The sequence below is a fragment of the Plecotus auritus genome, assembly GCF_963455305.1.
Source record: "Plecotus auritus genome assembly, chromosome: 6".
Classification (NCBI taxonomy): domain Eukaryota; kingdom Metazoa; phylum Chordata; class Mammalia; order Chiroptera; family Vespertilionidae; genus Plecotus; species Plecotus auritus.
The window spans coordinates 73532426-73604514 of record NC_137773.1 but is presented as its reverse complement, the minus strand read 5'-3'; the positions used below and the strand labels follow the sequence as shown (position 1 = coordinate 73604514).

General features: G+C 42.8%; 1 protein-coding gene across 2 annotated transcripts; it reads left to right on the top strand.

Annotated features, from left to right (window-relative positions):
- The first annotated feature begins 13143 nt into the window (after positions 1-13143).
- Positions 13144-58469, top strand: MFAP3L (microfibril associated protein 3 like). Of its 2 annotated transcripts, XM_080676321.1 has the most exons (3): positions 13169-13322; positions 39571-39999; positions 52627-58469. In XM_080676321.1, the coding sequence occupies exons 2-3, from the start codon at positions 39702-39704 to the stop codon at positions 53574-53576; spliced, it is 1248 nt and encodes a 415-aa protein (XP_080532447.1). In that variant the 5' UTR covers positions 13169-13322; positions 39571-39701; the 3' UTR covers positions 53577-58469. The 2 variants fall into 2 exon arrangements, with proteins under 2 accessions (XP_080532448.1, XP_080532447.1); XM_080676322.1 differs by lacking the exon at positions 39571-39999 and having other exon boundaries at positions 13144-13322.
- The last annotated feature ends 13620 nt before the right edge of the window (positions 58470-72089 follow it).

The following is a 72089-nucleotide window of genomic DNA, read 5'->3' as shown; positions in this document are numbered from 1 at the left end:
TGGTGGGTGTGGCTTGTTGTTGTAGCAGATTGATGGCTAATTTGCATATTACTCTTTTATTAGATAGGATTACTCTCACTCCTGAGTAACTCAGCAGCTGGAGATCCAGCTACTCTGCCACCATGGTATGCCAAACCTGTCAGATAGGGTTTCATTATATTCCTCTCCAGGTTGTGGATATTAAATGTAATTAAATGAGAAGAGCACAAAAACTCATGAACTCAGGGAGTCCATGCTCTCCATCATTCAGTTTTCACTCAACAACATGGCACGTAGCAGTGCTCTTGTGATCCCCAGAAAACCATTCTGTAGCTGAAGCTCTCCATAGTTTTGTCAGAAGTAAATCTGGTTGCTAGAATAAGCCAGCATGGCCACTGATATTAGGAGCCTAAACTTAAGTAGCATTCCTGGCATCTAAACTGTGAAGTTTCAGGAAAATTCTTGCAAGGGCTTTGATCATCCATGTTCCTTAAGCAGGTTACAAACAGCCCTGGATAACACTTACATTAGTAAGAATGTCATTAAAGGAAAAGCTGGGAAATATACAGTGCACTCACACAAATGGACAGAAATACATCTTCTGTCCAAAACCATTATTAATAATGAACTTCAGACAGATAATCAGCTTCAGTTGTCCCACCAGATTTTACTTTTTTTCTAATAATGGTGAAAAGCTGCACTAATCCCCTAGGCCTTATGCAATCTCCCAGGTGAGACTACCTTAAAACAGTTAGACAGAGGCTCCCTAAAATCAAAACAAAGTGAGATTAAATTCCAAACATAAATGATGTCTCAGTTTTACTGTCCTACTGTTGTATGTTGGGATCTGAGAGCAGTGACTCACTGAGCAGGCCTTCATCAAGCAGTTCCAGCTGGAGCAAGACCTCTCTGTGCCAACCCTGCTCCAGAACAGGCACAGCATGGAGTGCCAGCAACTATCAAATCATTTCACTGAATCACTGAGTTGCCATGGACTTCCAGTTTCCCTTCACACCATGAGAAAACTCTACGAGACAGAGGCAGTGGAGTCTCTGACTTCAGCAACTGACCCTACAGAAAACGTAAATCCTTGTTAGGTTGAACCCTCACAGTGACATGTATTAAAGTTATAAAGGTTTAATATTAAGACAGAATAAACTCTGTGGGCAACAAGAACTTTTGAGTGTCTCTCCCTAGCCTCCATTCACTTGGGATCTTGATAGATATCTTCAAACAGATGGATCTGACTGTCCAAACATTTGTATAGAGACTCTCATTTCATCCCTCCCTTTGGAAATAAGTTATATACTCAAACGTGTATGTTAAATTTCATGGTCAACATAAGGGATATTCTAGATTAATTTTGACTACATACTAATTTTAGAACCTAAACCTATATGAGAAGCCACCCACCCCCAAACACCAACTTTCTTCTAGCCAAATCCTCATTCTTTTATTTATTTACTAGAGGCCTGGTGCATGAAATTAATGCAAGGGGGGGGTCCCCTCAGCCCATCCTGCACCCTCTCCAATTCAGGACCCCTTGGGGGATGTCTGAGTGCAGTTGGACATCCCTCTCACAATCTGGGACCGCTGGCTCCTAACTGCTCACCTGCCTGCCTGCCTGGTCGCCTCTAACTGCCCCCCTGGCCGGCCTGGTCACCCCTTACTGCCCCCTCTGCCAGCCTGGTCACCCCTAACTACCCCCCCTGCTGGCCTGGTCACCCCCAAATGCCCCCCTGCCAGCCTGGTTGCCCCCAACTACCCCCCTGCCAGCCTGGTCACCCCACGCAGCCTGCTGTTCAGTTGTTTGGTCGTTCCAAACTAACCCCCCTGCCAGCCTGGTCACCCCACGCAGCCTGCTGTTTGGTTGTCCATCCAGTTGTTTCAGTCGTGATGGCCCCTGGCTTTTTATATATTAGGATTTATTTATTTATTTATTAAAAAACTATTCAAATTAAAGTCATTGCCTTTCTTTCATTTACTTCCTTTCCTAATATAGACTAGTTTATTTGAAAATTGTATAAATCACTATGAAGTTCATATTTTATTCAACAGACATTTAGCAAGTACCTACTATGTGTAGGGTAATACCCTGGATGCAGAGGCTGGATGTGGCCTCTGTCCTCAAGGGGTCTTAACTAGTTTGGGAGTATAGGCAATGTATGTTAAAGGTATTTTGCATGATAAGACAATTTTAATGTACCAGATAAAAATAAAATCACTTAATTTGCTGTCCCATAAAATCTTTAGGCTGATTTAAAATGTAAAATTTTATATTTTTATTGTTGCTGATATTTATTTTTACTACAATCTTGTCACTGAAAATTTATTCATTATGCTCAAAGTTTTTATTAATCTTCTACCATAAATAACTCAAGGGACAATAGCCACTCTCCAATGTTCTTTTATCATTTAAAAACAAATGACATTCTAGTTCTTTTGTAAATTAACTGTCACAATAAATTATGCAATGTGCCTAAATAATTACACAAATCTGGCATAGTTGGTTTATAATAAATTAAAATGTATTCATTAGAGTTGATTTTTCCACTTATTTTCAATATTAGTTTCTGTGGTCCAAAATACTTCACTAATCTATTCTAAAACTCATTAATTATATGGCTAGTTTCTTGTGATGACATTAAGAGCTTAGTGTACTGGAGCCCATGTAACATTGCCCAGTTTACTACTTTGTCACAGCAGTGCTGGTGATCTACAGTCATCTTAATGTTTCAGATGACACCAGGTGACAGTTAATGAAACAAAAGAAAAATATTTTCACTCTAAAACTATCGATATGCATTTATAGATATTAAAAATGTTGATGGCATTTCAAAGTTGCATTCAGTTGACAAAAGTAAAGTGAAGATGCACATACCCCCTTCTCAACTTCCTCTTTCCTGTCACTCTGAGGTCCCGCTGATGGCCTCTCAAGGAACTCATGGCTCTAACTGCAACTCCAGATTGAACAACTCTGAGAGGCCTCCTGGCTTTTGAGGGGCTCTGATGAGATCCCCAGGGGTGATCCACAGTGGGGGAGTCATTTCAGCCCCAATAACAGGCTTCAACTGGTGCCACCATGAAGGGCTGGGAGGTTGGAGGGAAGTTAAGGGCAATGGCAAATGACCACTACATTCTTCCATCACCCTCAACCCTGATGACAATAGTCAGGGGCCATGAAACCTCTGGAGCCTGAAGCATGACAACACTCCTCATCCAGGGTGACCGTGAGCACACAGAATATCCCAGCACCCTGTTCCTTTGGTCTTCAGCTCCTTGGCCTCCAGACACTGACTGCAGAGAGATGCACTTAGACCATGGCCTTCTAGATGAAGTGAGAGTCTGGCGGAGCCAGGGGCGTCACTGGGGAAAACTGGGAGATTGGGCAAGGAAAGCCTAAGAAGGGATTTGACAGTACAGCAGCCTCTTGGAAACTGGCAATACTGATTAGCTAATGTAAATTCTACAATTAAATGCATTAGTAAGCCCAGCATGGCTCAGTGGTTGTGTCAACCTAGGAACCAGGAGGTCATGGTTCAATTCCTGGTCAGGGCACATGCCTGGGTTTCGGGCTTGATCCCCAGGAGGCGGCATGCAAGAGGCAGCTGATTGATGATTCTCTCTCATCAATGATGTTTCTATCTCTCTCTCCCTCTCCCTTCCTCTCAGAAATCAATAAACGCATTTTTAAATGTGTTAGTCAGTAGATTTCACAAATACAAAAAAAAAGTGTATTTTCATACAAAATGCTGGTGTAAAAAAGCCAGCAATCCTTTAATTTCATAACTTCTTTGACTTGCTTGTCATATCACATTTTTAAATCTTAGGTCAGATGCCTACTATTTGAAGGAAACCTATGTTGAGTCAGAATCTTACAAGAAATGAATCAATTCAACTATTTAAGCACGTGGTATTTGGGAACTGTCCTGGAGGCCAGGCCAGCAGGAATGCTGTCTGAGGTCTACAGCCTGGCTTCCGACACGTTTCTGGGATCCTTCCAGTAATGACTTTGGTTCCTCATTTCCCCGTTGATCTTCTCATGAGTCTTCCGTAACATTATGAAAGGAAAGCAAATAACACTCTCAAGAAAAATAAATAGCATGAGAGTAAATACAAGTAAAAATAAGAGACAGTGAGAGAAAACCAAAAAAGACCTTTAGAACCAAAGCACCTAGTACTGAAAAAAGTGCACAGAAATTTCAACATGCCAACAATGCCAAGCTGAAAATTTAGAGTAAGGCAGGGTAAAGGGGTGTGATTTTCCCAGGGATGATTACTGTGCTGCTCTTTTGTAATACTAACACCTTCCAAACTGTTTTTGGTTCTCCTGCATTCCTGGTGCCCTCAGGAACAGGGGTCCAGTGCTAGGTGAATGACAGGTTGGTAAAGGCCTGAAGATGACAGGCAGCTCTGCTCCAAGTGAACTCATTATCTACCGTGTGTCTTACGAGCAATAGGGAATAGTGGACTTTTAATGTAATGAAATGTAATATTCATGTAACAGTAGAAGATTCCTAAAGACAGGCTGGGTATTCCCCTTTCAAGTGTAATCCATTTCCAGTAATTAGTACTACAGGGCAAAGCACACACAGAGAATTATTAATCACTGCAATCAATCACATCAAGGCAGGTCTGCAGACTCCTTTTATACTGCACTCTGTTTTCTCCCTGTCATTGCTACAGCCAATGTCATTGTGCTTATTAGCAATTCTTAGCTGCTCTTCTGAGACACCTGACCCTACTTTGAGCAACAAATAGTAACTTCTATTCAGCTTAAGGAAACTGGCCCATTTAGTTCTTAAATGTTCCTCAAGTTTTAGGGATGGTTAATTTCAAAACACCTTTAAAATTCCTATTAAAGCAAAAAAGGAAGGTTCATTGAAATTAATAGCAGAAATGCTCTATTATAATAGAGAACCCATGAAACATGATACTGAAAAATAGACACCATTCCTTAACCTTGCTCTTTAAATTTTTTCATGTATGTGGCCGACTCATCCACATTTATTATCAGCTTTGCCTTTTTCATCAGCTGATGCCAAATCAAGGAGAAACATGCTGGTAACAGGTCTGAAACCCTTCTTCAGAAAGAAAAGCAGAATCAATACCATGCAGATTGAGGCCAAAGTTTGAATGGCGTTTCAGAAAACCAAGTGACTAATAGTATTTGGATTTTAAAATGCCTGCCTCCGAGATACTCCAATGTATAATTCTAGTACCAATCTCCAGCACATAACTCAACAAAATTTACTGGCATCTTTATGTGCCAGGATCTATATCAGATTAAATTGAAAAGACTACTAAAGAGAAGCTGCAGTGCATATAAATGCCTGCGAAGCAGGTGTGGTTCAAATAAAGAAACCTATTACCTCGGCTGGATAACTGCAGTTCCATTGTAACCACCACGTGGTCCATAAGTGAGGAGAAACTGTTCATAAGCACACTCATCCACATGGAGAACAAACCAAGCACAGTCGTTCCTGTAATTACATCCAGACGGGGAAGGTGGGATCATACTGAAGGTGAGCACATTGTGGTCCGTGTCTTTTGTGATGGAGAAGGAGAGTTTCAATTATAGGAGAAGCAACAGTAAATTTTAGTCCCCACTTCAGTCCTTTCCCATGGTGACAATTCACTAGTAGATGTCCAGGGCCTTCACACTCCCCACTGTGTGGTCTCTCAGGACAGGACCTGGCCTTTGGACAGCAGCTTCCTGATCTATCCAAATTTCACCCAGCAGAGGGGAAGGCCCAAGGGAGGAAGCCGGACATCCACAGACAACGGCGCTTCTGAGCCTCCTAGGGTCCTTCAAATCTTACCAAGCGAAACCAGCTCCTTCCACCTACTGCCAGGCCAGCATGGCATTCTCATCACTCTTGCCTCTTAAGTCTCCTAAACACCTACAAGGGCTCCTACTCCCCTGGCATCCAGCTGGCCCTCTGACCTCTCTGCCTTAGCCACACACCAGGGCTTCTTCTCAGCCTCCACCCTGGCAAGAACCCCCGTGGAGACTTTTGGTGTCACATGTATGCACAGGGTAAAAAGAAAAAATGTGAAGTTACTATCCTCTTAATTCTAGTCAATAACTACTCATATAAGAGCAAGGCTTGAAAATCACCAGCACAGAAAATCACAATTCTACATCCCACATTTACATTGGACTTTTCTCATCATGTAAGTTTCTCTGGTTATTCCTTCTAAGGTTGCAGTGAAGGTGCAGAGGCTCACCTGGACTTGAAGGACCCTGTCCTCTTATTTATTTATTTATTTTTATTGATTTCAGAGAGAAAGGGAGAGAGAAACATCAATGATGAGAGAGAATCACGGATCGGCTGCCTCCTGCACACCCCCTACTGGGGATTGAGCCCGTAACCCGGGCATGTGCCCTGACCAAGAATCGAACCGTGACCTCCTGGTTCATAGGTCGACACTCAACACCAGCCAGACCAGGGGCCCTCAGTTCTGAGCAATGTTCCATAGTGGGTGCTGTGGCCTCCCTGTCAAGTGTTGGGGCAAAAGATTATCCTTGTGGGCCACGTTCCTGGACATCATGTTGGCTTCTTTGGGTGTCTGTTTTTCCACTTGTTGACCAGTGATTTGTTTGTCTGTTTGATTACTTGCATCACCCAACTTTGACCTCTTCTATACTATGGTGATAAAGTGAATGTCTGGCCTTCCGTCCTTCCTAAGGAAATTATAAACTGAAAAAAAAAAAAAACACCCCCCCCCAAAAAAAAAAAACAAACTTCAAGCTATGTACATGACTAAACTTTTCCAGAATCCAAGGTAAAGCCCTGTGAAGTCAAATTTACACAAAGGAGACTCCCCCTAGGACTCACTCCATTTCCCCAGTCAGGCTCTCCAGGCCCTCTTCACATCTCTCTCACATGAGAGTCCCTCCTCCAACCTTCCTATGCAAATATCCACCCACTTTCAGGAAGTCCCTACACACAGGAGACTTGGCTGCAGTGCCCAGGAATGTCCCAGGTTGGGAACTGTCCAGGAGAGCAGGGCTTTGGAGTGGTCCCAAAGGGAGGTCCAGGAAGGCCATGCTCCTTTAAGCGCGGTCTTCTGCCCCACGTGAGTTGCAAGCACACCATTTGCTCTCCTGATTTTTGCAGCTGGCTCACTGTTTAGACCACACACGTGCACACACACCTCCACAGGACCCACATCAATGCTCAATCTAAAGCGACAATAAAGAAGTGAATATTTCCCAAATACTGACTCAGACTTTTTAAGAAGCGTTGTTCTCTTCAGCAAGTCACAAGATTATAGAGAAGTGTTCACTTCCTTCCATTCCTCCCCCATCCTCCTTCCTAATTGTGCCCTTCAGTCTCCCAGGAACCAGGAAAAAACCTAATGTAGGGTCTCACACCTGTGACTGTCCTTTTCCAGGAAGGAGGTAAGGTCAGAACCTTCACTGTCCCATCACCCTCTGTCAGAGGAGGCTGACTTAGGAAAGAGATGCTGGAGAATAACACTAGGCCTACATGAGTCACCAAGTAAAATCCCCCTGTAGGTCAACACATGGAAAAACAAGCAGCCCCTATACTACATACGTATAGTCTATATTCTCCAGACTCTAACGTGAATAAGAACATGAATAATATGTTTAATAAATAGGCCAATATTCTTCCCACCCATATATATCTTTCTGCCAATGAAACCAATTTAGGAGCTACTTGAAGTTTTGGACTAATAGGTTTGGTTTTGCTTGTTTGTTTGTTTTCCTTTTATTCATATGACGTAAAACTGTTTCTCAAGTATATGATGAGGACCAACTGGAGGGGCTATGAACAGCACTGTCCCTGGCCCACTCAATTCAGGAGCTCTGGAATGAATTCACCATCCCTCCTTCACCTAAAGGAGGTAGTCAGTCCATCCACAGTTAACTCTGGGTGCTCTCAGCAGGCAATGGGAGCTGGTAGAACTATAAAAATCATGTTCATTCCTAAATGGTTAACCTGCCCTCCCAGAATGCCATACTTTCAACAACAAAAAATAAACTCTGTTCTAAGAAGTAACCCTATAATTAGGAGTTTATAACGACACTGTGGAAGGAAACACAGTAAGAGAGAACAATGGACTTTGTGATTAATTAGTAATACCACGCTGGGCTTTGTGCAGTTACAGGCTGATAAAACAAGTACATCAGACTGGCTCACAAAAATACTTCCTGATTTCTGAAGCTGAAGAAAATCACTGGGTTTACGATCACATCTGAGATCTTGCTGTTATTACTCAAAGGAGCATAACCATTCAGCAGGTTATATATGATGTGACTGTTCTGGTATTTTTTTTTTTCTTTTCACTCAATTTACTATTCTCAGATAGAATTTTAAAAATTAATAAACTTTAAATATTACATGGGTATATATGTCTATTATTCATTTATCAAGCAAAACTTGATTGAGGACTGAGAACAAAGATACAAAGACTGTTGAGATGAGCCCTTGTGGTCATGTTGCCTACAATATGACAAAGGAAAGTAAATCAAGGTTAGATGTCAAAATGGAGACAAGGTAGACCAGACTGGGCAGTCACTCACACCCTTCTTGGTTCATTTTCCCCCATGGCCCTGAGTCACCAAGTAAAATCCCCCTGTAGGTCAACACATGGAAAAACAAGCAGCTTCCTTACTACATACCAGTGATTATGTAGGCGGTGGAGGCGGAGAAGAAGCAGGTTTTCAGGTCCAAGTGTTTCAGCAAGAATCGTGAGGAGGAGCAGACAGCAAGGATAGGCCCAGGAGCGATGGCATCCAAGGAGGTATAAGCAGTGAAAAATCTCAACAAGGAAAATGCCCAACAGGAAAATGAAGGAGGGACTGGCCTCTATGCAGAATGAGGAGGAACCACGCCATTTGGAGGGGGTGAAGCCCAGAAGCCTGGAGGGATGTCTGGCTGTGGTGGGTTAGGTGACTTGTCCCTAATTTTCCATGGGCCCTGACTATCAAGCGTGTTGATCACAATGAAGTGGGAGAGAGTGTAGAAACGAATGGAAATCAGAAGAAAGAGTAGGGAGCAGCAAATGAGGCAGGATATGCACTTCCAAACTCCTGAACCTGATAATCATTATGACTTTTACCTTATACTTTGAATCTTAAGGCTTTCCCTGGGGTTAACAATGTGGCCTCTGCCAAGGAACAGACTGACAAATCTAGGAGTGGAGGGAGGGGATCAGAAGAGATAAAACAAAGAACTTACATACTTATATGCATAGCCCATGGATGCAGACAATAGTGTGGTGAAGGCCTAGAGGCATAGGAGTTGGGCAAAGGGGCCAAGGGAAGGGGGCGGAATGGGTAACATATATTATACTGTCAACAACAACAAAATATATACATATGTTTTACAAATAATAACATAATATGCAAAAATAATAATGAAATAACATGGCCTCTGCTCTAAAACTTAATAGTTTTTTAAAAATATATTTTATTGATTTTTTACAGAGAGGAAGGGAGAGGGATAGAGAGTTAGAAACACCGATCAGCTGCCTCCTGCACACCCCCTACCGGGGATGTGCCCGCAACCAAGGTACATGCCCCTGACTGGAATCGAACACGGCACGCTTCAGTCCGCAGGCCAACGCTCTATCCACTGAGCCAAACCAGTCTGGGCTGATTTACTTTTCTGTAAACCTTTTGGTGTTTCCTCTTAACAGTTTCTAACTGAATATCGTATGGTCTAAGTGTAAAACTCTGTGTCCAGCAGGGCAATTTCATCCAGTTTTTTGGGAAAAATATTCTTTTCATTATGTGAAATTAATAAAGCAGTTTAAAAATAAAATTAAAATTAAAAATGAAGACAATGTATATGATGCAGGTGAAGTATTCTAGAGGAAGTCATCTTGGGGAGGTCAGAGAGACCCAGCCTGTACTGAGTCTTAAAGATGTTGCCAAGAGATGGACAAGGGGAAAAGACAGAGGGAAAACTAAAGGAACACAGAGGCATGAATTTGCACGACAAGGAATTCGGATTGCTAGGATATGGGGCCCTAGGGGACACTAGCTGGAGGCTAATCTGGAGGAGGACACAGGGACCAGTTCAGGTTTGAAACTTAGATTCTATCCTGAAGGCACTATGAATCCACTTAAGGATTTTCGCAGACATATTGCACTATGATTTGCTTAAAAAGAAAATCTGAGGAGGTGTGGAGGATGGACTGGCAGGAACACAGAGAGGGAAGGGGAGGTGAAGGTGGAGGGTCTTATAGGCAGAGATGTCTAAGGGCAGGGTGGACAGTGCCAGTGACTAGCAAGATGATAGGGGAAAGGCAGATGGATGATCTAGGATAACAGACATATAGGCAGAAGAGCAACTATAGCTCATGAGTTCTGTTTGGGACATACTGGGTTCAAATTTCCTGAGGGTCATAGCAATTAGGACATTTGGTAGATTACATATAAGGGTCTGAACTCAGGTAGATGTGTAAAAGAGGTTATGGTTTGGGGCAAAGATAATATTCAAAATATTACCAACTGGTATGGACAGTCAAGCATAGACACTGACTAATCAGAACAGGTGCCTGGTGGAGCAGAAAGGATCCCAGCAATAAACAACTAGCATGGTCACACGTGCACACACCAAATGAATACCACCTTGGTACTGACAATCATCAGAGTGGAGGAGAGCCCTCAGAGAAATGAGAAGGAAAGGGGTGGGCAAACTTTTGACTCGAGGGCCACAATGGGTTCTTAAACTGGACCGGAGGGCCGGAACAAAAGCATGGATGGAGTGTTTGTGTGAACTAATATAAATTCAAAGTAAAGGAGCGGAGGGGAGAGCAAGAGAACCCTCCGCTCTTCCGGCTCCGCAGGCCGGATAGAACAGCCGAACGGGCCGGATCCAGCCCGCGGGCAGTAGTTTGCCCACGGCTGGACACCGACAATGGGGAGTGGTGCGGAGGAAAGGAACCTGGAGAAAGAACTGTCAGAGAGGTCATGGAACACTGGACCATAAAGTCTCAGCTGGGAGGAGTGGTGGAATGGACTGCTGAAGAGATGTCAACCTTCCCCAGGCTAGACTATTTGTGATGTAGATGTCTATGGGGACCTGGGCAAATTCAAGAGCAGTGCTCAGAGGTACCAGCCACAACGAAGTCTGAAAGCTCAGGGCTGAGGATGGCTGCAGACAGATTAGGAGCCTAGGGGGAAGTACTTAAAGATGGTGTCTCCAGCCATGCTTAAGCTGAACTAGGGCTGCACAAAGGGAAGACACTGACATGGAGCCAACCCTCACTGAGGGTATTTTCCACTGTCACCCCAAACCTCAGTTGTCCCATATGCCCATCTTCCTCCTCCCCAGACAAAACAGACAACTGTCCCACTCCTGCCTGGACTCAATGCAAGGCTCTCTGGGTTCCTGAGTTTATCTCAAGCCTATAAAATCTCTTCCCTGGAAACTTACTCCATTTCAGTCTTCTCTTCTGTGACAGAGGATTAAAAGCAAGTTCCCCACACCTGCCTCAAGTTTATCCAAGATAGTATGAGAACATTCTGCAGGTTCTCTGAGAATTTGAAAGGGAGGCAGGAGAATCTGAGAGTGAATGCAGTACAGCCTAAATTTTTAAAAAGGAATACAATATTGAAGAATTGAGAGTGAGGACAAAAATTTAATCTTTGATAAAACAGGTGAAATTTTAGTATTTGAGTGCAACTGTAAAGAATGCCTATTAAATATTTTTTAAATGTATATGAAAGAAGGCTTAGGTTGCCTGAAAGCAAACCAGGCTGAAAATTCTTAGAGCTAAAATGTGTTGTTATTCGAGATGTTATAAAAAGTGATGTTAAAATATCATTTCTAATGTCAGTCTTTTAGAGAAACCAAATGCCCCGCACCCCCATCCTTGCACGCCCCCCCCCCCCCGTCCCCTCCCCACCACGGGCCTCAGCAGGGACGACCTGTCCAGGCTCTCGCGCACCTCTAGTGCCCAGTTTCCATCGGCCTCCTGACCTTCCACGTTGTGATAAGCGAGCAACCTTGGGCAACCCGACGCAGCCTTTGCGGCTGCCAGAGCATGCTCAGTCAGGTCCTGACCCACTTCTGCGGGTCCGAACTCTGGGCAGGGGGTCGGCGGCGCTATTTTGTCTCTTTGGCCAGGGACCGGGAGAAGGAGGAAAGAAACTGGGAGCTTCTTAAAGCCTCCTTTCTCGGTGACAGCCATCCCTGACCCGGCGGCGGAACAAGCCCAGTCTGCCTGCAGGAGCCACAAGCGCCAGTGTGCAGAGTCCACCTTTCCGGGTTTTGGCAGCAGCTGTAGGAGAAGGGGAAGGTACGGAAGTAAAAGATGGGTGTGGGCGTGGCCAAGGGGCGGGCCTAGACGAGCCGGGGGGGGGGGGGGGGGAAGGAGCTCGGTCCTGGCCTCAGAAACTGAGGCAAGTCAAAAAAAAAAAAAAAAAAAAAAGGGGGTGGGGTGGGGTGGGGTGCGCCTACAATGCAGAATATTGCTGCCAGACTTCTGCAGGAGTTTTAGACTAACCCATCTTATTTTAAAAGCACCATATTGTACATTAGAAAAAACGTAGAAACGACAAATAATCAAAAAATAAGTAAATTTAAAAATCCCTGGAACCACACCACTCAGAAGACAAGTGTTTTCTTCCAGCTTATTCCGTGCGGGCTTTAGAATTGACAGCAGAGTCGCCCGGGAAGGCTTGCGAAGCTTCTGATCAAAAGGTGGCTTGGCTGGTGGCCTTGGAGACGGGGTAGGTTCGGGGGTTGTGTGGCTGGTTCTCTCGTGTCCCGGGATGGGATTCTAAGAAACCTCTCCCTGAATAACAGTGCGACGCGACGCTCAACAAAGTTGCAACAGAAGTTCTGGTTGTGCCCTGCATCTCAATCGCCAGTCATACTGCCCAAGCACGACAGCTTCAGAAATAAATGCCATCCGCTCCGTAATAACCTCGGCGTCCTGCAGCGGAGGCCGGCGCCAGAAGCTGCGGAGATCGAGTGGGGGACTCCCTGGCACACACAGCCCGCCCCCTCCTCTGCGGGAGGAGCCGCAGCTCCCACCGGTTGGCCCGCCCCTCCCCGCGCCAGTGGCTGCTGCGAAAACACGGCGTTGACACTGCACCCGGTTCCGCGCCTCCGCGCCGCCCGGCGAGCCGCACTGGGCATGCTCAGCACCGGCCGGCTCTGGCTCCAGTGGGTGGGAAGCGCCGCACTCCCGGCCGCCCGCCGGCGACGCAGCCCTCGCTGCACGGGGCTGGCGGAGGCGGCTCATCCGCTTAGGAGCTGCCAGTCGTCGGACGGGGATCGCGGCGCGGCGGCCGCTCTCAGGCTGGCCATGGCGAGCGGCTCACGGTGGCCACTTGAGTGGCACGGCGGCATCAGGTTAGACTTAGTGGGGGCGCCGGGTTAGACCGGGCTGCGAGGCGCGGATAGCAGGGAGCCCCACACCTGGTGGGCGGTCGAGTCGCAGCTGCGGCTGTCACCGCGGAACTTTCTCGGGCACTTAAGGTGGCGGAGCCAGCGATGCAGGCTGCGCACTGGGAGGCGCGGTGAGGTCCCTGCAGCGGGCTCCTGGGGGTCGCAGGATGCTTCAACATACTGTGGGGCGGGATGGGGGTGCGGCGGATGGATTGGGGACACCGCCTCTCAGGCTTATACTATAAGCCTGCTATTGCATGGAACGCGGTGTCTACCGCGCGCTACCGAGGAGCCTCCCGGGTCTCCCCGGGGAAGGGGACGCCAAAGTGCAGTGGGGGCCTTCGCCTGACTCCAGGTCGCTCGGGTCACCGTGCCTCAGTTTTCCCGAAATAGGGAGTAAGGTGTATTGTCCTGGCCCCAGAAGGCCCTGAGCGGGGGTTCTGGGTCCGGTTCCGGGAGAGCGCCTTGTCCTGATGCTGCAGGAGTGCTGGAAGCTGTGGATGCTTCCAGCCGCCGCCTCACGACTGGAGCTCTCTGAGTTTGTCGCATTTGCCTTCATAGCAAGTTGACACAGAATTGCTTCATGACGTATTTCATCTGCTTAAAAAAATAAAGTATTTGCTGAGCTGATTTATTTTACACTCGACCATTAACCTGCCTTCCCCATCCAAAAAATTGGAGCTTACAAGTTGCAAGATTTATAAAGCAAGCTAGAAAAAAAAAAAAAAAAGAGGAATGTTTGCAGGTCCATTATCTGCTCACACTGTAGAAAATAACCTTTTATGGTTGAATTACCATTGTTGTTAAGAATACTTGTTACAGAAAAGTTTGGTTACTGTAGCAATATTTTGTGTTATCTTAGCTTTATAATAAGAAGTTGGGAGGCTATCATTGCAGAAGAGCAGGGTTTTTTTGTAAAGTTTTCTCACTTTATTTCTACATGAAACATATTTTTTTCCCAGTTGCTACTATGCTGAACATAGTAAAATTGTTCAATATGAAATGCAAGATGGAAAATTTATTTTCAGAGGAGTAAGTTAGATAAACGTAGTTTTACTGGCATTATATATATATAATTTTTAAAGACAATTTGTAGATTCCCACTGCGGTTTCTACTGTTGGTTCTTCCTAAAATATTTAGTACCATTACCATTACTAGGATTTTTGGATCTATTAAGAGCAAGGTAAGCCATCCTTGTTTTAGTAGGAACTAGTTCTACCTCTAATTAAAACTATGGCTTCAAACCTATTTCCATAAGTAACATTTAGTGGGTTCAGCTTTTTCTTTATTAAGCTTATTAGAAAACATCTTGTTTGTATTCTTGATAGACCTTAATAGACTTTCGAGGTGCACTGCCTTTTCACTGGGCTGTGAAGAGCTTTTAATGTTTGTTCTTGCCTGCTCTGGTTCCCACTGTAATTCCAGCTACCCGGGATGGTTTTCCCAAGTGTGCTCTATGCTATGCCTAAACATAACTGAGATTTAATAACAGGAAAGGCTTGAAATTTCCAGACAACAACAATAGCAACAATATGATTTCTACAGGCTCTAGGCCCAAAGTCCTCCATTTTAGCCAAACAGTTTGGTGTTCATTGCTCCTAAATGCATTCTAAATACATTTATAGAAAACTTTAGATGATTGAGAAACACATATTGAGAAATTGTGCTTCCCTTTTCTATAAATACGCACCAGGTTAAAATCTGCCACGAAGTAGAACTTAAGTGTACAACTTACCCTGTACAGCAGGTCGGGTGTTCTCAGGCTGCATTCCCAAGTGGAAGTTAGTACCGGCTCTGCTGACCTTGAGGAAGCACTAAGCCTTTGTGATGTGAGGTTTAATATAGATCAATAGGCCCTTTCTAGATCTATATATATGGTTTTGTTTTTTAGTTAGGAAGGACAAGGAAATTTAACAAAAGACATATTTAAACTCCACATTCTCCTAATCTAAAACTAACAAAACCAACAGGATTTAGATTCAAGAGATATTTTATTATTGCTAATGAAGAGAAAGTAGCAAAGTAGATTTTTGTATTCAAATTAGAAAACAGGTAATAATTTCTTCTCTTTTGTACCTAACTGTTGGATTCTTGCAGCTCAACTGCCAAGCACGTAATTATTTTTTTCATGTCTTTAGATTTCTAAACTGTATAGAAATTAGTAACATTAGATATTCATAGCAAACTATTACCTTTAAAAATACAGTCAAACCTCACTTCTGGAACGTCACCCATCTCAAATAATTTGGTTCTCAACCCAACAACCCTTTCAGACACCTGTATGATCAGTCATGCATCTCTTAGGTGACAAAGGAGAGAATGTGTGAGTATGAGTCAGTTTACCCCTAAATCTTGAGTTGTTAATTGTGCTGTGAGTATTTTTATGTTTTTCTGGTGTCGTTGTTGCTTATTATTATTAAATACATACAGTAAGACACCATGTGTCCTAAGAAGGTTAGTGATAGCAGCAAAGTGAAAAGGAAAGTTGTGAGAACAACAATAGAACTTAAGAAGTAGCCCAGCCAGCATGGCTCCGTGGTTGAGCGCCAACCTGTGAACCAGAAGGTCACCAGTTCAATTCCAGGTCAGGGCACATACTGGGTTGCGGGCTCAATTCTAGTGTGGGGCATGCAGGAGACAGCTGATCAATGATTCTCTCCCATCACTGGTTTCTCTCTCTCTCTCCCTCTCCCTTCCTCTCTGAAATCAATAAAAATATGTTTTTTTTAATAAAAGAAAGAATTGCAAAGTATGATAGAGGTGATTGTGTGTCTGACCTGGCTACTAAGCATGGCATGGCGAAATCCACAAATAGCACAATTTTAAAATATAGAGACCATCAAGAATGCTGATGTTGCTAAGGGTGTGAAAGTGCTCACAAAACAATGATCACAGGCAATTGAGAAAGGTTAAAACAGGGAATCACTTGGGGGTCTGGAATGGATTAATTCAATTTATTTCTGATGGGGAAAATGATTCAGTTTTTGAACAAGTTGTTTCTTGAACAGCCTCTGGAAATGAATTAAGTTCCAGAACCAAGGTTTCACTGTAGATCTTCCCCACCACCCCATTCACATGACCTTAATTTATTCAATTCCTTGTTTGGCTTGCAATTTAAATATTTGAGGCTATATAAACTTGGCTTAATTTGAACTTTCTGTTCTATGTTTTTAATGCAAGGACTTCCAGACATTGAGATACCAAATAATTATTGTGGCAAAGTTGCTTTTAGCCTCCAACATAGTACAGTCAGATTTGTTAGATGAGTGTCATTTTCTTTTCTTTTTTTTGGAATTCATAAATCAGGCAGATAATATCTGAACTAACTGGACATCTAACCAAGCACTTGTTGTGTGGCCTGTTCTTTTCTAGCCAAGCCCAGGACACTTAAAACTATGACCACATTTTGTGACCCAGGGCTAATCACAATGAAATGAAATTAAACATGGACTTAGATGCAAATGGTTGCTGTAATACCTCCTTGGAGAGGTTAAAGGATTAAGGGGTTTGGTTGATCGTGTGATGATAACCAGGTAAGAGCTGTCAGAAATAGTAAACTGTACTCAAAACAGAAGTCCTCTGAATTTATTGATCTTGTGCCTGCCTCCACCTGAGGTCTTTTCTCATCAAAATATCACAATTCATTTTTCTTCCCCACAATCTTTTATAGTTAGGCCCCTGAGGCTGCAAAATGAATAAGACAGTGACTCACAACCCAGTCAGCGAGACATGCTTGAGGACAGATAAACTATAGTTCAGGAGAGGTGGTTGTACATGGAACTGAGGAGACTTAGGGATGAGCCCCTTGGGTTGGAGGAAGGGGAGGGGCCTCATGAAAATAGTGACATTTCCATAGGACATTAAGGAATGCCTAAGGAATTGGGTGGGGGACTTCCAGGCAGAGAAGTAGACTTTCCAGGCAGGAGGAACACCATCATGGTATTTAGAATGATAGCTACCCCTCCGCTAAAAGATACTCCCTTTGGGGCTTGGCAGATGTGATTCAGTTAAGGATCTTGATTTGGAGAGATTTTTCAGGATTATCCAGTGGGCCCAGTATACTAGTAATCAGAGGAGTCCTGATAAGTGAAAGAGGGAAGCAGAAGGCAGCCTCTGAGTGATGCTGTGTGGGAGAGACTTGACCAGCCATTGCTGGCTCTGAAGGTGGGAGGGGTCCACGAACCAAGGAATGAGAAGCTGGCACAGGCAAAGAAATGTCCTCTAGAGCTTCCAGGAGGAACACAGCCCTGCCAACTCCTTAATTAACCCATTATGACCCATGCTGAACTTCTAACCCACAGAACGGAAAGATAATAAAGTTGTGTGTTCAGTCACTAAGACTGTGACTTAAGTGCCATAGAAAGGCGCCACGGAAAGCAAATGCAGCCACACACAAAGAAGGATTTGGTGTGATGGAATAATGGGCAGGGGCAGGAGAAGGGGAATGAAGTGGTCCTTTCATTGTGAGAAACTTGATGTCATGCAAACGAGTTTGGATTTTATCCTATTGTTGATAAACAGTGGGAAACCAGCAAAGGATTTTTAAACAGGAACATGCAATGACTATACTGCTGCCAGATTCATCTTCTCTCCCCCACCCCCCAAAAAAAGCAATGTACAGCTGAATCTCAGGTTTCACAGGGCATTCTGACAAAGGGTGTCTAACCAGAGGTGGGCTGTGATGGATAGAGATCTGGAATCAGCATGTTACTCGGTTATTCAGGGCAGGTGATTCAGTTCTCTGAGTTGACCTGGAAGGACATTTGTAGGCATGAGTTAAATTAATAACTGAAGGAAACTCATTCACAATTCCTAGTAGAAGAAGGGCATAGACTAGATAGTAAAGCAGAAAGGCCAAGTCACACTTGACTGCTTTGTTTCTGCCAGGCAGCTGCTGAGCTGGCTGCATACCATGCAGATATGAGCAGAGAGCTGGGAAAGCTCAAATTTAATGTAGTTAACTTGGGAATGATGTTAGGTCATCTGGACCAACTCTGACTAGTGGGTAGTAGCTGCTTGTAGTGCTGTGGGCTTATACAGGCTCAGCTGAGGAGTTGCCATGATCAATTAGCAATGTTTGCCATAGGCTCCATATTCGCTGGGGCTGGGTGACAGCTATAATTCTAGCTGACCTAACTCCCGTGTTTAAATATATGGAATGTAGTCATTCTTTCCAGACATATTTATTTGGCCTCTTTAATGTTCAATGGCTTAACATCTGTCCTGCAAAACCTTACAGTCCGGTTGAATTGACATCTCTGTGTGTCCGAAAACCTAACCTGAAGAAATCTTCTACCTTAGGGTCACAAGAGTGGCTTTGAATTAAAACTAAACTGTATGTCAGGAAAAAATAAGAGAGAAACAAATTTTTCAGTAATGATAAAGGAAGCCCTGGGCTGGCAAAATCTGATACTGGAAAGAACTGTAAGACTTGATTAAGACTGATATTAATGAAAACAAAACCCTACATCTATATTGTGTAGCTTCCATTTGCATAACTTTGTAAGATTTTTACCCAAACTTCCCTATATAGTGATGCAATAATGGTTGTCCACTGCAAAGGAAGAGCTCAGCGTGAACTGTTCCTCTTTTTTGAATCTCTTCTGCCTTAGTCTCTGGGATGTGTGTTTTTTGTTTTGTCTTTGCTATTGTTGATTCATGTGTTTTTTTGTTGGTGGTGGTGGTTTTATTTTATTTTTTATATATTTTTATTGATTTCAGAGAGGAACGGAGAGGGAGAGAGAGACAGAAACATCAATGATGAGAATCATTGATCAACTGCCTCCTGTACACCCCACACTGGGCATAGAGCCTGCAACCCGGGCATGTGACCTGACTGGGAATCAACAGTGACCTCCTGGTTCATAGGTCAACGCTCAACCCCTGAGCCACGCCGGCTGGGCATTTTGTGTGTTTTTTTATTGCTCTTCCACTGAGTGTTCGCCTTTCAAATTTTCCTAGGTTCTACTTCACCTTTTCATCTTGTGGCCCACTATGTTCTTCCCAGGTAATTTAATTTTTCCTGGACTGCATCAGTCACCCATACACCAGTGTCTCCAAATCTATACCTCCAGATAAGCCTCTCTTAATCTATTCAGTAATTAAGTCATCATTTCATTCAATAAATATTGGTAACCTGAGAGCTTATAATCTAGTGGAGGATCAAATGTGAAAAGACAATTACTGTGAAAATGTGGAGTTATGGGTAAAGGTCAGTGAGGAAAGGAGTGTCTGGGGCTCCCTGGACATCCTGGAGAGCTTTTGAACCATGACGGGGAAGGCTAAGTAGGGGTTCACCAGATGTGCAAGCTTATGGAAGGCAGCATGGTGAAAGACACAGAGGTGCTGGGGGGGCTTCAAGGAGTTCAGGAAAGGGAATGTGATGGGGTCCAGGGAGGGGATGCTCCAGAGATGAGGTGAAAGAGCATGAAGGATCATCTATGCCCTTCCGAGGACTTTATAGTTTCATACTCCTGACAAAATGAAGACATGGAATATGTTTTAAATCAGACTTTTTAGCATCAGCTGACTTCCGCAACAACATGGTGTATGGACCGGAGGACAGGCAAGACTAGAGGCAGGTCAGCAAGAAAGGAGTCTATTAAGTGATGCCAGTCACAGATGATGGGCAGGTAAACCAGGGAGTGGTAGCCATGTGGGCTGGAAAGGAAAGGATGTCATTGGATGACTGGGGTCAGGTACTGCTGATGTGTGGCAGGTACACTCTCTCAATGGATTTCAGGCTTAGAGCAATTCTCAAGGACTCTTCTACCAAGTGCAATACTTTGCATTACCGGAAGGACTGACTTCCACTGCATTGGCTTAGGCAGAGGGACCTAAAGTACGGAAAGAGTGTACACAGAGCTGCGTGTGAGGGAAGAAGTCAGAACTGCATCATCACAGGGCACAGAATTTCATAAGAGAGGATGGAAGAGAGAAGGAATTAATTCCCCGATGGCTCTCCAGCTTCCAGACAGAAGCATTTGGGGTTTGCTGATGAGACAGAAAGAAACTTAGTGTGGGATAGGCTTCCCTAATTCTGGATCACAAAGTAACTGTTTGAGAGTCTGGGCTGAAGTTGACTCTTTGTAAACAGTGGGAAAGAGGAAGCTGGCTGAGATTTTTAAATATACTAGTAATCCCAATTCTTTCTTTCCATTGAGGATTTGAGTGGTTCATGGTGCCAGGAAGAGTATAAGGGAAGGCTTTGCCTCTTAAGGAAATAAATGGGTTGGAGTCAAGTGCTCCTGAATTACCCACTGAAGGGGCCCATCCAGTTCCAACAAGGCCAGAGGAGCCTGGGGCTAATTCAAATCATTCTTATCTGTTTATTAAAGCAGTGCATCTCATAGACAAGCTGGGAGGCTGCTGTTCGGGGTACCCTCCTGAAACTAGCGGGAGCTCTATAATATTTGTAACAGTGGAGACCATCCCAAATTGACCAGCAGTTAACTCTTATCCCAGAGGCCAGGCTCCCTGTAAAGAGGTAGGTAGATGCCTAGGGACTGTGCTTTCGTAAAGACCACTTTCCCTGGTCTTCAGCAGAGGGAGGTATTTGAATGAAAACTGCATTAGTGTTTGGCTCCAAGAGACCCAAGCCTTGTAGGAACTAACTATAGATGTTTCTTGCTGCTCAGCTGCTATTGTTAATTTCATTTTGTAAATTTCTGCTTCCCTAGGGAAGCGTGGGCTGGGCTGCTTTGCCATGTTACTGGGCAGCCTGCACTTGCACGCTTGCTCTCTCCCCGCCATCTTTTTGTCATTCCTGCTGCCAGTCCCAAGTGGGAGGGAAAGTTTTTCCCCGTGAAGGTTGGGACAAACCTAGATTCCTTGGTCTCTGAGTGAGTCTAGCTCCTGTTAGACTTCCGAAAGTTTTTCTCCTTTCTAAAACACTTTTGAGGAACTTGAAATTAAAGAAAATATTTGAGTATCACCAATCCTTTGCTTTACTGGAGGCTGAGCATTTCTCCCCAGTACATCTGAATCCAGGACTTAGAGTGGATTTCTGGTCCTTTCCTGCCTTCATAGGATATCTCATCCCCACCTCCAGGTTATGGCCATCTATCTCCCCTTCTTTACTTCCTAAGTAATGGATCATGTGTCCCAAAGTCTTTTTTATTGTTTCTCCTAAGAGCCCCTAGAGGCCTCTTATTAATAGAATTTCTGGAGGGGTGCCTAATATCCAATAGCATTCTAGAGATGGGCCTTGCTAAAAGATTCCGTAACAGGTTTTTATTCTTAACTAGAGGCCCAGTGCATGAAATCTGTGCGGGGGGGAGGGGGGAGAATTCCCTCAGCCCAGCCTGCACCCTCTCCAATCTGGGATCCCTCCCACAATCCAGGACTGCTGGCTCCCAACCACTCGCCTGCCTGCCTGCCTGCCAGAGTGCCCCTAACAGCTTCTGCCTGCCAGCCTGATAGCCCCCTAACCACTCCCCTGCCAGCCTGATTGACAACTAACTGCTCCCCTGCCGGCCTGATTGCCCCTAATTGCCCTGCCCTGCTGGCCTGGTCACCCCTAACTGCCCTCCCTTGCAGTCCTGGTTGCCCCCAACTGCCCTCCCCTGCCAGCCTGGTCGCCCCTAACTGCCCTCCCCTGCTGGCCTGGTCACCCCTAATTGTCCTCCCCTGCAGGCCTGGTCGCCCGCAATGCCCTCCCCTGCAGGCCTTGTCCCTCCCAACTGCCCTCCCCTACAGGCCTGGTCCCCCTCGCAACTGCCCTCCTCTGCAGACCTTGTCCCCCCCAACTGCCCTCCCCTGCAGGCCTGGTCCCTCCCAACTGCCCTCCCCTGCTGGCCTGATTGCCCACAACTGCCCTCCCCTGCTGGCCATCTTGTGTCCACATGGAGGCGGCCATCTTGTGTGTTGGAGTGATGGTCAATTTGCATATTACCTCTTTATTATATAGGATTGGCATGCCATGTTTGTTTCCACCCCTGCTTGTCTAAACTGCCCTGTCACCTTTATTCATCTTTCAGGACTTGGCCGACCCCAGGGACATTTTGTGACCTTTCCAGCTGGCCCTCCAATGAATTCCTGTGGTATTTACCCAGTTTGGTGCTTAATTATATGTGACTTTGTATGCAGATATCATCAAAATTCCAGGCACCTCTAGGGTAAAGACCTGGTCTTAAAACATTTTAATCTTCCCTGGCCAGTGTGGCTCAGTTAGTTGGAGCATCATCCCTGTACACCTCAAGGTCACGGGTTTGATTCCCTGTCATTGGGGCACGTATGGGAGGCAACTGATATCTCTCTCTCTCTCTCTTTCTCTCTCTCTCTCTCTCGCTCTCGCTCTCTCTCAATTAAAAAATAAAGCATGTTCAGGTGGGATTAAAAAATAACAAGTTTGTCATTTTAATGATTCGACCAGCCAGAAGAACTAACATGGAAGGAATTGGTACTAAATTGATAATAGTAGCCTCATAAATACTTTGAGTTCAATTAATTGATATGACTGACTCCTAATTGTTTTCCTCGCTTGCATGAATCTGATGGCCCAGCTGAGAAATAATTGAGAACACCTGAAAAGTGTGCTCAGCCTAACAGGGCCTTTTCCCATCAAAAGTGATAGAAAAGCAAACCTTCCTTCAAAAATTCTCTGTGAAAACCCTCGAATCCACATTTTCAACTATCTTCTGATGTTTTGTTTAGTATATTTCCTGTTGTCACACTGAAAACCACTTCTCTTGGGGAAAAGGGTGATCTTAGGATATGTGCTAAAGTATTGATCTTTGTAGAAATTTTAAAACAATACTTTTTAAAATAATAATCACAGTATTTTAAATTATTTTTTTTTAAATACTAATTATGAAGTTCAGAGGTACCCAAGCTGTGGTGTTCCTCATTGATAACTGTGTGCAGATTGCTAGAGCCCTGGGCTGAGTCAGATGTGTTTCTATGAGGGTTGGTGGCTTGGACTCTGCTCTCTTCAGTGTCATCATGAATAGAAACACACAAGCCTGTGTGTGTCCAAGGGCAGTGGTAAGACCCAGAGGGCATAACTTCTGCAGTGGTCTTATGTAAACCAAAAGCGCTAGGGGAACATAAGGGACATCGTCTAGTGCTCATACTAAGAATTAAATCGAGTAAAATTTAAATTAAAGAGCCTCTTCTGGTCTGTTTTTCAAGAGGATCCAGTTCTTAGTGAATGTCTGTTAAAAATACTTGGCTTGAGTGATTCGGAGAAATGCTCAGTATGCAATTCCATTTTGTGATAATGGGCTGGTAGAGAAAGGAAACTAAAAAAAAAACCACTAAAGCTTTTTAAACTACCCTCTCCAGTTATAGAGCATATTTTTTTCAAGTAGATGAAACTTTATTCTGATAAAAGAACAAACCCTGGGTGATCCAGATCTGAACTGTGGCTCTGAATGGCCCTAATCATAGAGCCAAAGAGACAAGGAATGCAGATTGGTTTTAACATTTTGAAATCTAAATTAAGTAGGCATTTGCTTTTCATTTCAACAGTGAGAAGAATGTATATTTTGGGGGATGGGGAAACTTTCCCCTTTCCTTCCCTGTTAGTTCTTCTGGCTGGTCGAATCATTAAAATGACATAAGGCAGATTGGCAGGAGAAAATCAAATTTTCAAAGTGCTCACAGGGAATTCACACAAGCAAGAAAATTCCTAGGACACCTAGGGCAACCTGAGGTATAGATGTCCTTCTGGATTAAGGAGGGGGAAGGGAGGTCTAGGTCTTTAAAGGAAATTAAGCAGGTCACAGGGAGATGAAAAGAGTTAATGTTTAGTAAACAAATATTTGTTACACCCTCTTGAATCAAAGACACTGGGCGGACTTTAATGAAATAGCTTTGCTGGGTTCCTCCCTAACACTCCTAGATCAGGTTAAACTATAGTTATGTATGAAGATCGTGCCTTCCTGAAGCAGGTATTCTATCTTAAGTTCTTTTAGGCAGTAAGGGGAAGGCCAGAGGGTCTTCCTGATCCTGCTGGACCTGGACTGTTTCTAGCTCAGAATAATCTGCCTAACAGAGTGACACATATTAGGGCAGTTCATTCAGAACCTACACAGGCTTAGGAATTAGTCCCCACAAATTTATTCATCTCAGATCACAGCCAGAGTCCAAGGACAGGCTGGATTCCCATAGCCTCCTTCCACGCTCCCTGAGCCTCGCTCCCAGGGCCGAGTTTGGAACACCATAGCTGTCACTGCTCATATTAGGATAAGGTGCATTTCCCAAGACTGACTTAGAGAAATCTTTGTTGATATTTTAAAGTTAGTTTTGTCCTACAGAATATTTACCTAGAATTTCTAAGAAATGGGTGGAATTTGTCAGAAATGCAGGGCAAAGGTAGCTGCCCAGTAAATTAGTAATGTCTAAATGAAAGGGCACAGAAGTAATATAAATTCAGGTGCTTGGCTATGTGCAAAGCACGTCTCCAGACATGGGGAACACAGCAGTGAAGAGTGTCTACTGCAACAGAAGCCCAGCCAGCCCTCAGGGAACTTACGTCTTTGCAGGGGCAGACACGTGCACACATACTAGTACATGGTAGAAAAGGGCAGGCAGGGTAAAGGTGTACAGCGGGTGATGGGGTGGGGCCTACTATCTATATAAAAGCCTAAGCGACCATTGCAACCAGATGACCGAACAGGCTGCGTCCAGGCCGGCAGAGGGATTAGTGAGGGGCAACTAAATGACAGAGCAGCAGGCTGTGTGGGGCAATCAGGCCAGCAGGGGGGGCAGTTGGGGGCAACCAGGCCGGTAGGGGGGGCAGTTGGGGGAGATCAGGCTGGCAGGCAGAGGCAGTTAGGGGTGATCAGGCTGACAGGGGGATGGCAGTTAGGGGAGATCAGGCAGGCAAGCAGGCAGGTGAGCGGTTAGGAGCCAGCAGTCCAGGATTGTGAGAGGGATGTCCGACTGCCGGTTTAGGCCCGATCCCCAGGATCGGGCCTAAACCGGCAGTCGGACATCCCCTGAGGGGTTCTGGATTGGATAGGGTGCAGGCTGGGCTGAGGGGACCCTCCCCCCTGTGCACGAATTTCATGCACCAGGCCTCTAGTCTGTAATAATAAAAGTGTAATATGCAAATCGACTGAATGACCGAACAACAGAACGACCGTCCGGACGACCTTCCGAACAACCACGCTATGACACGCACAGGTGCCAGACCAGCCAAGGTGAGTGTGATGCAATTGCTCAGGGGGCCCCGCCATTGCCCCATGATGGCCCTGCAGAGGGAGGCCCAGGCCACCCTCTGCAGGGCGATCAATTGGGGGGGGGGGGGGGGCTCTGTGATCAATCACCCCAAAGAGGGAGGCCCAGGCCACCCTCTGCATGGTGATTGATTGCAGAGCCCCGGCTGGGTTGGCAGGGCCTCCCTCTGTGGAGCCATCAATTGCATCAATCGCAGAGCCCCGCAATCAATCACCCCACAGAGGGAGGCCCAGGCCACCAGCCAGTGACACTATGGCGGGTGTGCAGGGCCGGCCAGTGCTCACCCTGCAGAGGGAGTCTCAGTCCAGCCAAGCGAAAGCACCCCACACCTGTCGCCCGCAGAGGGAGGCAACCGGTGGCAGGGGAGTGGGGGGCAGTGCCACACAGATGGCAAGCAGTGGCAGGGGCCAGGCCAACTGCTGGCAGCCAAGGGAAGGAAAGCCACGATAGGCCCTGATCGCCAGCCAGGCCTAGGGACCCTACCCGAGGAGTCCCAGGTTGCTAGAGGGCGCAGGCTGGGCTGAGGGACACCCCTCCCCCCCATGCACGAATTTCATGCACCCGGCCTCTAGTCCTATCTAATAAAAGAGTGATATGCAAATTGACCATCCCACCAAGACACAAGATGGCCGCCCCCTTGTGGTCAAAGAAGGCTGCCCCCATGTGGACACAAGATGGCCGTAACAAGATGGCCACCACAAGATGGCCACCACAAGATGGCCTGCAGGGGAGGCAGTTGTGGGAAGTTAGGGATGACCAGGCCAGCAGAGGAGGGCAGTTGTGGGCGATCAGGCCAGCAGAGGAGGGCAGTTGGGGGTGACCAGGCCAGCAGAGGAGGGCAGTTGTGGGCGATCAGGCCAGCAGAGGAGGGCAATTGGGGGTGACCAGGCCAGCAAGGGAGGGCAGTTGAGGGGGACCCAGGCCTGCAGGGGCGGGCAGTTGGAGGGGACCCAGGCCTACAGGGGAGGGCAATTAGGGGGGACCAGACCAGCAGGGGAGGGCAGTTGGGGGGGACCAGGCCAGCATGGGAGGGCAGTTAGGGGCAATCAGTCAAGCAGGGAGGACAGTTAAGGGTGACCGGGCTGGCACAGGAGGGCAGTTGGGGGAGACCTGGTCAGCAGGGGAGGGCAGTTTGGGGGGACCATGCCTACAGGGGAGGGCAGATGGGGGAGGACCAGGCCAGCAGGGGAGGGCAGTTGGGAGCCAGCAGTCCTGTATTGTGGGAGGGATGTACAACCACCCGTTGAGATCGGGCCTAAACGGGCGGTTGGACATCCTTCAAGGGGTCCCAGATTGGAGAGGGTGCAGGCTGGGCTGAGGGATACCCCCTCCCGTGCACCAATTTCGTGCACCGGGCCTCTAGTTATGTATAAGATGACTAAGGAGGGCCTGCTGAGGAGGTGACATTTGAGCTGGGACCCAAGGAGTCAGAAAGAAAGTATGGGAGTGAGTCTTGTAAGTACCCGGGGCACTGCTTCCAAATGAAGGAATAGCAAGTGCAAGGATTCCGGTGTATGAGGCATATTCTAAGATTAGCAGAGCCCAGCGTGGCTGGCGGGAAGTAAGAAATGAATACTGCGAGGCAGCCAGGCACCAAATATCCTAGAGGCCGTGGAAGGGCCTTCTCTAGCTTTTACCCTTGAGTGAGGAACCATTGCAAATGTAGATTGTGTTAGTGTTTTGTTTTAATTTTCTTTGAGGCATTCCCCATGTACATATGGTTACTAATGATTCAAAAAAAGAAGTCATTCATGCTCTTGCCTAGCACAACCAACAAATATTTGAGCACCGACCACATTTTGTTATAAGGGAATTTTCATGATAAAAATTATACCTCAAGTTGCAAGAGTAGACACAAGACCCCTCTGTAGTGAATTATCAAGTGAAATGAAATTTCAAGGCCCCATTTGAGGGTTGTGATAATCATCAGCCCCTCAGTGGTACAGCAAAGATCCTGTGGTCCTTGGTCTGAAGAGGAAAAGTTGGGTAAGTGGCGTGGCCACAGGTGCTAGGGTGATCATCTCCAGGTAGCAAGGTAAGACAAGCAAGGCTCAGTCTTGTACTGAGCTGCCCCAAGAGTGGGGTTGAAGGGAGAGGCCTGCCTCAATAGCCATGGGGAGCATCCATCTGTGCATGGCAGCCTAGCAGCTGGCCCAGCCTGCCTACCTTAAGCCCTAAAGGAATCAGAGCTGATTCACCTCTGATATGCTGAGGACAGCTGGAGGTTACGGTTGCGGGTAGGGGCAGGGGGCACAAAGGCTTTGGAAGCATGGAATTGTTTTCTCCCTCAGCATGCTGTTCAGGATGTAAGGAGACACAAGAGGCTGCTTTTTCTATGGAGAACAAGAAGTTGTACTGTGTGATATACAAGCTGGCTCCTGGGCCATCCATCAAGTCACATTTGGCTTGGCAATCACAGTACTTCACCCTGGTCGAAGTCTCTGTAGTGGGATCTTCATCTGAATATGAACAACCCCCTTGATCTTTCCCTCTTCTCTCCTCACCTCGCCATTTTCTTTCCTTCGCCAGCTGCAGTCACACCCCTGGCTGTGTGGTCACAGAATGGTAGATTTGAAAGGGACCTAAGAAAGAGAAGGGTCTGTGGCTCCGAGGATCAGCTAACTGCCAGGGGTCATTTACTAGTAAGTGGCAAAACTGAAGAAAGGACCTAGTAGGTCACTCCCAGTCTGTGGGTCTTAATCCTAAAAGGCTAAACTAGTCCTCTCTTCACACCCTCACACCCAAATTTCTGTTCTTGATCTTAAACTTAGAGTTCATCCCATGTTATATTTCAGGAACTTAATTCCACCCTAATTCTGATCTCAGCTCCTTGGCCACAGGGAGACCTGGAGCAACTTCCTCTTCACAGTGGCTGTCACTTGGAACACTGGCTATATTCCTATTGCTACTCTCTGTCTTGGTTAGGCACTTAATACTATCCTTCACACTCTATAATGAGTTAGATAGCTTTATCACGGGCAGTCCCACCACACAATAACCAACCTTTTTAAGAGTTTTCCTATGAAGAACTGCCCACCGAGGTCCAGACAAGTGCTCTGTGTTTGGCCAATGGGAAACCATCTGTGTATAATCAAATGGGGAGTGGGAGGGTTTGAGAAAGGCATTTTCACTATCAAGGCTTAAGAGTTTGCAAAGTGTGCCAGAATCTGCAAGAAAATGTAAACTCACAGTTGTGTCAGGCCATAAATCATATTTAGGAACGCATGCTAAGAATATTGCTCTCTGATTTATAGACCTGTGTATTCTGCAGGCTGCCTGGGGGGCGTGGGGTTGCCTCCTACATCCAGAAAGTGCTGGCCTATCTGGACTTGCAGCGAAGGGCCAGCACTTTAATAAAATAGCTCCCTGATGCATGGGACACTCCGGCCATCTTCCCAGCCAGAGGGGAGTTCTGACTCATTGAGATGTACAGGCTTCCAGGGATCCCTCAGCTCCTGCCTGGCTTCACTCTGAATTTAGGTGCTTATGTATTAGACACATCAAGATTTTGGGAAATGGGCTTGCGATGAAAGTAAAGCAATTGAAAATTGGCAGAAGTAGTGCTGTAGGTTAGCAGGTAATAGAAATTGGACTATAAATGAACATTTTAATCTCCCTATATACATCTATAATAATAATAAAAGTGTAATATGCTAATTAGACCAGACGTCCTTCCAGATGAAGCTGGGGCTGCCTGGGAAGCCCCAGTCCTTAGTGCCTGTCTGTGGCCTGAGGGAAGCCTGGGTCCCGGGTGCCAGAGGGAAGCCAGTGCCGGCAGCCAGGGGAAGGAAGGCCTACTCTTGCATGAATTTTGTGCATCGGGCCTCTAGTACTGTAATAAATGAGTAGGGAGAACATTTTGAAAGGACACCCTTTTCTTTGGGATGGGGACACTTTTTTAAAAAAAGAGGTTGGGGAGATGCTGAAAAACTATGTAGTGGAAAAGACTGGCCAAGAAGGACAGAAACAGCTAGAGAGGCTTCTGAACCAGCTTTGGGTGGACTAGAAAATCTGGTAATAATGGTGTCAAAGATGAAAGAAAATGTCAAGACAGCATTGCCAGCCCCTTCATCTACATGGTCATGTGTTTGGGGGATTGGCTTGGGCAGCATAAAGGCACCATCCACCAGTGCTTCAGTCCCGTTAGTATTCTGTTCCCAGGTTTGATTTATTCCCTGGACCAAGAGACTTCTGAGGAAACATCTTTCTGATCAATTAAGGATTTACATTAATTGGGCCCAAAACTATTTCAGGCAACTCATTTAAAATGAGAATTCGAAGAAATAAGTGCACTCTAAAACATCAGTAAACTCTTCTAAAAGATATACCTGTGATGAGAATAGCCCTCATTGTGTGTCTCAACTGTCAGAGCCCCGTAAACAATGCGTATGTCGCAAGAGGGTTTAATGTAGTATCAGACTCCGTCTGGGCAGGAGCTTTGTATCCCACTTCTAAGCCCCTAAATTGTGGGACTCCTGGTCATTGCTTACGTTCTCTGGGCCTCCTTTTTTTTTTTTCTTTTTGTTTTTTTTTGTTAATCCTCACTGGAGTATATTTTTTCCATTGATTTTAGAGAGTGGGAGGGAGTGGGGGTGAGGGAGAGAGAAACATCTATGTGAGAGAGAGAGACATTGATTGGTTGCCTCTCACACATGCCCTGACTGGGGCTGAGGATCAAACCTGCAACCCAGGTAATTGAACTCGAGACCCTTCGGTGCTCAGGGCAACACTCTAACCCAGGGGTGGGCAAACTTTTTGACTCGAGGGCCACAATGGGTTCTTACACTGAACCGGAGGGCCGGAACAAAAGCATGGATGGAGTGTTTGTGTGAACTAATATAAATTCAAAGTAAAGGAGCGGAGGGGAGAGCAAGAGAACCGGATAGAACAGCCGGATCCGGCCCGTGGGCCGTAGTTTGCCCACGGCTGCTAACCACTTTGGCACACTGGCCAGGGCTGGGCCTCCCTTTCTAATGTCGTATAAAGAAAAACCTATGAAAAAAAAGTCGAAGTTTTTTCATACCACAAATTCTAGTTTTGTAAACAAATATCCATGGTAGACCCATTTTATCTTGCTTAATGATAATCATTTTATTTGTAGAGGAAAGCCTTTAATATCATCTTTCCTCTTCTTTTATAATCATTTTATTTCTGAGAGCTTTATTTTATATCATTCTTACTTTTAATCAGAAAAACATGCCACATGGGGAAAAATATGATAAAGATCCAGAAATGGTTTCTTAATACTTTGAACCATCAAAAATTAAGTACCAGAAAGATGGTATCTGAGCCAATAGTTCATTTTTAGGTTTTAAAAACAGTGTCTTAAAACAGATCAGTTTTTTGAAAAGTATGTTCCTTTTGCGTATCAAAAAAAAAAATAGCATAAAATTCTGCATATGCTTTAACGTTAGTGTAGTCGATTTAGAAGAGAATGAGACCTTTTGTTCTAGCTCTTTAAAAATTATTCAGTGAGCTTAAAGAGCTCCTCTGGTGGTCATTCACAACAGTCCAGCAAGACAGGGTATGTATATCCTAGTACCACACAGTTAAACAAAGGAAAGGGTGTACCGAGAATGCTATGAGGTCACCTTCCCTTGGTCTCTTGTTCCGCCTAGGGAGTGACTACTTTCCTAAAACAAGTCCTAATTCCTCCCACGATATGCTGCCTACCACGTAGTTCTCCATTGGTGACAGTTATAAATTTAAGAGACGCTGCTGCTGCTTTTCATCATGATTTTGTCCGTCAGATGTTCCGTAGAGAGAGGCGAGTGGACCAGACGGGAGCCGCCATGGTCTCTGCCTGGCCACCAGCAGCCGGCAGGCCCTCCTCCCAGTGCAGCAGCGCCTGTGCAGTGCTGCCCAAGGAGTTGTTAGGTGAAATTGCTAATCCGTGTGCTTACTGGTATGTGCATTTCACTTACAGTGCCAGGCATTGGTTCTGGACACAAGGCACTCCTTTCTGCAGAGAGCCGTCTGTATAGCCATAGGCCCCGCCACTCAGAAAATCTGGTGTCACCTTAACCTGCTCTGCAGTCAGCCAGTCATTAAGTCTTGTATATTCTAATTCCTGTTCCTCTTTAGGATCTGCCTACATCTTCCTTCCCGGCTGCTTTTAGTTCAGGCCCCTCTGCTTTCCCTTTCCTTCCTGGATATTGTAGGCTACTAGCCATCTCTACCTCACCAGCCACACTATGAACAAGGTGATCTTTCTAAACACAAAACTGGCCATGTCACTGCCCCCTTTCAAGACCTGTGGGTGCGCCCCATCCTTGGTATTTCATACCATTCCTTCCTTATCTGGACCAGCCTCCTTTCCTGTCTCTTCCCCTCCCTTCTTCTGCACACTACACGCAGTGCCTAATTACAGACATTTCCCAATTACGCCAGATTCTCGCTAATCACCGTTTCTTGGAAAATGCTTTTCCTCTTTTTGAGTCAGCTTCCCTTCCATGTTGTACTTGGTGAACTCCTTGAATATTAAACTAAATGGTCACACCTTCTAGGAAGTTCTTCCTGGGCCCCAGGCCACTTGGGTCTTCTCATCTATACCACGATGGGTCCTTGGCACCCCCTTGATGGGGCAGTCATCACACTGTGTTATGATTGTTATTTTACTTTTCTCTCTCCCCCTCTCAGATTCTTGGGTGATAAGTATAGGACTATGTCTTACCTTTGTTTTCCTTACCCCTGGAATTGTGCCTGACACAGGGAAATTTCTTAGTTAATGTGTATTGATTTGGCCCGGCCAACGTGGCTCAGTGGTTGAGCATCGACCTATGAACCAGGAGGTCATGGTTCTATTCCCAGTTAGGGCACATGCCAGGGCTGTGGACTTGATCCCCAGTGGGAGGAGTGCAGGTGGCAGCCCACCGATGATTCTCTCCCATCACTGATGTTTCTATCTCTCCCTCTCCCTTCTTCTATGAATTCAATAAAAAAAATTTTTTTTTCTAAATGTGTGTTGATTTGGATTGAACTGATCTGTCTGGGTGCTCCTAAAAGTAAAAACGATGCTCTTCCATACTTTTGTGTAATGATCACATTGGCCATCTAGCTCAGGAATTACCTTTGTGTGATTAGAAGTATCAAGAATCTCTACACAACCCTGGCCAATATGCCTAAGTGGTTAGTGTCAGCCTGTACACCAAAGGGTCATGGGTTCCATTCCCAGTCAAGGGCATGTACCTGGGTCAAAAGTTTGATCCGCAGGGCCCCCTTCAGGGCATGTGTGGGAGGCAACCAATCAGTGTGTCTTTCTCACATCGATGTGTTCCCTCCCTCCCTCCCCTCTCTCTAAAAATCAATGGGAAAATATCCTCAGGTGAAGATTTAAAAAAGAAAAAGAATCTCTACACAAATAGATTCTTGAACATGGATAGGAAAGAAAATGAACAGTATGAATCTCTTTCTATAATATGACTTTGGACACTGAGATAAAATTTAGCTGATTTAGCACTTATATGATTTGGTTCTAGACTGCAGTAATTGCTATAGGAACATTCTTCTCCTATAAATTTCTTGGCCTTTGATTTTGGGTTCCCATAGTCCATATTCAGACATCACTTTAAAACTCAGTATATGCTGATCTTGAAAGAAGTTAGGGGAGAAATAATGGACTAGTGAGAATTTTGTTGGTACATTTTTCTTAAAAATTGCAAAACAAAATCGTTTTTTAAAAAAGACTAATGTGTATAGTTTTCATTAATTATGATATGTGGGAAAGGAAGTTGGAGAAATATATCCATAACTAAGGCAGCTATCAATTTTGAGAAGTTAGCATTTATGACATAGTGCGTATTTCAGTGCCTCTCTCCTTTTCACACAAAGTTAGGATTTCCCCTCCTTATTTCAGGAGTAGAAACACCGTGAGAATGTCTTAAACTAAAAGGCAGCTTTGTGGTTGTGGCATCATTTATGCACAAGTGGGAAGAGTGGAAACTCTCCATAGATGTGAGAAAATCCAGTTGTGTAACTATAAAATTATTCATCATAGGTGATGGGAAAACGCCAACATGGACACTGACAAGAAAAAACAATAATGTATATTCATTTAGTTCAAAACACCCTTAAACAAGGGGCCCTTTTCCTCCCAACTCCAGAAATACATGGTCAATGTTTTATTACTGGTAAAGAAACAAACAAAAAATAAGATTCAACAAAGCATATTGTTAAACATTTTTAGATAAAATACATTTGTTGGGAGGTAAGGAAAAGAAAGGACATTTGATGTTTACTAAATATTTTCTTTTATTTTAATTATTATAGAAATATTCTGTGAAAGTTTTCCCAAACACACAAAGCTTAACAATTTGTCCACTGAAATCCTGGTTTTGGAATTGATGGCCTTTGTTCTTGTATTTTGAAGGACTGCATTTTGAGCTGCTGGAGTATAGTCCTCGAGGTTTATTCTTTAGTGGCTGACATGTCTTTCACAGTGCTGTATAGTGTGATTAACTGAACTTTCCATAATTCGGTCTGTAAAATCTGACAAGCTGAACAAAGCACATTATTAGGCTATTTCCCCAATGTCCAAAATGACATGATATCGTAAACAATTGCCATCAGATTCCACGTAAGTGTGGCTTCTTAAGGCAAGTGCACAAGCATTCCTGTGGGCTCCCAGTATTGGGGAAATTCTAAATCAAGGAGCTATTCTTGTCATTGAAGACATTTCCTCAAGACAAAACTGAGACAAGTGCAAGGTCCCGTGCCAGGGAAGAGTGTCCGAAGTTTGGTATAAGCTGCAAGTGCCATAGGCAGATTAGAAGACCTCTGAACTATGGGATTCGTAAGAAGGTGAAGGTGGAGCTGGGAAAGGATGCTGGGTTGTGGCCATAGCCTATGTCTGATTGAGCTTTGTAAGACTCCCAACCCACCCACCTCTAATCCCCTGGCCATGTGCCCAGCACTAATAAATACTTTAAAATATACACATGAACTGAAGGAGTACGGTGTGTGGTATAGTGGAGTCTTACCAAAAATGATTAATGTATTAGTGTTAATTTAATGCTTGATTTTCAAAAATAAATGTTCACAGAGATGTTTAGGATAATACAAACAACCTATAAATTACACATTATGTTTTCTGTATCTTAGTAACTTTTCAAAATGAAAAAGGAGGAGAGAGAATGGGGGAAGGGAGGAATGAGTTTGCTAACCGAAATTCTTGCATTCCAGTGACAATCTTTCTCTGTACATCTCAAGGTCTCTGAGGGAATAGATGCAGCTTCAGAAAGGGTTACTATGTTTCTAGTCCGAAGCTCCTACGACATTATTAAAATAAACTAGAACAGCAAGCAGTATCCCCTTCTCTTTCTTCTTGCTAGCACAATGTGTTTGAAAGTATAACCCAATGTGGCTGGCCTTTGAAAACAGCTCTTGAGTTACTCATTTTAATCAGTTTGATCTTTCCATGGGGTGCATTCTCTTTAATTGTGGGGGCGGGGGAAATGCTGCAGTATACTTACTGCACATTTTTTAGAACCAATCCTCCACTTTGTCTTGTCTCTCATTCCCTCCCAAGGGAATTTAGTTGGGCATCTGCTCTGACCTACACATTGCGGAGTCCCAGATGAGTGACCCCAGCTACTGTACCCGTAAGATACTCACTGCAGCATCTGCCCAACAGGGCAACTCATATATTTTCACACTTGAGTCCTGCACAAGGACCCAGTGCTGAAAATCGCTTCTAATTATTTCTGGTGGTAGGATGACAATCAATAATGTCTTAAACAAAACCAAACAGAAGGTCTGTCTTTTAAGTGATACAATTAGAAGGATAAAATAAAAATCAACTTGAGAAGCATGATTTCAATAAAGGATGCTGCGTACATTATGTTGATAATTCCTGTTTATCAAGCCAAGCAGTATGTAAATGCTTTACGGCCATGAATCATTATAAATGCCCTGGACTTGGTAAGGACTTGGCCAGAAAAACACAGCCAATTAAGGTGGCTAGATCCAGGATCCTGGCCCAGTCTATCTAAAACCTGAGGCCATGCTCTTCACAACCATTCTGTATCGAATAGTTCACATTTACAACCTCCCTGTTCAAAGGAAACCCCGCATTTGGCCAAGTAAAGGAAAACATTTACACAGTCATAGCAGGGTATCTGGCATGCCCAGAGCCTGTGCTATCTCCCTCAGCCACGCGATTCCTGTGGGTGGAGTAATGTGCTGGCCTTCCTGGGGCAGGAAGGCACCCTAGGAGGCGGGAGTGTGGACATCTAGAGCGCTAAGAACTCTCCTCTTTCCCAATGAACTAATCTATGGTCTGAAGCTAATTTATCACCCTCACCCCTAGTACCTCTTCACTTTTATTGTCTACAGGATTGGAATAATAATTTCTGCCTTTGAAGAGAGATTCATTCATTCAGCAATTCAATGAGCACTGAAAGTGTCAAGGACAACTTCAGACACTGCAGATACCAAAATAAATGAGGCAGATGGTATGGTCAGTGCGATATTGGCTTAAGAATAGACATAAATATTAGTGGAACAGAATAAAGAATTTATAAATAGACTCTTTTCCTTTTTTTACAAGAAGGCAAAATAATCCACTGTAGAAAGGATAGTCTTTTTGCCCAAGCCGGTTTGGCTCAGTGGATAGAGCGTTGTCCTGCAGACCGAAGGGTCCCGGGTTCGATTCCGGTCAAGGGTACATACCTCGGTTGCAGGCTCCTCCCGAGCCCAGGCCCTGGTTAGGGTGCATGCAGGAGGCAACCAATCCATGTGTTTCTCTGACATTGATATTTCTCTCTGTCTTTCCCTCTCTCTTCCACTTGCTCTAAAAATCAATGGGAAAATATCCTTGGGTGAGGATTAACCAAAAAAAGAAAGAAAGTAAGTCTTTTTACAAACAGAGCTGACACAACTGGATGTCCATTTGAGGGTGGGAGGGGGAATGAACCTCAATCCATACCTCATTCCATACACAAAAATAACTGGAATAGTCTGGCTGGTGTGGCTCAGGTTGAGCATCAACCCATGAACCAGGAGATCACAGTTCAATTCCCGGTCAGGGCACATGCCCCAGTTGCGGGCTGATCCCCAGTAGGGAGCATGCAGGAAGCAGCCAACCAATGGTTATCTCTCATTGATGTTTCTAGTTCTCTCTCCCTTCCTCTCTTTGAAATTAATAAAAAATATATTAAAATAATAATAATTAGAATGGATCAGTGTAAAAACTACAACTGGGAAGGGACACAGGATAATTTTTGGTAGTTATTGAAACGTCCTCCGTCTTGTTTATTATAGTAGTTACATTGGTGTATAAATTTGTCAAAACCCATTAAAATGCATACCCAAAATGGGTAAATATTTATTGTTTATAAGTTACACCAAAGTAAAGGTGATTTTCAAAAATAAATCACATTCTTTGGAGTCATATTCATTGAAAGATTACAATGAATGTTAGATACAATCCAAACTCTTCACTCTGTCCTGCAAAACCCTAGGTGGACTGAGCTTGTCTACTTTTATGACCCATCTTGTCACCAGTTTGCTTTTGATGTTCCTTCTTCCTGGAACGCTCTTCTCCCAGATCTAGGTGTGGCTGATTCCTAAAGCACCCCAGCTCAGGGGCTACCTCCTCAGTGCAGTTTCCCAGATTACCTAACTCATCACTCAAGTGCATCATGGTGTGTTTTTCAAAGCATGCATCATTAGTTAAAATTTTATTTGCATGGCATTTATTTATTGTTTGCTCCCCCCCCCCCCGAGAATATAATCTCCATTAACTAACATATAATCTCCACATAATAGGAAAGGTCTGTTTTCTCTACTCTTCTATCTATAGGACTAGAATAGTGTCTGCCTAATAGTAGGTCTTTCAATAATTATTTTTGAGTGAATAAAAAGGGTAAGGAATTCAGATTCTATAATGCAGACAGTTCAGAGACATTGAAGGTTGCTAAGAAATGGCACCATATAATTTGTGCTGTAGAATAGTTATAGGGACTAGATTTGGAGTTGGGGAGAGATTGAAGGCAGATCCTATAGAAGTCTACCACACCATTTCTGGTAAGAAGATATAGAGGCCTGAACTAAGGCTCTCTCAGAGGAGATTGAAAGGATGGAACAATACAAGCAACATTTAAGAGCTGGGATCAACAGCATATAATTACTGATGTTCTGAGGGTATTAAGAGCAACAGTTGAATTCAGGACTAATACCCATGCATGCCTGTGTGGATGGTGCTGCCCTAAGCTGAAATAAAGAACCAGATAATGTAACATGTTCAGCAGATAAGATGAGTTTGTTTGGGAATGTTAATTTTGAGTTACCTTCAGAACATTCTGGCAGAGATGTCCTATGGGCAGTTAGTAATACCAGTCTGAAACCTAGAAAAAAGTCAGGTCTGAGAACATGGATTTGAGAGCTGTTAGATTGGAGGTAGTAATAAAGACATGAGAATGGAATCTTAGGAAGAGCTGTGGGTAAAAAGAAAAGAGAGCCAGAGATGAAACTCTGAGGGTTATCTAACTTTCAAGGATGAGGAAGAAGAGGAACTGGTACAGAATAGTGAGATCAGGCAGGGGGAGTTGAGTGCAGCAACTAGAGAGAGTTCGAATAAAAAAGAGTTAATAGTGGTGATCACCACAGAGATTTGGCAAGAGAAAGATTGAAAACTTGGCAATGAGGAGTGACTGGTGACTTCAGCAAGAGCTGTTTCAATAAAGTGCAGGCAAAATACAGAACTGGGTATTTAAAGTAATTCGCAGGGGAGGAATTTAGGGCAAAAGGCAGGATTTTTTGGAAACGAAAGTGGGAATTCATGCCTACAATTATTAGTATGAGAAAGGTGCCTTTTGAGAATAGTAGGAATAACACTGGGCTAAGATGCTTGATTTGAAAGCTGAAGATGTCCACAGCATTGTGAAAAGCAGCTACTGAACCTACGAAGCCCTGATACCCAGATTGCCAGATGTCACCAGAGATCTGGCTGGGGTTGGAAATAGTTCCTTAATTTGGCAACAACATGGTTGTATGATTCTCTCCAGTATATGCTGGCAGAGTCATGGCAACAGAGAACAAAGAGTGAAGATGTTGGGGATTGTGGTCTACATGACTGAGTCTAGACTGAGACAGAATTGGAACATGAAAGGGGGAAGGAAGGTAGATAGAGACTGAGAGAGAGAGAAAAAAGCGGGGAGGGCTAGAAAGTCTAGTAAGAGGAATAAGAGATCTGGAGGAATGGTAGGGTGCAGTTCAAAATAGTTATTTAAAACTTCAGAATTACTTGGAACTTCAGAATTTAGAATTTGGACAGATGAAAGTTCTAGAGTGTGGCTGTATGATTAGTGGGTCAAACAGAGGATAGAGATGTAGGTGAAAGTTAGATCTTTGGTCATGGAAGTACTGCCACCCATCATGTCACTGCATACATACTGATGTTCACCAGCCTCTGGGAGGCAAATGAAGAAACTAGGGAATTCAGTGAGTGATCATGAGTCAATAGATAACAAAAACATGAAACAGAGAGTTGGATGCCATAAAGCTCAAAGAACATGGGCAACTGCATGAAAGGGAAGGCGTATCCTGGAAGCCATAATGGGGACTTAGGAGAATGCCAGACTGATTCTGGTGGAGACCTTCCCCATGCTGGCAGGGCTGTGACCACTGAAATAGACAGGGAGTCATGTTCACTGGAAGAAAATGGTTAAGGAACCATCCATGTGAACAGTCAGGTCATCCACAATGAAGACAGGTGATGGGGTGGAAAGAGACCTTGTCATGCTAAACGGAAGAAGCCTGAATCAGTTTTTGAACTTTCTGAAGTAATGTGATACACTTATAAGAAATATATATTTTTTCCTATTCATTGCTACATATTTCAGTAGTAAAAATAGTAATTATTTGTTAGGATTCCTGGGGAAAATGTAATTTAATATTTGGAACATTTGAATTTGTGTATTGTTTAAACATTTTATAGGTATTTTAGCTGGGTTTCTAACATTTTATAAATAATATTTTTAAAGTATGAATGCTAATATTTATGTGTGTGTGGTTTTTTTATTTTAACAGGTTCTTAATCAAGAACCAACTTTATGGACCCAAGTCAGGTTTGTCCCATGGCCTGCTGTGAACAACGTGCTGTCTGATACAAGATTCCATTGGCAAACCATCTCTGTTGCCTTACAGAGCAAGCAAAGAAGATGGATCGATTGAAGAGCCATCTGCCTGTGTGCTTTCTACCTTCTGTGCCCTTTTTAATCCTAGTATCCACTTTAGCGACTGCAAAGAGTATGACTAACAGCACTTTAAATGGCACTGACATGGTCTTGGGCTTTATGCCCGTAATCATTGCCAGAACTGACCATATCATAGTCAAGGAAGGGAATAGTGCCTTGATTAATTGTAGTGTTAATGGCATCCCTGATCCACAGTTCAAGTGGTATAATTCTGTTGGCAAGCTGCTGAAAGAAGAAGAGGATGAGGAGGAGAGAGAAGGAGGTAGGCTTTAAAGTTGGGTCAAATGTCATAAAATATAAATAGAGACTATGGAGCCAGCACCTTGAATGTGAGTTGTTCTTATTGGGGTCATTTAAAGACCTCATTTTGTCTTCTTTCTGAGACAAGAGTGAAATATATAGCCTTAAGGATTCAAAGCAGTAATGAATTTATTTTTTTCACTCTCTGACTCAGAATACAAAGGATAAACATTAAAGCCTTTAAAAAGGCCTCTTGGCATTTTGTAATTTAATGAGTATAAAATACTATAGGGACAAATGTAAAAAAGATTTTCCCATAAGTATATATTCCATTTATAAGGGAGTTTTATTTTGTTTCATGGAACTGGCTCAAATAAACAATATAGCAGTTGTTTATCATTAAATGTCAGTTTAATCTGTGGACTGTGTATTTGAAGACCACACTTCTTGAAGGAAGTCTCTGTGCAAGTTCACAGCCACCAACTGGAGATCAGTCTGGGCTCCTGGGGACCTGGCTGAAGTTTCTAGACTGTCTCTTGCAGCTGAGGCCAAACAGGGAGGAAGAATGCAATGGCAAGGAATAACATGTACTAATAGGAGAACGCTTGGTTTTTAATAAATGAGTTTCTGACCAAAAAGTGTGAATCACCTACCTAAGCACTGAGCCTACTTCAGGGAAAATTCCAGCCAGAGAAAGGATTAATTGGGTCATTGGCAATTAGGACATTCCTTGTTTTAGGTGTGAGAATTGAACACCCAAGCCTGATCCATTAACTGGAGGGAGTTAGTGTCCTTTCCTAAGCATTTTCTTTGAGATCAAGTAGGGGGTTGGGGACCAGGGAGTAAAAGACCATTGTTCTGAAGTCACAGCTTATTCACTTCTGTCACCCTTTCCTTCACGTTGTCCTTTTCTTCCCATGGCGCTTTAACCAATGAACAATCCCCATAAGAGTTTCTGCTCCAAGGAAACCTACATTTTTAATCTCTTTCCCTCATTTTATCTTAATTGCTCTGAAAAAAGAATAGAGGCTAATGCTTCATGTCTCATTAGGAGCTGAGTGAATGGAGTTTTCTTGCAATTGCATACTTCTGCTTCACAGCCCTGCTCCTAATGGTGAAGGTGGCTCAAAGCCTAACATGGTTGTACTCTAACTTCCATTGCTTTGGGTCAGCTATTCAAAGATGCACAGCGTAAATAATAAAATTAGGTATCATGTATATGTTTGCCTGTTTAACCTGGAAGAGTAGAACGTTTTCCCTACCAAGTAAAATTAAGGGACCACAGAATTTTTTAAATTAGAAGGGACCTTCGGACAATGTAATCCAAATCCCTCTTTTACTTAAACTTTCCCAAGGTCCTGCTGTCGGTAAGTGGCTATGACTAGAACCTTCACTAATGACAGTGGAAAGATGAGACAACTCCCCCCCCACTCCCGACCCAGCCCACATTTGGTTATCATTCCCATAGTTCCTTCCCCCCAGACTACAAGGCAAAAGGAAGTGACATCACAATTGTGAAGAATGACAGTAACCATGGTAACATATACACACTCAGGTCCCTATATTTCATCAGATCTTTCTGCAGGGCTGGGTCACTTCAAGGTGACTGAATTGAGTGGAGCAAGGACTCCAACCTGAATCTACCTTTCCCGTGGACCTTGGAGTAAAGGTTATCCCTAGGTATTAAAGAGTTGAGACTGAGGCACTGAACCCCTAAGTCTTAGAAAGAAAACTGTGGAAACAGCCCAGTCCTGGGGCCTGAATTTCAGTTGTGACATCTTGAGTGCTGCCCTGAGGTAGCACCTTCCTGCTTCCAAGATACCATGTGATGTCTTAATTGAAAAGGTCTTTATTGCTATTTACTTCATCTTGGCAAGCTGACTCTGTACCCTGCCTTCATCATCTGTGTGTTGGGAAGTGGAACGAGATGGAAGTTACATTTGGCTCTGTGTTCTGTTTTATAGGTGCTCAGGTGGTCTACAGTAGCAGCCTGTCAGTGACCCCTGGGCCATGGCAACCGGTGGAGAGCCTTTGGCATAGAGAACTAACTGCTAGATCAGAACTTAGTAGCGTCATCATGTTTGTAGCCAGCAGCCTTGCTGATAAATCAGCCTGCTATTTTGAATTCTCAGATGGAAGATGCACTGTAGATTTTTTAAAAGAACTCATAAAACTAGTACTTGATGTTCTAGCTCAGCCTTTGCAATTACAATGCATAATTATAGTAATTTCAGAACATCAGTAATATGGGGCAATAGAAAACACTGTACCTAACAACTAAGTAGAACATAGGCAAGAGTAGAAACGGCCCTCTTCATTATAAAATATCAGAATTTTAGTCCTAGAATGACCTATTAGAGGACCCGTAGTCTTCAAATGGAGAAAAATGCCTCTATTATAACAGACATAGATTTTAATTTTCATGCTGATAGGCTACAGAAGTTTATGAAATGCTACAACTCAACAAAGAGGTGATTGAATAGAGAATGAAAAATGATGCTAATATCCTGGAACGTTGCCTAGATACAGTAGACTACTGTTAAAGCCAAACTCACAAAATGAATGTAATTTTCATTAACAGCCACTACCAATGATGAAGTCCCCATACCAAGTTCCCTGCGCTATTTCTAATCTTTACAATAAGCATGATGGTGAGGTATTATTAATCCTCATGTTGACAAATGAACAGCCAGGTAAGTGGAGAGGAAATTACACCACAGTGCAGCCAAACTGGTACATATTTGTTCTCCCTCTCTGTCCAACCAGCAACTAGCCGCTCATCCTTCAGGTCTCAGTAGGCGAAAAATGTTGAAGAGCATCTAACCCAGCCTGAGTGCATGAGAGAAGCCCTTCAGGACGGAAGAGGCATTGTAACCACCGCCATCACAGTTTGACAGTGTTAGGGTGCATGCTGTGACATGTTTATACAGAAATGTATTCAAAATCATCTGGGGAGTTGCTCCAGGAGCACACTACCATTCGCTTTGTGATTAGTCGGGAAAGGAGCAATTTCATTTCTTGTTTGTGCTGCAAAAGTGTGGTAGCGATTATTCATGCCAGCCCTGCCCTCCTAGAGAGAATGGGGCTATTTCCTGGTATTGGCAGAGGCTTTGCTTTTTTTCCCTGGTGCTTGTCACTTCAGTTCCACAGGACCAAGAGAGGTCAGTGTGTAATCTATTTCTGGAGGAAGACTTTTTGTGTTTGTTTGTTTTTTATCATTCACTGAAGGACATGTTTGGGGTCAGAATTCAAATATCATGAATAACCAACAAACGGCTGTGCAATGTGCTGGTTTCCATTTTCCTTTTACTAGAGGTAAGTAGAAATATATAGTTGTCCGAAAATATTATGAAAAAGTCTTAGATATTTCAGGTACATATTGTTAGGTGCATTTCTGCTGTGGCTTGTTACCTTGACTTGAAACCATTTAAATGCACATTAGCACCTTTATCAGATGCTAAATAACAAGCATTTTGAAAGTCGGTGGTACAGGCCTTTGTAAACATGTCTGGGTTGTTAGTGATGACATTTAAAATCTTCCTTAAAGTTGGGTTTTAGACCTTTCTGTGGATTTGTTTTCCGTACTCTTACAGCATTCTGTCACCAAAACTAATTAAGAATTATCTTTGGAAATAAACATGCACAGGGTAACTGAGTGGAACTATACACAAAGTCCACACTCGTCACAGCTGCTACTCTAGCTCTGTGGTCATCATTATCAATTTTGCATTTAGATTATATCACTGTGTTGTTTTTATCTCTCTGCTTTTCAGATTTTTTTTAATAGACTATGAATTGCCTTTTAACTACTTCTGCAAAGGACATCAGCAGGCTATGCCAGCCAAGTTTTAACCCTGTAGATACAGTGTAGTGTATCACACCTCCCTACTTAATATCCGTGGAAGGAGGTCAGTCCCCACAGCACTGAATGTAAATTGTCTTTAGACTCTAAGATCAGCATGAAGTAGTGTGTTAACTTATGGAAATATTATATTGAATATTTAACTGGAAACTGAGGTAGAAATTACCTGGAAAATGATTTCCTTTCTTTACAAACCAGAGATTTAAGTGCTTAGAATCTATGATTGTGATGATATAGGACAATATTTCCAATGACAGCAGTTGCCATTTAGTGATAGTTTGGTATGTGCCAGGTACTAAATTCCTCTTTTAGTAGATTCAATATTTGAGATTTTAAAAAAATCAACTTGTCAAAAGGCATTAGTCAAAGAATATGGGGTTATAAATACATTATTGGAAGTTCCCAAGAAGCACATGATAGTTTTTATTTGAACAAGTTCCTTAACTTTTCTTTTTCTTTTTGGTTAATCCTCACCTGAGGATATTTTTCCCATTGATTTTTAGAGAGAGCAAAAGGGAGGGAGGGATGGGAGAGAGAGAGAAAATAAAAACATCAATGTGAGAGAGACACATTGATTGGTTGACTCCCACACATGCCCAACCAAGGCTGGGGATAGAATCTGCAACAAAGGTATGTGCCCTTGACTGGGAATTGAACCCTCAACCTTTTGGTGTGTGGGCTGATGCTCTAACCATAGACCCACACTGGCCAGGGCCCTTAACTTTTATAAGCCACAGTTTTCCTATCTGTAAAATAGAGACAAATCCTTTTACTACCATGTGAGTTTGTGAGTCTTAAATAACCTATTCTGTGTTAAATGCTTAATACACTACCTGGCACATACCAAACTATCACTAAATGGCAACTGCTGTCATTGGAAATATTGTCCTATATCATCACAATCATAGATTCTAAGAGCTTAAATCTCTGGTTTGTAAAGAAAGGAAATGGTTTTCCAGGTAATTTCTTATTCTCTACTTCAGTTTCTCAACCTTTTAAATAAAATTTAATAAACACACACAAAAAAAATTATATCCCTTAAATGTTAATTGGAAATTTCAAAAGAATATGACTGCCATGATAGCTAGTTAGGAATATCTCCACCAGCAGAGGCTCGCCCTCCTCTAGCACATCACTTTGATACCCAAGAGGCTGTCTCTGAAGAAGCAGTGTAAGTGGAAATTGCAAAGTATATTACACACAGGGTGACCTTTACATTTGCTGAACCCACTGTTTCCAGAGATGCTGTTAAACCCCCTACAATGCACAGGATAGACCCCTACAAGGAATTATCTAGTGCAAAATGTCAGTAGTACCCAAGTTGAGAAAGCCTGGTCTAACCCAAAGAAGTGCACCTCAGTGAACTAAAGAATCATTGTGAAGTGGATCTTCAGTTGTGTGGACCCATCATGTCTTTTGGCATGATATATTGATTTATTTTCCAAACTGAGTCATATTAAGGGCCATCTTAACAACAAATCACTGTTTGTGTTTCTTTTGGGTGTGTGTTTCTTTAAATGAGTTGTGCTCCATTTGGGAATGTGAGCCACAATGCTTTAGTCTTAGCCATGAAAAGACCCTTCCAGATCTACCTCAGATAAGGATGACAACTGAGATTCCCAAAATGTAATCCTTTTATATGAACCCAGTTTAGGGTGCTCTTGTCTTGGAAGGCCACCTATAGCTACTGTCAAAAATGACTCTTGCTAGTCTGCATGGAATTACATGCTTGGCACTGTTTTAAAAATTAAGAATACCAGATCAAATTAGCTGAAGAATATGTTGTATCCCTTACCAGGAAATGAAAATATAGGTGCTGCCCTAGCCACTTTGGCTCAGTGGATAGAGCTTCGGCCTACAGACTGAAGAATCCTGGGTTCAATTTCAGTCAGTGGCACACACCCCAGTTGTGGGCCCAATCCCCAGTGTGGACATGCAGGAGGCGGCTTATCAATGATTCTCTCTGATCATTGATGTTTCTCTCTCTCCCTCTCTGAAATCAATAAAATGTATATATATAAAAATAAAGAAAATATAGGTGCTTTTCAGATACTATCCGTGCTTTTAAGCAGAGCAGAAGTGCAGGATCTGCCCAGTCCTTCCACTCTCACCATCCTGAGCTGAAAGCTGGTCTAAACCTATGTTAGCCTAGTCTACCGTGGCTCCACATGATGGAGGAGCTGGCTTGTTGGAGCTGCCCTAGTATTCTGAAGAGGTTCCTTGGGAGGACTGGGGAGGGAGGGCACAAGAGCCCTTGCAGCTTGCAATGTTTAAAACCTGACTATGCGGTGGCTTTAAGGAGCTGTCTTGTATTGCAGAAGCCCTGTAACAGGTGCAGCCATGCAGTGCTAAATTTGTTTTCAATTATGTTTTGTGAAAAGGCATGGATCCTTTTGCTGCAGAAGCCCGTATTTCACACAGTGGAAAATAAGGGCCACATTTGTAGCCACAAACCCACATACATTTTGTTCTTACTTGAAGAGCATCAATGCAATATGATACTTGTTCAAGTGAATGTTGTGTTTCATTTATGTTTACATAAACACTAACGAATGCTCACCACCTGAAAATTTTTATTTAAGTTGGTTTCAGGAAAATAACCTCGTTTTGGCAGATTGAACTCTTCCTTCTTGAATAGCATGGGCACGAGGAGCTTAAGAGCCTGAGTAAATGGAGTTGTGAACAGTTTTAATCGTATACCACTCACTGGGGATATACTAGTAGAGGAACTGAACATCAGTTTGTTTACATATCCACAGACGTCTCTAAGGCAAAAGAAATCCTTCTCATAAGTAATTTGAGGGAAATTCTTTAGCATTTGGGTATAATGTTAATTTTTAATGCTCAGTGATCCGTAGGAAAAGCTGGAAAGATTTAGGATTTCCATAGACATGGTATTTGGAGAAAAGCTGTAATTACAGTGTCTTTGTTGGTTGTGCTCTCACTTTCCTTAGGGTTCAGTTCCAGAAAGTGTTGATGCAGCTCATCTCTGTACAGCAAGACCTGGGTCAGAAGTTGTTTGCATGAGCGATAGTTCTGATCTGGTACCGTATATTGGTTGTACGTTGCGTCACAATAACCCCTATACCATAGAACGTCCTGATGTTTACAGGTTTAACTGTAGTCATATGGTGCTGTTGATCCACTTCTCTTCCTGGCACTGTCCTATTGACACAACATTGTGCTGTCTTGAGTGACTTCCCCTCCATGTGTGCATGCATGCCCCAGGGTGGCATAGAGGTACCAGGGCAGCCACCTTCCTGGGTGGGACTTCCTGGATGGCTTCTTCCAGAGAATGTTGGCAGGGGAAGAAAGCCCTAGAACTATGTCCCTGGAGAGAAAAACTATTCTGGAAAGAAAGATTTTTCATTACCTTGATTTTCTTGCATTCATTAATATTTTTCCAGTCAATCTAGGCTTGCCTGAGTTGAAGAATTTCAAGTCAAACGTTGCTCATAGGTTACATTCATTTTCAATTTTGAGGATTCCTCCAAATCAATCTTCCAAAGGTTTTTAGCCACCCAACTCCCACCTGCAGTGTGGGGGAGTGTTCCTTTCTCTGTTCTCTTGGAAACATAATGTATTCTCAATGTCACCCCCCCCCCCCCTTATTTGGCATTCTGAAAAGTGAAAAAGTTTTTTAAAATTAATCCCTTTAAATTTCAATTATAAATCATTGGTGTTTTTTTATACTTAGATACCATTTGCATTTCCTTTTTTCCCCTGTGACTTACCCATTCACATCTTTTCCCCATTTTTTTTTCTTTTGGGTTGGCCCTTTTGGATTTTAAAAATGGTTTGTCAGCTACAGGAGCACCCACTGACTTCCCTCTTTTGCTTATGTGCTTCCCTCAAGCCTCTGTTCACTTCCCCAGCCCCTGTCCTGTGCCAGGGAAACCCCAGTTATTTTTTGGAGTCTGTGTCCCTCTTTGGCTTGGATGGTTTTCGCAGTCAGACATCATCTTTGCATTTGCACATTCTGGGGTGGAAGCTGGTATATAAACAATGTATTCAACAATCGTTACTGAATGCATGAACAAGATTAAAAAAAAAAAAAAAGATCGCTGCCTTCTAAAAATGTCAGCTTTGTTGTGCAGCTTAGCGCACACCACAGCACAGCTAAGAAATAACATCTGCTAGCTTTTCTCTTTGCAAAGGAGAGACTGTCCCCACAACACTTCTGTTCACGTGTGGATGATTTTCACGTGTGATTCTGGAGTTTCTTGGGCAAGACTGTGACAGGTTCTGGGCAAACTCTAGTCTATCTGGCTCCTTTTTTCCAGTCTCTTCCTGCTGCGAGTGACAATATTTTAGCTTGACCTTCAGATGATACTCAGAGAACCAGAGTGAAGAGGGGGGATAGAGGAAGGGTGTTTCAAAGGGGGAACTACAGTCTGAGCAAAGCATTGGGGGACATGAACTATCATCAAGAAGGTTCGGGAACACATGTAATCTTTTGCATTAAGAAAGTAATAGTTCAACAGCTGCCTGTTTTATTTTCTCCGAAATCATTGCATGTAGAACTGACTTAGCATTAGCTGCTGACATTTTAGGTGTGTGTTGATGCTGAAGTGATGCAACGTAATGAAAATACAGCACATCTCTTGGACATTGCCTCTCAATTACAATTTAAAACACAGGGTGTGGACAGCACAGTGTATACCCGATTCGTGTTTATAGTTTGGGGGGTGTTTTTATTTCTTTAACTTTCTGACAGCTGAAGTTGGGACCGTTCCAGAATGAGTCTTGGGACAAGGTCTGATGGAGGTGAATGGCTCCATGCAGTACAGAAAATGTTCTCAGGATGATCCTAGCTGGGCAGGTACCCTGCGGAGATTCTGCATGAGCCTGGGCTCCAAGCTGATGTGGGAGGACCCCCAAGGTGGAATTTGCCATCGTCATAATTTCTAGGGGTTCATATGGTAGTAGAACAAGCAGAAATCTTTATCACTAGTCACAGGTCAACTGAGGCTGAGGCATAATTTGAGTCCTAATTCCTAGGAAGGAATCAATGTAGCAGCCTTTATAAAAAAAGCCTGACAGACCTACATCACCTCTGAGGTCGAAATCTTAGCTCTTCTGACAGTTAGTCTTTAGAGAGGTAGGTGTGTGTGTGTGTGTGTGTGTGTGTGTGTGTGTGCGCGCGTGCGCGTGTGTGTTGGCTTCCAAAGACTTGCTTTGTGATCTGATAATAGAATGTTTAATCCAGGTCACACATTAAAGCCTAAATGTAATTAATATCACATTAATCCATAAAATAAATATGATGGTTGTTTCAAGAGGAATCTAGTAAAGGACCAAAAACTAAAGAGAGGCCTTGGTGTCCTTGTCTTAAATTGGAAACAGAAAATTGCTGGCAGGGAGAGATGTGGTCCCAGTCATTAACTAGGGTGCTGCAGCTCAGATTATAGGTAATAACCCAAGGGTTTTAGGATCATAACATACTGGTAGATTCATTTTGTCATAGTTTATTGTTAAGCAAATATAGTCACTTCACAGATACATAGCCAGGTTTTAGAATTCAAGAACAAACTAAATTAATGATTGAATAAAGTATATAAGAGATGTTAGTCTAAAGACCCACTGCCCTGGCCGAAACCGGTTTGGCTCAGTGGTAGAGTGTCAGCCTGCGGACTGAAAGGTCCCAGGTTCGATTCTGGTCAAGGGCATGTACTTTGGTTGCGGGCATGTCCCCAGTAGGGCGTGTGCAGGAGGCAGCTGATCGATGTTTCTCTCTCATTGATGTTTCTAACTCTCTATCCCTCTCCCTTCCTCTCTGTAAAAAATCAATAAAATATATTTAAAAAATATATTGGATTAAGAAGCAGAATCTGCCCTGGATTAAGAAGCAGAATATGCTCCTGAGTAAATATCTGCTGAAAATCTGCTTTCCCCCAAAATGAGCCATAAATGTCACCTACTAAGGTTGTGTTTGGTTCCAAATTGTGCCTCTTTTCACAATGTGAAAAGAATCTTCTGAAATATCTAAATTTTAATCTGCAGTGAATTGCTTGGGTCCAGAATAGAGAAATACATGTCAATACACAATTACAAATATGCCTGAAAATAACTATGAAATTTACGCTCAGAAACATCTTTAAATAGTGGAAAGCATTGGCATGTTGTAAATAAAATATATTGTTGCATTTCGTTTGTAACAAAATACAGTATGACTAAAACTATTATGTAGGTGCCAGGAGAAGGCTATTTATATTACCACTAGAGGCCCAGTGCACGGATTCATGCACTGGTGGGGTCCCTCAGCCTGGCCTGCACTCTTTCGCAATCCAGGACCCCTCAGGAGATGTAACAGTGCGCGAAGAGGTAGGCGGCTTGGGAGGAGCCCGAGCCGGCGCCGCTCCTGCTCATCCCAGCCTTGCTGCGCCTGCTGCTGCTGCTTGGTAGCGCTGCCGAGGAAGCAGGAGAGACTCACGCTGCTGCAGCTGTGCTCGCCAGCCATGAGCCCGGCTTCTGGCTGAGCGGCACTCCTGTTGTGGGAGCACACTGACCACAAGGGGGCAGCTCCTGCAGTAAGTGTCTGCCCCCTGGTGGTCAGTGTGCATCATAGCGACTGGTCATTCGGTCGCTTAGGCTTTTATATATATATAGATTAGCTGCCCACCTTCCTAGCTTAGTGTTCATTGCTGCTTTTGTTCTTCTGCACCCAGGTTCAGACTATTCTGTTTTTGTATTTACAGATTAATTCCTCCATAAAAGGAGTGGCATTGGGGAGATTAGGAGATGAATAAATTGATTCTAATCATTCCCCATACAAATAACCTCACCTCCTCACCCTCTTCCACTACTATTTCCTTTTGTATTTTCTTACAAATAAAGGAAGGTAAATGTATCACCTGTAATTCTTGGAGCCCAGTGCCTTCCATATCTATAATAAGCTTTCAATCAACTAGAGGGTTTTTTGTTTGTTTGTTTTGTTTTTGTCTTCTAGGCCTGTTATAGTCTACTCTTATGAAACAAACAAATTTTAAGAAAATTATAATTTCCCTTGCCTCCCTCCTATCATTATACATTTGGATAAATCTGCAGTGAAAGTATCAATATTCAGGTTTAGGGAATGAAAGGCGTGGAAGCTTGCCCCTGCCCCATGTGAATGAGAGAAAATTTCACAGACTGGGTGCTAGGTTTGTTTATTCTTGCACATTCACAGAGACTGAACATTTCACCAGATTTTCCAAACCAGTGTTTTCTACTCTTGGGGAAAATATACTGGCTGAATTGTTAGAAAAGGGTTAGTCAGGGACACCAGGAACCACACTTCACAGATGTTCTTTCAGAAAGCAAAGTAATGTGACAGCATCCACTAAGGGCATCCTGTCCTATTTCCCAGGGCTAGTAAGTCAGGGACTGTGGCCCGCAGGAGGCACCTCACCACTCCTGCCAGCTTCCTTCAGAATGTTCCTTGGGCTGCAGTCACCATGTGGTAGCAGAACGACAGTGGAATATAGAAGATCCTCTGTTGCCTTATTCCTCAGTCCCTTGGTCACGTATGTGCTCACTAGTTTTAAAAAGGAGCATTTTGCTTGTTGCTTTTGGTAAATATCAGACTCTTAATTAAAATTAAAAGTCACTGCCAGGAGGGAAGAAACAAGTAAAAAGCCTATGCAGTAATAGGTACTTCAGAGGCAACTACATGTTAAATGGTCCAGTCTCTCAGGAGAGGGCCTCTAGCTGGCTTGGGGACCTGGAGTGCTTTTATAAAGAAATACCTGCCTGTTCTGTTCCTTAGACCTCCCCATAGGCCTGACCTGGACCCTCCCTTCTCTATAGGACAGTGTAGGTAGGTAGAGATGGGATTACAAAAAAGCTCAGACCCAAGACCCACAAGCCAGATCTAGTATTATGTTGTCCAGGGGTCCTCTGACCTATGGGTATACAGGCAGACTAGGAATTAACCCCAACTAAAGAGTTTTGCCGGACTCAGAACCTCATTCACAAGGCAACACTAGGTCCTTTCCAGGCCAGAGGGAAGTATTTCTGTTATCAATATGCATTCTCTACTGTGTGAGGCTTACTTTCAATTTGATGAGTCTATCATTTATTTGCAAGACTAAAACAAACTGATACTAATTCATATCCAGCCTCCTTATCTTCACATTGTTAGCTAATATAGATAAGTAGTATGGATAATTCATTGTAGATTCTCAAAATTAATGACATAATCATGTTTTAATCAACAGAGGTCATACAAGGACAACTTCAATGTCAAATATGAACAACCTGGGTAAACAATTATAACTTAATTTGATTTACTCCAGATTTTATGTTGGTCCTAAACTACTTGATATTCTGAGAAACATTAAACTCCCCAGTGTTCAACAGAGTCATGCTCACAGGCAGGTTAGAAAATCAGATGCTACAGTGAAGGAATTCTCTAGTAAGAGCACAGTATTTTCCAGATTGTTTATTTTTCTTATTTTTCACTAGGATGTGGAATTATACAGTATGCTTTGGTGGTTTAAAGAGTACAGACTCTTGAACTTGAGTTCATCTTCTAGCTCTACTACTTCCAAACTGGTGATTTTGGGAACATGGTTTAATCTAATTGTGCCTCCGTTTTGTCATCCTATAAAGTGGGGCTAGTATTAGTACCCATCCCACAGAGTTGGTGTGAAGGTTAAATGAGTTTATACATGTCAATGTCTGGCACACAATAAAGGTTCACTGTTGCTATCATCAATAGAAGATATTTCTAGTAACGTGCAAGCTTGTAGACACTTCAATGGAAACCGTATGACTTTTCTTTGAATATTCTCTCCCTTCCAACAGGAAAATGGCAGATGCACGAGGGTGGCCTCCTGAACATCACCAAGGTGTCTTTTTCAGACCGAGGGAAATACACATGTGTTGCCTCCAATGCCTATGGCATTGTGAACAACACGGTGACCCTGCGTGTCATCTTCACCTCGGGAGACATGGGTGTCTACTACATGGTGGTCTGCCTCGTGGCCTTCACCATCGTCATGGTCCTCAACATTACCCGCCTGTGTATGATGAGCAGCCACCTGAAGAAGACAGAGAAGGCCATCAACGAGTTCTTTAGGACAGAAGGCGCAGAGAAGCTGCAGAAGGCATTCGAGATTGCCAAGCGGATCCCCATCATCACCTCAGCCAAAACTCTAGAGCTTGCCAAAGTCACCCAGTTCAAAACCATGGAGTTTGCCCGCTACATTGAAGAGCTGGCCAGGAGCGTGCCGCTGCCTCCTCTCATTATGAACTGCAGAACCATCATGGAGGAAATCATGGAGGTGGTCAGGCTGGAGGAGCAGGGGCAGAATTTTGTGCGGCACACGCCAGAAGGCCAGGAGGCCATGGACAGGGATGAGGTATACATGATCCGAAACTCTCTGAAGCGAAGTGACTCCCCCACCGCCGACTCAGACGCCTCATCGCTTCATGAACAGCCTCAGCAGATTGCCATCAAGGTGTCCGTGCATCCACAATCCAAAAAAGATCACGTGGATGACCAAGAGGGTGTACAGTTTGAAGATGTCAAAGATGAAGAGGATACAGAACTGTCAGCTGAACAATCCCCAGAAACTGTAGAGCCTTCTACAGATGTAACATCCACGGAGCTAACGCCTGAAGAGCCCACACCTGTTGAGCCCATGGCTGCTGAGGTATCAGATAGAGTTCCGCCGCCAGCTTACCTGGAAACTACAGAGCTGGCAGTGGCACATGAAAGAAACACCTGCATTATTTATGAAAGCCATGTCTAATATCAACTCTGAAAAGCTATGCATATTAAGAAAATCAGGGGCTGCTGCTCGTAGTCCAGATGTAGTACGCACTTGCCGCTAAGCCTTACCAGGAGACTCTCATCCCTTAGGTAGGAGTGATGCTATTGTAGAAGGGGAAACACCTTTGTGCAGTCCTTGTGACTGGACCTTCCCCAGGAGAAAAGGATGCAGGAAACATCAGGGTGCAAAATTGATGCTATTGTCCAAGTGATACAAGTTTTAGAGACAATTCTCTGCCAAATACCTTCACTGGTGATGCCCTTTTGGCAAAGAGTACACTACTGCAAGATAAATTGAGTTCAAGAGCCCTGTCCAATGCACACTGCATTGCTTTTCTTTTTAAAAAAATTATAGGTCTGCTACAATAGCAAATGCATGTATATGGGTTTGTTGCACTTTCTTTTCAGTCCTTGTTCCTTTCACTGTTCCTTGATAATGGAGTAGTTGTTATATTAATACTAATTGCTCATTCTGATTTAGTCTTCTTTGTCCTTGCTTTCCCCTAGAACAGTGGTCGGCAAACTCATTAGTCAACAGAGCGGCAAACTGCGGCTCGCGAGCCACATGCAGCTCGTGAGCCGCAGTTTGCCGACCACTGCCCTAGAACAATTACCTCAGAGGCTTTGATATCAGTCACCGTACCAGGGCTGATATCTACAAGTCATTTATAATGTTCCAGAGTAGTCACTAGACTCCTTGTTTTTGTTATTCCCAAGGCCTATTTTCATACCTTGATTTTTACTTGTTTCCAATGAAGCTGCTGTAAGTGAAACTTAGAAAAACTTTGCCCAGGAACAGCACTTTAATAGCCAAATGAAAACGAGTTTACCTGTCCGATTCTGAGAGCCTTTGTGTGAGCTCAACTGAAGTACGGTGGTGATGGTGGATTATAAAAGGTTAAGTATACCCATAACAACCATAAAAACTGCTGTTTTTACATTTAAGTAACATCATCCTCAAAAAAAACCTGATCTTTACCTGGAAAATGTATTGCTTCCTAAGTCAGAGGCATTTGAATTCCTGTAGGTTGTAGAATATTGGCTACCCATGGACTTGCAGGGAAGGATAATAAAGAGCTAATATGCTAATTAGACCAAACAGCAGAACGACCATCCAGACGACCTTCCAGATGAAGCTGGGGCCACGATGGCTGAGCCCTTGCATGAATTTCGTGCATCCGGCCTCTAGTATTATAATAATAGTACAGGAAACTGTACCATCAAATTTCATGCCAAAAGTATTAAATTAATTTTTAGTCTCACAAGAAAGTTATATGAAAGGTAGAATGATGTCATAGACAAAAGACAAAACTAGTCATCCAAAGGCCAACACCTTACCTGACAGTGCCAATAACCAGCTGCCTAGCTTTGGGCAAGTCTGGGTTTCAGTTTCCTTATCTGTCAGAGGCAGAAGACTTGGTGAGTTCTGAGCACCATTTAAATAGTCTCATTCTCTCACAGAACCAACCCAATATTATTATCCTTGTTCTTTTTCACAGTTACTTTAAAGATTTTCATTTGTGTCTCTAATGTTGTTTATGCTGCATTACTTACTCAGTAATAAGATTTTCAAAAATCATAGCATTTTAAGTAATTTGTGGATCTTCTCCCTCCCTTCCCCCCAAATTAATCATTTGACCACTTCTACAATTTAGATTTAATCATGACGAGAACAAGTGGTGTTATTTCATTTTCAGTTAGGAGCAGGGAGGCACTAACCTTAAAGCAGTTATAAGGGTCATGACATCGGAGGTTAGTTACATGGCCACATTGGTGATGAGAGAGCAGATGAAGATGTCTAGTCATTAATCTGTCACTCTTTGGAACTGACCTTGGACAGTTCCCTTCTCCATTCTGGGGTTTAATCTTTTTTACTTGCAAAGTATAGGGGTTGTTGTGCTCGTTGATCACAAAATCCCTTCTAGCTCAGACATTTAAAGTTTTATGGAAAGTTTGTAATCTCTCATGGTGGCCCCCATAGCATGAGACATGCAATATTAGGAACAAAAATGGGTACATGAGGTTGGATGCTTTTGCTGTCCAAACTTTACAGCAAATGTCTCTAGCTCTGTAGCTGAGGTCAGTGGGTATGGCTTTAGGAATGGCTTTGATGGTTTTTTCACTCATAGATACCTGATATTGAAGGCAAACTCACATGATGTGGAGTTTGATCAGACATCTCTTGGTCAGGAATAAACTGTTGGCATCTTGGGTGGTCACATAAAGAAATTAGTAGTGAGCAACAAGAGAAACCATGCCTCCTGACTGGGCTCTCCTGACTGGGATTTTATGTATTTGGGTGCAGAAAAGTTTTATCTCCAACTCTCAGAATATAAATATTTTTCCCTTGTTATAGAGGTCAACAAACTGTTACCAGGGATCTGTATGCCCTAAAAAATAGAGACTTAAGCTCACTTTGGGGTGTTGTAAGAACTGTTTCTCAATGTATTCTGTTTTCATTCCACCCAAACTCATGTGCATATTTCCACATGAAAATTACAGGAGAAGACATCTAGTATTTTGTCTAGACATTGATTCAGGGTAAAACGTTTAAAATGGGCAAATTTTTTTATGAAGTAGGAGCAGAAATGTGTGACCAAAGAATGTTTCCATTTTGCTTTTAGCTTCTTTAGACTGAGGAGATTATCTAGATTTTCAAAATGTTCTCTCTCTTTAAAGCATCAAAAAGCTCTTGATATAATAATAGCCAACCTAAAGGGAAACTGGCTTACAACAGAGATTTCTCCTCCCAGAAATTCTACACTCTTCCTATCCATCCTATTGCTTCTTACAAAGGGAGAAAAGTTCTCCTGCTAGAATATGAAATGTAGATGACCTTGTGACTTTCAGCTGATTTTCAAAGATTCATAGACGTATGGCTGTGTGTGTGTGTGTGTGTGTGTGCGCGCGCGCGCGTGCACACACACACACACACACGCACAACACACGTCAGAATCATTTGGGCAGTTTTAAAAGCTTAACACCAAATCCCAAGCCATGTTCCTTGGGTTATATGTAGTCATTCTCAAAATCAAACAATTTTGGGTTTCTGAGTCATCTGGTTATATTCTAGCAATTTTTTTCTTGAAATTCTGAAAATAATTCAGATATGTATGCATATTTAATTCACGTAGGTGTCTGCAAACTTGGATGGTATTTATTGTAAATGAAACAACATTTATACTGAAAAATATGTAATTTATAGTGGTTTTGTTTAATATATTATATTTTCATACTGTTAGGGCACATCTACTCTTCTCATCTTTTTGTATATCATACTTAGTAAAAAGAAATACTAATACTTGACTGACTAAAATCTCTAGGAACTAAATGTGATGCCTAATCTATAGAAATCGCTGAAAATCTGTGAATGTTCTCACCCATACCAAGCATTATTGTGTCGTCATTACATCAAGAATGATCTGTCTCAGATGCTTATAAGCATTTCTTTTTTATAAAACTATGGATTCTGGAATCCCCTTCCTTTCTTTTTCTTTTTCGTTGTTTCCTGCATTTTTCATTGTGTATGTTGTTTAAGCTTCCCTTTAAAGGGCAAGTGTGAGATAAGAAAACAACTTAATGGAAAGACAGAATTGACCTATGGCTCTGTAGATTATTTAATGGACTGATAACCTGTTTTAAATCTCATGCTTGGGTTGTTATTTATTAGTGACCTAAGATCTGCTCACTTCTTTAGCACATGAAGAAAATGTGAGGCACAGTAAGTATTTGCATGTTTTGTACAGGCACACTCTCAATGTGATGCAGCCAACACAAATCACGTTCACTATAGAAATACCAATCCCAACCACGGGAGGAACCGTTTTACAACGGCAAATCTGGCATCTTTTATTCGCAAATGGAAATATTGTGTCATTGTTGAAACTCTGAAATGGGTCTGTTAAAGGGGGGATTTCCTCTGTGTTTCATTTGGTAAGAAAATGGAGCGTTTAACTCTTCTTTCAGATACTCTATTTTATACTCAGCACAGTTCAACTACTGACCTGTACCTATCTTCCCATATCCTTTTAGCAATCCCTTAAGATTATTATTCCTGTTTCTACTATATTTTTAAACTAATTTATTGTACTCTTTAAATACCTACTAGATCTCATTGTATATTCCCACACATATTTTGAACACCTGATATCTTTAAGATATCAGGTGCTCAAAATATTCATTTTTATATTTACCTATTCATTTAAAAGCCCTTCAGTAGATAACAACATTCATTTTCCTAATGCCTTTCTTGGGGCTTCTACAATGATTAATCTGGTTTGGATGAAATAAACCAGTGTGTGTGTGGAGCGGGGGGGAATCAAGTAAAATAGAATTGCTTATTATGTTTTCCAAAGGACTGAGAGTTTGGTATACAAGAAAGTATCATATGAGGTTGGCAATGATCTTTATTATTCTATAGAGATATCATTTTAAGGAAGCTAATACTTAGACTACCACAATCAAAATTAAAGCTTTAGAGAATGTAAAACTATAAAACAATTAGCTCTAAGAATATTTTGGCATGAATTATTTTTTATTTAACCTGTAACAATAGCCTTCAAATGTATCTCTCTGACACCATAGAGCTGCCTACAGTGAATTAGGGTCCAAGAAGATGCTTATATTTCTGTTTGGTTTGCTGTATATCTACTTCTGCATATCCTGTATTAAAATTGGAAAGTAAAAAAATTTACCTGGGGGAAATGTCAAACTGGCAATTTTGTGAACTATAAGTGTTCAACCTTTTAAAAGTAATTTAAATATGGAAACAAATGACTGATATTTAAGTTGATGTTATAGTAGGAAAAAAAAACACCAAAATGTGATTCATCCTGTATTTTGATTGTTGCTTTAATAAAGGGTTTGCACAGGTGTGAGGATTGTGTGTTGTGTCCCACCTAAAGGGCATGTCATTGTGGCCTGGTTTACTTTTTGCAATGGCATGAGATCTGTAGTCAGTTATTTTTCCTACCTTCTGCATCTGCAGCTTATCTTGGCGGGCGGGAGGGGGGGAGGGGGGGAGGAAAAATGAAATAATTTTTATGCAAAATTACCAACTATCCAAATTCAGAAACATTAACTTCATTCTGACAAACTTCATAGCAATTTACTTTTATCTGTATCAAGACATAATTTTTGACATGTAACATCAAGCTTATTGAAGAGAATCGAGAGAGATCAGGAAACTCACATATCCAGAACTTTCCACAGGAGTAGGCATGAGTAATAGGTCTGCCACAAAACATCTAAACAACACCCAATCCAGGACAAATCTAAGAACATGCTAAGAATGTCGGTTCCTTTGACAGTAAGCTTCAAAAGCTGAATTCCACTCAGATGAGACACGCAAGCAAAACAAGAAAGGAGACTACCGAATGGGAAAGTAAGGCACATGACAAGGGTAGAAAGTATTTTACTGTGGACTAAAGATGCAAAAGAAGTTACTGAGCAAGTGATACAATAAACCATGCATATGGTACAACTAACCATCCATAGGTTCTCTCCAGTGATTAAAAGGGTTTAAGAGAATTATGCTGGCATTCCTAGCAAAATGAATGACTGTGTCCTCACGAAAGAGAAAATAGGTAAGTTTTGTCTTAACCAGGTAATTTTGGTGCATATTTTCAGACACAGAACAAACAGATACTAAATTATTTTTTGCATATTTTGGAATGCCACGTTCTCCATGGGCCTTAATCAAAGGAGCTAGAGCTTGATAAAACTTAACGTTAATCAGTGATTTTAAAAGGATATAGTCACAGATTTGGAAATTAAGTAGGATGTTATCTGATTTACATACCTTTTCTACAGTGTGCCTAACAAGTAGTAGCAGTTCAGTTCTGCTTGAAAATCTCTGATATCCCTGGCCAAGTAGTTCAATTGGTTGGAGCATTGTCCCGTACACCAAAAAGGTTGCAGGTTTGGTCCCATGCTCTCTCACAACGATCTCTCTCTCTTTCTCTCTTTCTCTCTTAAAATCAATAAAAACATCCTCGGGTGAGGATTTTTTTTAAAAAGAAAAAATCTCTGATAAATAGAGACCACACTACCTCATGCAGCATCATATTCAATTGTTGATAGGTTTTAAATTCTGAGTGAAAAATCTTAAAAGTAGTATCACACTGGTCCTTGAGCTAGCTGAAAGCATGATTTAGTCCTACTATGATAAACTGTCTCTTTTGCCCTGGCTGGGTAGCTCAGTTAGTTAGAGCGTTGTCCTGATATGCCAAGGTTGTGGGTTCGATTTCCAACCAGGGCACATACAAGAATCAACCAATGAATGCATAAATAAGTGAAACAATAAATCAATGTTTTCTCTCTGTCTCTCTCTAAAATCAATAACTAAAAATTTAAAAAATAAAATTATCTTTTTACTGTCAAGATAAAACAAAATTATTATTATAAATGTATTCATAGAAAAGAGGATTACAAATATTGGGGGTGCTTCTGACACTACTACATTAATTACATGCCATGTGACACTCATTCTTTTGTGTGAATGGTTTCTGCCAATTGGTGTTAGAGGAAGAAGTGAGTTGCTTCCCCCCAACACCTAGGCCCCTCCCCCGGATGCCCTAAGGCTACAGCTCATTAAATAAAGGATGGTTCAACAAGCCAGAACAAAAAAGAAAAGAAGCAGCAAACTTGTTGCCTTGGTGATTATGGTTTTGAAGGACCATTAGAAGTGACATACTGAAAGAAGTACATATAAGTGTTAAGTAGAATATTGAGGTATTTTTGAATAGCAATTGAATGGGACCCAGACCAATTGCATTTACACTATTAGGGAAAATGATGACTCCAAGGGTAAAATGATAATTCTCCTAAAATACTAAAGAATACTAAATAAGCTAAAAATATGAGTGAAGACTGATAAAGCAATATGAATTTTCTCCCAAAATAATTTTTCACTACCAACGGAGTGGATTTTCTTTTAATTGACTCATGTTTTAAGGTTCATTATAGAATAGGAATTCCAGTGAATCATAAAAAGAATCACCTATGTATAGAAGTCAACATTGGAGGACTTCTTGTGGTTTAGTGTAAATGCTATACAGCATCTATTTCCTGAAAATTGTCATGAGTCAGATAAAGCTGATACATATTGACCCCTGATGTGACCAGTGCCTCTGGTTTTATTATGATTGATTATTATGTTTGCAGGTGCTGCATACTTCTTCCATGTAGGCATTTGATGGGTTGCACAAAGTTGTCCCAAAGCCTTAAGAAAATTCCTAATTCTAACCATCAAACTTTTCACATGAAGTGGGGAGAAAATGACAAGTGTGTCTAAAGAAGATAAAATTCTGTCCCAGCCATGCAGCTTGCCCTCATTGGCAATGGTGTTTCCTATTGGAATTCCCTGCTGGCATTCCCTCAGCGGTTTGGCCAGTGGGCCAAGTTATTATGCAGAAAGTAAAATGCTTGATTACAGAATAGATTCTATGAGAAAATTGATCTACCATTTAGTAGACAACCAGTTAACATAAGAGGTAAATTTTAATGTTGGTGATGTTTAAAATTGTTTTAAAACTGAAACCTAAAAATTATGACCTGGCATCATATTTGTAAAAATGTCTTCATCTAAAGAAGAAATTTGAAGTTGCAGAAAATTTAAATACATTCTATCTGTGTGTGAGGGGGCAGGATGATAGTGTATATGGGTATTATGTGATCATTAAATTTTTTAATGTGCAGAATATAGCTTTCCTATCTTTTGTCCTTACAGTAATTATTGAGATACATTAATATTTTTAAAACCCTGCCAGATCCTGGAAAATAAATTTAACCCCAAATTTACATACATATAATTCTTTATCATGTTACCTACTCTGTAGTAACTTCTCATTCATAATGATTGAGGTGCGTGAGTTATATTTTACTTTCTGTGAATCCTTTGAGATTGGAAATTACTATGTTTCATTCAAGTTTACTATTCTCTATTTTATTAATCAAATATTTTACTAATTTTATTTTTGATATTAATATATATTTATTTCAGAAGGGAGAGTGAGAGAGAGATAAAAACATCAATGATGAGAGATAATTATTGATCTGCTGCCTCCTACATGTCCGCTGGGGACATGTGCCCCAAATGGGAATCGAACCGTGACCTCCTGGTTCATAGGTCTATGGTCGATGATCAGCCACTGAGCCATGCCGGCTGGGCCATTTTACTCATTTTGAATCAATGATTTGCAACATGATTACAAAAAAAAATAACAGCTGGATGATCTATAAATGTTTTTATTTGAAGCTAAAAATGGAAGTCTTGTGCTCTGACACAAGAATAGGACATTGTTATCATACTACACTCACTAATAGACTGAATGTTTATGTCCACCCAAAATTCATGTTGAAATCCTAATCCCCAATATGATTGTATTTGGAGGGGGGCCTTTGGTATGTGGTAAGGTCATGAAGGCAGAGCCCTAATGAATGGGAGTAGTGTCCTTTTAAAAAAGATCCCACAGAGCTCTCTGGCCCCTTGTCCCATTTAAGGACACAGCAAGAAGATAGCATTCTTTGAACCAGGATGGATGCCAGCTCTCACCAGACACCAAATCTTCAACATCTTGATCTTGAAATTCCTGTCCTCAAGAACAGTAAGAAATAAATCTTTGTTGTTTGAGCCACTCGCTCTGTGGTATTTTTGTCATAGCAACCCAAATGGACTAAGGTTGTATAGTGGAAAATGGCACAATAACACATCAAACATACAGTACGACACGTATCCTTCAAATCTTTACATAGGGAGTTAGATTACCTTTGAAAACATTTTCCTTAGATTTTTTAAGTTCTTTTCACCACTCTTATTCAACATAGTACTGGAAGTCCTAGCCATAGCAATCAGACAAGAAGAAAAAAGGCATCCAAATTGGAAAGGAGGAAGTAAAACTGTCATTATTCACAGATGACATGATATTGTACATAGAAAACCCTAAATCACCAAAAAATCTACTAGATTTAATAAATGAATTTGGCAATGTAATAGGATACAAAACACCCAGACATCGATGGCATTTTTATACACCAATAATGAATTCTCAGAAAGAGAAACTGAAAAAACAGTCACATTTACCATTGCCACAAAAAAATTAAGATACTTGGGAATAAACTAAACCAAGGAGTTAAAAGACCTATATTCAGAAAACTAAAGGATACTGAAAAAAGAGAGGAGGATATAAACAAATGGAAGAATATACCATGTTCATGGATTGGTAGAATTAGCATAATTAAAATGTCCATACTACCCAAAGTAGTCTATAGATTCCATGTAATCCCTATTAAAATACCAATGGCACATTTCACTGATCCAGAACAAATACTCCAAAAATTTATATGGAACCAAAAAAGGACCCCAAATAGCCATAGCCATCTTGAGAAAGAAGAACAAAGTTGGAGGGATCACAATACCAGATATCAAGCTATACTACAAAGCCAGTGTAATCAAAACAGCCTGGTACTGGCACAAGAACAAGCATATAACCAAGCAGAGAACCCAGCGACTGACCCAAGCTATTATGCTCAATTAGTATTTGACAAAGGAGGCAAGAGCATACAATGGAGTAAAGACAGTCTCTTCAATAAATGGGGTTGGGATAATTGAACAGGTACATGCAAAAAACTGAAACTAGACCACCCACTTACACCATACACAAGAATAAACTCAAAATGGATAAAAGACTTAAATGTAGGTTGTAAAACCATAAAAATCGTAGAAGAAACCATAGGCAGCAAAATCTCAGACATTTCTCTTAACAATATGTTTGCCGATACATCTCCTAGGGGCAAACATGTCAAACGCAAAGACTAACATGGGCCAATTAAACAAGGTTTAAGTTTATGAGGGCTGTAAAAAAACAAAAGCTTCAATTTTCATAGAAATGTAGGTTTATTTTGATAGACATGCTGAATACAAAGGGCTAAAATAAATGAGTAAGCATTAACAAAATAAAATAATAGAACATTTTAATAAAAGTTAATATTTTTTCTTGAACATTAACTTACCAGACACTGAATAATTGTGCAAATTAATAAGTGTAACACAAATAAATCTCTTTTTCCTGTTCTCTGAAAGTGGAATATTTCCTGCTGCGCACACCAAACAAGTCAGTCCAAGACTAGTGATGTGGTATTCCGCTGCTAAAATATTCACTGCTAGTATTAGTGGAAGGAAATGGTGTGCCTACGCATAAGGTGTGTAAGGGAAATGAATGCAACACAATTATAGTAATCAGTCATTAGCGAACATTGTAGTTCGTTATTAATAATTATGTATAACAGGATATTGTAAAAATTAAATTACAAAATTTTATTAAAACTTTTCTTACATACCATTATATTGGCTGGGCCACAAAAATATTCATTGTGGGCCGCATGCGGCCCATGGGCCGTTTGACATACTTGTCCTAGGACAAGAGAAACTAAGGAGAAAATAAACAAGTGGGATTACATCAAAATAAAAAGCTTCTGCACAGCAAAAGAAACCATCAACAAAATAAAAAAGGAGCCCACTGTATCATAGAACATATTTGGCAATGATACATCTGATAAAGGTTTAATATTCAAAATATATAAGGAATACGTACAACTTAACAAAAGGAAAACAAACAATCCAATTAAAAATGGGCAAATGATCTACATATGGTAGATACTTCTCCAAAGATGACAAACAAATGGCCAAGAGACATATATATAAAAAAAGTTCAACTAAATCATCAGAGAGATGCAAATTAAAATGACAATGAAGTATCACCTTACACTTGTCAGAATGGCTACCATCAACAAATCAACAAATGACAAGTGCTGGTGAGGACGTGGAGAAAAGGGGGAATCCTCATACACTGCTGGTGGGAATGCAGACAGGTGCAGCCACTACAGAAAACAGTATGGAGTTCTTAAAAAAATTAAAAATGGAACTACCATTTGACCCAGTGATCCTACTTCTAGGAATATATCCTAAGAAACCCAAAACACCAATCAGAAAGAATGTATGCACCCCTATGTTCATAACAGTGTAATTTACAATAGCTAAAATCTGAAAACAGCCCAAGTGCCCATAAGTAGATGAGTGGATAAAAAAGCTGTGGTACAAGAGGATCCAAGATGGCGGCGTAGGTAAACACCTAAACTGCTGCCTCGCACAACAATTTCAAAACTACAACTAAAAGACAAAACGTCTATCACCCAGAACCACGGGAAAGCTGGCTGAGTGGAAGTTCTACAACTAGAAGGAAAGAGAAAAGAGCAGTGAGACATGCACAAGTGCTGAAAAGCTGAGGTACGGAGGCGTGCGAATCGGGCTGGCGACGGGCAACTGGGAGCACTACTTTTTTCAACCCAAAGGGAGACAAGCTCCCGATTACTCTGAACTCCAGTTTCTGGGGAGACGCGGGGGACCCAAACTCCTACGGGGAGAAGCTGGACTGTCTGCCATCGGGTAGGAAAGTGAGGGTGACTTGCTTGCAGGGCTGTGTGCAAGAATAATTGTTTACTGTGCTGGAGCATGGGACGCGGGGACGTGGTCGGAGACGCAGAGCCGGCTAACTGGCAGCCATCGCTGTTTGCCACGCCCTAGCCTAGTGATGCCCTGAGACCCTGCCCTGCACAATCTAGAAACCCTCCCAAGCTCCACGCAGCAGCTTTAGCATATGAATGGCCTGCCCTATCGCAGCTTAACCTAGCAAACTTGCAGCCAAGATCAGACAGCTCCAAAGCCTCCAAACCCCAAGCAAAGAGGAGAAAACTGTAGTTCTTGCTGTAGCTCCCGCTGGGTGGCCTCAGACAGTAGCTGACCTGCACCCCATTGGAGATCCAGAAGCCAGTGTACCTAGTGGTCAGTGTGAGACACCAGATTTCAACTCCTCACATCCACAAGTGACACATGCAAGAGGCAGACTCAGTGAGCACCAAAGCCCCACTGAAACAAGTCCTGCACCATAAGCGAGTCCCCAGCGCAGCAGTTCTCCGTTATAGACACAGCAGGTCCTCACAGCCAATTGGCCTGAAGGTCAATTCCTCCCAGTGTACCAACAGCAATCAAGGCTTAACTACACCAAGACTTTGCACTCAGCCCACAAAGGGGTGTACCAAGAGCATCCACCTCAGGTGATTGGGGAGGCTGAGCCCCTACAGGTCACCTACCACACAAAGCCACTCCATCAACACAGGGAAGCAACAAAATGCAGAGACAAAGAAACAAGTCATGAATAAAAGAAATGGAGGAAAGCAAACTATTGGACGACATAGAGTTCAGAACCACATTTATAAGGTTACTCAAGAATCTTCTAAAAACCGCCGAGAAACTTGATGAGACCTCCGAGGAGCTTAGTGAGACCTTCAAGGACCTTAATGAGAATGCCAAAAAAATGGAAAAGGACCAGTCAGAAATTAAGCATACACTGTCTAAAATAAAGAATATACAGAAACTCAACTGTAGATCAACATACCCCAAGAATCAAACCAAAGATCTGAAATATGAGGAAACAAAAAACACCCAACCAGAAAAACAAAAAGAAAAAAGAATCCAAAAATATGGAGATAATGTAAGGAGCCTCTAGGACAACTTTAAGTGTACCAACATCCAAATTTTTGGGGTGCCAGAAGAAGAGAGAGAGCAAAATATTGAAAACCTATTAGAAGAAATAATGACAGAAAACTTTCCCTACCTGGTGAAAGAAATAGACTTACAGGTTCAGGAAGCATACAGAACCCCGTACAAGAGGAATCCAAAGAGGACCACACCAAGACACATCATAATTAAAATGCCAAGGGCAAAAGACAAAGAGAGAATCTTGAAAGCAGCAAGAGAAAAACGGTTAGTTACCTACAAGGGAGTACCCATATGACTGTCAGCTGATTTCTCAGCAGAAACTATTCAGGCCAGAAAGGAGTGGCAAGAAATATTCAAAGTGATGAACAGCAAGAACCTACAACCAAGATTATTCTACCCAGCAAAGCTATCATTCAGAGTTGAAGCTCAGATAAAGAGCTTTACAGACAAGAAAAAGCTAAAGGAGTTCATCACCACCAAACCAGGATTACATGAAATGCTGAAGAGTATTCTTTAAGAAGAGGAAGAAGAAGAAAAAGGTAAAGATAAAATTTATGAACAACAAAATGACATCAAATACATACCTACCAACAAGTGAATCTGAAAATCAAGTGAATAAAAAATCTGAAGAACAGAAAGGACTGGTGAATATAATAGAATCAGGGACATAGAAAGGGAGTGGACTGACAATTCTCAGGGGGAAGGGGGTGTGAGGAGTGCGGGAAGAGATTGGACAAAAATCTTACACCTATGAATGAATACAATGGCAGGGGGTAAGGGCATGGGGTGAGGTGGGGAATCAGGTGGAGGGGAGCTATGGGGGAAAAATAGAGGAACAATTGTAATAATCTGAACAATAAAGATTTATTTTTTAAAAAAAAGCTGTGGTACATTTACACCATGGAATACTATGCAGCTGCAAAAAAGAAGGATCTCTTACCCCTTGAGACAGCATGGAGGGACCTGGAGAGTATTATGCTAAGGGAAATAAGCCAATCAGAGAAAGACAAATATCACATGATCTCACTCATATGTAGAATCTAATAAACAAAATAAACTATTGAACAAAATAGATCCAGAGACATAGAAGCATGGAACAGACTGGTGAATCTCAGAGGGAAGGTAGGAGTGAGTGGGTGGGTGGGAAGAGATTAACCAAAGAACTTATATGCACATACGCATAACCCATGAACACAGACAATAGTGTGGTGAAGACCTGAGGCTAGTGGGTGCTGGGTGGAGGGGGTCAATGGGGAAAAAAATAGGACATATGTAATACTTTTAACAATAAAGATAAATTTTAAATTAATAATAAAAAAATAAATCAATACAAATATATAATTATAAACCTTCATTTTATATTCACTAGCCTAGAAAAATTATAATATAGTCATGATTGTACTGTTTATGTGAGCTCTCAAGAGCATGGCTGCACTCGGTCAGTATAGCTAACTGCTTGAGTGTTCCTTGTGCAATTCCTGCTCAGAGCACATGTCAGAGTTGCTGGATCCCCTGATAGGAAGCATACTAGAGGCAACCAATTAGTTTCTCCCATCATCCATGTTTCTATCTCTCCCTTCCTCTCTCTAAAAATCAATTTTAAAAAACATATTGAAAGAGGATGGCTCTGCTTTATGACACCAGATTTAGATTCAGTCATTTACATAAACATAAAATTATCTCACTCCAATTAGTATTCAAAATGTATATGGTAGACTGAACCTTAATTACTTGTTTATGAATATGTGTTTGCTAATATACATATATGAATTTTATCTTTCTAAATACTCTGAGCCTAGAACATAAAACACATTTCTAATTAGACTTTTTATCCTTTATAATAAAAGGTTAATATGCAAATTGACCGTATGGCAGAACGACCAGTTGCTATGACGTGCCCCCTGGTGGTCAGTGCACTCCCACAGGGCAGTGCCACTCATCCAGAAGCTGGGCTCATGGCTGGCGAGCACAGTGGCGGTAGAGGGAGCCTCTCCCGCCTCCGCAGAAGTGCTAAGGATGTTCAACTGCTGGCTTAGGCCCATTCCCCGTGACTCCTGATTGCGAGAGGGCACAGGCCAGACTGAGGGACCCCCTCCCGAGTACACGAATTTTGTGCACCAGGCCTCTAGTTTTGAGATTCACACGCAGTTATAAGAAATAGTACAGAGAGAACCCCTCTACCCTTTATCCAACTTCCCTCAATGGAAATATCTTGAGAAACTATAGACCGCTATCACAAATGGTAACAGCATTGATACAATTTCCCAATCTTAATCAGATTTCCCCAGTTTTACATGTATTCATTTGTGTGTGTCTATTCCATTCCATACAATGTTATCACATGTAGGCTTGTGTCTCCACCACCATGGTCAAGATACAGAACAGTTCCATGAACACAGGGGCCCCCATGATGCTCCTTTATAAGCACACCTACCTACCTCCTGCCCCAGAACATATTTTTAATTCTTTTTTTAATCTTTATTGTTGAAAGTATTATATAAGTTCCCCTTTTCCCTCATTGATCTCTTCCAGTCCTCCCCTTCCCTCCCGCCCCAGGCCTTCACCACCCATTGTCTGTATCCATGGGTTATGCATGTATGCATACAAGTTCATTGGTTGATCTCTTCCAACCTTCCCTCTGAGATTTGTCAGTCTATTCCAGGGGTCCTCAAACTTTTTAAACAGGGAGCCAGTTCACTGTCCCTCAGACCGTTGGAGGGCCGGACTATAGTTTTAAAAAAACACTATGAACAAATTCCTACGCGCACTGCGGGCCCAGGACGAGTCGGCTGCTAAGCAGGACAGGCAGCGGCACTCGGCGGGCCAGATAAATGTCCTCGGCGGGCCGCATGTGGCCCGTGGGCCGTAGTTTGAGGACGCCTGGTCTATTCCATGCTTCTATGTCTCTGGATCTATTTTGTTCATTAATTTATTTTTTTCATTAGATTCCACATATGAGTGAGATCATGTGATACTCCATACATCACCATTTATCCCCCTACTAGAGGCCCGGTACAGAAAATTCGTGCACTTGAGGAGGGGGAGTCCCTCAGCCCGGCCTGCACCCTCAATCCGGGACCCCTCAGGTAGGGTCCCTAGGCCTGGCCTGAGGTCAGGGCCTATCGGGGGCTTTCCTTCCCCAGGCTGCAGGCAGCTGGCCCCACCCCTGCCGCTGCCACTGCTTGCCATCTGTGCAGCGCTGCTCCCCCTCCCCTGGCACCCGTGGCCTCCCTCTGCAGGTGACAGGCTGGGGTGCAATGGCTTGGCTGGCCTGGGCCTCCCTCTTTCTTTGCTGGGGGATGGGGCCTGCCCTGCAAGGGGCTGTCTGCCTACCTGATCACCCCTAACCCCTCTGCCTGCCTGCCTGATTGTCCCTAACCGCTGGTCTGCCTACCTAATCTCCCCTAACCACTTGCCTGCCTACCTGATCACCCCTAACTGCTGGTCTGCCTACCTGATCACCCCTAACCACTTGCTTGCCTACCTGATCACCCCTAACCACTCTGCCTGCCTGCCTGATTGCCCCTATCTGCTTGCTTGGGGGCGGGGCCAGCCCAGCAAGGGGCCATCTGCTACCTGATCACCCCTAACCACTGGTCTGCCTACCTGATCACCCCTAACCCCTCTGCTTGCCTGCCTGATTGCCCCTTATCACTTGCTTGGGGGCGGGGTCAGCATTGACTTCTGGTTAGTCAGCCTCTGGTTGTCACTGGTCATTATGACCCAGGGTTTTTATATATTAGGATATCCTCCTCTACCTTCCTCCACCCTCTTCTCCCCCCAGCAATCACCACACTGTTGTCTGTGTCCATATTATATTTGGCTTACAAAATTGTTATAGCCGTTTATCAACAGTAGAATGTAACATTTCTTATCAATTTTCTTTTATCAGAGTAAACCCCTAAATGGGTGTTTTTTTTTCGTTTCCCCTCAATAACACACACCCCTCTTCCTCCCTCTCTTATAGGCAGTTTAACCTAATAAATGATCCCATGTTCTAAAGAACAAAAAAGTTAAGGAATTTTCCCAATACCATAATATAATCTTCAGTTCCTAAACTGTGAACTCTATATAGAGAGGAATCACATCTGTATCACCACAGTGCTTCCCACAGAACCTGAAAGATTACTGGCTTTCACAAATGTTAATTGAATGGAAACAAATATGTCCTCTAGAGTCTAGCTAATTAGGATTTATTGGAATTGGATTAATATCTTCATTCATAGGGCCCAGTGAAAGGTGAAAGTACATTTTGAAGAGTCTCTTTGAAACTAAAACCATACTCGCACAGTGTCTGCCACTCCCAGGATGATTTTTCTGACTGGATTTCTTTTTTCAAGAATATATCTATAATAATAAAAGCATAATATGCTAATTAGACCGGACAGCTGAATGACCTTCCGGACGTCATTCCGGATGTCCTTCCAGATGAAGCCATGGTGGCGGGGGCCGAGTCAGAGGCAATTAGGGGCAATCAGGCAGGCAGGCAAGCAGTTAGAGGTGATCAGGCAGGCAGGCAGAGTGGTTAGGGGCGATCAGGCAGGCAGGTGAGCAGTTAGGGGCAATTAGGCAGGCAGGTGAGTGTTTAGGGGCAATCAGGCAGACAGCCAGAGTGGTTAGGAGCGATCTGGCAGGCAGAGTAGTTGGGGCGATCAGGCAGGCAGGCGAGTGGTTAGGGGTGATCAGGCAGGCAGATGCAGGATCGGGCCTAAACCGGCAGTTGGACATCCCCCGAGGGGTCCCAGATTACCAGAGGGTGCAGACTGAGCTGAGGGATTCGCCGCCACCCCCCCCACCCACACCCTGTGCACAAATTTCGTGCACTGGGCCTCTAGTATATATATAAAAGCCTAAGTGACTAAACGACTGGTCAACCGGTCGCTGTGATGCGCACTGACCACCAGAGGGCAGATGCTCAATACAGGAGCTTCCCCCTCGTGGTCAGTGTGCTCCCACAGCGGGAGCGCTGCTCAGCTGACTGAAGGGCACCAGATGCAGGGCTCACAGCTGGCAAGCGCAGCTACAGTGGCATGAGCCTCTCCCACCTCCAAAGCAGCACTACCAAGCAGTGTGGCGGCAGGCAAAGCAGGGCCAGGATGAGCAGGAGTGGCATGGCACCCAGCCCAGGCTCAGGCTCCTCCCTGGCTGCCTGCCACTTCACACACTACTACATCCCTCAAGGGGTCATGGATTGTAAGAAGCTGCAGGCCAGGCTGAGGGACCCCACCAGTGCACAAATCTGTGCACTGGGCCTCTAGTAAAATATAAATTTCTTCCCTTTTTTTTTTCTTTCGCACTTTAGCCAAATGTTTGACAGAGCTGTTTAAAAGTCTTTTTCCACTCTAGTTGTGTCATGGTGAGACAATTTTCTACAATTAGAAATCTGCAGTGAGTTTAAGAGAAAGGAACTGTGACAATGAAATTACTTCTATGTCATTATGTGTCATGTTCTCTGCAGACACTTAACAGTTGCTGAAAGACGGAGCATCCTTTCTGCAGCACAGATATTGGCAGTGAAAGCCAATGCACCCTCGTTATAGGTTAATACATTAACTGTACAGATTGCCCTGGCTTTGTGCTATTTTTCTTTTACTTCAAGAAAAACAAAACAAAGTTCTAGTGAAAAAATAGGAATGGAAAATCTAGTTCCTGGAGCCTGTGCTATCTTCTCCTTCAATCTTTACCAAAGCAGACTGGCTTCCATGGAAAATTAATCTACAAACAGCTGATGAGTTTAAAATTTCCTTTCCTAAATGATAAGGTGTTTATCTTCCCTGATTTGATTTCCCGGCACACACAAAGGGCAGCACTGCACATGGATCTCATAGTAGGAACAGGAAAAATGCGCCTCATTAAGTGAGGGAATTATTTCAAGTTTGAGAAGGGATTGGCTATAATTAGCAGGATATACCAACTTAAATATGTATTGACTCCAAC

Bases quoted from the DNA above. Each gene is read 5' to 3' on its own strand.
- MFAP3L (XM_080676321.1), top strand. From the start codon at position 39,702: ATGGATCGATTGAAGAGCCATCTGCCTGTGTGCTTTCTACCTTCTGTG. The intron at 40,000-52,626 runs GTAGGCTTTAAA...CCCTTCCAACAG, and splicing joins TGAGGAGGAGAGAGAAGGAG to GAAAATGGCAGATGCACGAG.